Source organism: Acipenser ruthenus, chromosome 18 (assembly GCF_902713425.1).
Source record: "Acipenser ruthenus chromosome 18, fAciRut3.2 maternal haplotype, whole genome shotgun sequence".
Lineage (NCBI taxonomy): Eukaryota > Metazoa > Chordata > Actinopteri > Acipenseriformes > Acipenseridae > Acipenser > Acipenser ruthenus.
Window position 1 is genome coordinate 112,501 of NC_081206.1, and position 61,182 is coordinate 173,682.

The 61,182-nt window shown below is 46.1% G+C and overlaps 4 protein-coding genes across 4 annotated transcripts in view; 3 read left to right on the forward strand and 1 right to left on the reverse strand.

The window, feature by feature from the left end:
• Window positions 1–937, forward strand: part of LOC131698546 (uncharacterized protein C20orf85-like) — a 3,459-nt gene extending 2,522 nt beyond the window's left edge. The window contains exon 4 of the mRNA XM_058990631.1: window positions 48–937. Coding sequence (XP_058846614.1) covers window positions 48–206 — 159 coding nt within the window. The 3' untranslated portion in view covers window positions 207–937. The remainder of the gene's footprint in view (window positions 1–47) is intronic.
• Window positions 938–4,050: 3,113 nt separating this feature from the next.
• LOC117403848 (charged multivesicular body protein 4b) lies at window positions 4,051–9,131 on the forward strand. The gene is made up of 5 exons (XM_034006342.3): window positions 4,051–4,436; window positions 6,368–6,545; window positions 7,004–7,118; window positions 7,272–7,398; window positions 7,803–9,131. The coding sequence occupies exons 1-5, from the start codon at window positions 4,253–4,255 to the stop codon at window positions 7,862–7,864; spliced, it is 666 nt and encodes a 221-aa protein (XP_033862233.1). The 5' UTR covers window positions 4,051–4,252; the 3' UTR covers window positions 7,865–9,131.
• A 2,245-nt stretch (window positions 9,132–11,376) lies between these two features.
• LOC117423505 (adenosylhomocysteinase A) lies at window positions 11,377–21,106 on the forward strand. Its single transcript, XM_058990633.1, has 10 exons — window positions 11,377–11,530; window positions 12,852–13,042; window positions 13,601–13,676; window positions 14,213–14,365; window positions 15,449–15,561; window positions 17,020–17,227; window positions 17,515–17,602; window positions 18,228–18,342; window positions 18,749–18,943; window positions 20,356–21,106. Exons 1-10 carry the CDS (start codon window positions 11,503–11,505, stop codon window positions 20,485–20,487), a joined length of 1,299 nt encoding a protein of 432 aa, XP_058846616.1. The 5' UTR covers window positions 11,377–11,502; the 3' UTR covers window positions 20,488–21,106.
• Window positions 21,107–29,123: 8,017 nt separating this feature from the next.
• Window positions 29,124–55,561, reverse strand: asip1 (agouti signaling protein 1). The gene is made up of 4 exons (XM_034907832.2): window positions 55,392–55,561; window positions 34,901–35,079; window positions 31,102–31,160; window positions 29,124–30,748 (listed from the first exon to the last, which is right to left on the reverse strand). The coding sequence occupies exons 2-4, from the start codon at window positions 35,061–35,063 to the stop codon at window positions 30,569–30,571; spliced, it is 402 nt and encodes a 133-aa protein (XP_034763723.2). The 5' UTR covers window positions 35,064–35,079; window positions 55,392–55,561; the 3' UTR covers window positions 29,124–30,568.
• Between the last annotated feature and the right edge of the window lie 5,621 nt (window positions 55,562–61,182).

Here is a 61,182-nt window from a genome sequence, read left to right on the forward strand (position 1 = left end):
AACCTGCCCCTCCTTCTCCTCACTGCAGCTTCATTTTTGTCCCACAGGTGGACTCTTCCCCTAAACTCCCCCAGACAACACAGGGGTTCATAGGCTGGAGGTCAGCTGTGCCCAGCCTGGGTCTGGAGCGCTTTGGGAAGGTTCACAAAGGCAGGACCAGCTTCCTTAAAGAAATGAAATGGCCAGCAGAGGCGAGCGATTCCTAATTCACCTGAAGATCCTGTGTGAAAGCACTGGAGCTGAACGCTGGCAGTAACACAAAGCAGGAATGCTGTGAAGTAGAACAGACTGAAATATCTGAAAACACGTCACTCTTCTGTTTGTGTGTTTGCACTTCTTTATTTTGTTATTTACATTGTTGCTATGAACGGAGGAGAAGGTTGTGAAGCTAATTAGCTGTAAGAAATATTTTCCTTGCCTTGGCTATCACACTATTTATACAGAATATCAACAAACTGAGGTATGGATTGTCACTTATTACCCTGACCCTAACCCTAACCCTAACCCTAACCCTAACTGAGTTTAACAAGCTTTGAATTGGAAAGGTTTGTTACAGTGCATCTTTCCTGTACATTGTTGACTCATTGAATTCTAGCTCATCCCTCTGCCCCGGCACAGAAGCAGCAGCCTCCAATGTTTCCCCTGGTTTCTCTGAGACACAGCAATGTGTGCTGTCCCAGTCCTGACGCTGTCAGCTCACATTCACACTGCAGCTCCCAGCATGTGCACAGGGCTGAGTCTCACTAACCTCGCCACTGATTCGAATGCACATGAACAGCTTCACTGGCATTTCCACTGACATGCCATTCGTGTGCTGCTCCCTGAGATTTCTCAGAGGTACAGTGTCACTTGTTTTCTAAATTGTTTAATCTACTGTTACAGATTAGCAAAGGCTGTCCTTAAAGGCATAAAGAAAATAGATATTAAAAAAGCACATACACAGCAAACTGAGGAAAAAAAAGTCTTTTTAGAGCGGTTTGTTTTTCTTTAATAGCACCTGTGTTTTTAAATAGCACCAACATGTTCTCTGCAGTCGCCGGAGTTATTTGCGTTCTCCCCTCGGAGACGACTGCATGAGGACGACTAACCGCTCTGCTTGGAGAGGCAGACGGACAAATCGCTGTACAAATTCTACAAGATTGGTGAGAAGCAAAAGCTCATTCGCTTATGAAAAATACATCATAGAATTCAAACATTCAGAGCATGCACAGCATCTGGGGCCCAGTCAGGGTTTAATACAGCATTTGTAGAGCAGCACTGCAGCATGTAGAGAGAGAGCCTGTCAGGACTGTGTGCATTTTAAACAGGTCAACACTAGAGCACTGCAGCGTGTAGTGAGAGAGAGCCTGTCAGGACTGTGTGCATTTTAAACAGGTCAACACTAGAGCACTGCAGCATGTAGAGAGAGAGAGCCTGTCACAACTGTGTGCATTTTAAACAGGTCAACACTAGAGCACTGCAGCATGTAAGAACATAAGAATATAAGAAAGTTTACAAACGAGAGGAGGCCATTTGGCCCATCTTCCTCGTTTGGTTGTTAGTAGCTTATTGATCCCAGAATCTCATCAAGCAGCTTCTTGAAGGATCCAACATTACTGGGGAGTTGGTTCCAGACCCTCACAATTCTCTATGTAAAAAAGTGCCTCCTATTTTCTGAATGCCCCTTTATCTAATCTCATTTGTGACTGTTGCTTCTCTTTCCTGCTGACACGTCTCTCCACACTCCGGTCAGGGGCTGAAGTCCAGTCCAGGATTTCAGAGAGACTCTGCAGTCACAGCTCACATCAAACACACAGGGATACAAACTGGGCTGTTCACAAGCTTTCTTTTCCGTAGTGAACTAGTTAGTAACCTTCACAGCTGATTAAACGTGAGCAGCATGGAAGGTGCCTGCGAGGCTGTGTGAATCACAGAAGACGAGTGCGTCGTCTGGGGGTAGCGGGGAGAGAGGAGGAGCTGGAGGAAGGAGATGGAAAAGAGGCTGTGAAGAGAACAAGGCAGGGGGGAAAGAGCAGGTGAAACACACCTGCAAACACAAACACACCAGGAGAATCACACCATGAATAGCAATGAACACACAGCGAAGTGAGCCCTTGATCATGAAAATGCATGAGATTCATATGTTAGTGGGATTGCTACTTCAGTGGGGCGTTGCACAGATAAGAGACTCTTTGGCTTTCTGAGAGGCAAAAGCTGTGCAGTTTCCTTTGCATCGAATGCACATTAATCAAGGTTTAGGGGTGCAGTTTGAATGCACATTAATCAAGGTTTAGGGGTGCAGTTTGAATGCACATTAATCAAGGTTTAGGGGTGCAGTTTGAATGCACATTAATCAAGGTTTAGGGGTGCAGTTTGAATGCACATTAATCAAGGTTTAGGGGTGCAGTTTGAATGCACATTAATCAAGGTTTAGGGGTGCAGTTTGAATGCACATTAATCAAGGTTTAGGGGTGCAGTTTGAATGCACATTAATCAAGGTTTAGTGGTGCAGTTTGAATGCACATTAATCAAGGTTTAGGGGTACAGTTTGAATGCACATTAATCAAGGTTTAGGGGTACAGTTTGAATGCACATTAATCAAGGTTTAGGGGTGCAGTTTGAATGCACATTAATCAAGGTTTAGGGGTGCAGTTTGAATGCACATTATCCAAGGTTTAGGGGTGCAGTTTGAATGCACATTATCCAAGGTTTAGGGGTGCAGTTTGAATGCACATTATCCAAGGTTTAGGGGTGCAGTTTGAATGCACATTATCCAAGGTTTAGGGGTGCAGTTTGAATGCACATTATCCAAGGTTTAGGGGTGCAGTTTGAATGCACATTAATCAAGGTTTAGGGGTGCAGTTTGAATGCACATTAATCAAGGTTTAGGGGTGCAGTTTGAATGCACATTAATCAAGGTTTAGGGGTGCAGTTTGAATGCACATTATCCAAGGTTTAGGGGTGCAGTTTGAATGCACATTAATCAAGGTTTAGGGGTGCAGTTTGAATGCACATTAATCAAGGTTTAGGGGTGCAGTTTGAATGCACATTAATCAAGGTTTAGGGGTGCAGTTTGGTTCAACATGGTGTGTTTTTTGTGCAATGCAAAAACTCATCTTCAAATATGTTGTCTCAGTCAACTATTACTCATCAAGTTAAGACGTGTGAGTCATGTTTAGGAGCCTTGGTTGTCTTATGTAACTTCACAAAGACAGCAGAGAAGAAAGGGCTGCAATGTGCCTTCTATCACAGCCGCAGGCTGCAGTGTAGCCGTCTCCAGAGCAGCTGCTTCTTTCTATTGAATTCCCAGTTTTGCTGGGTTATTTCTCAGCGGGGGCAGAACGAGGCTTGCAGGCCCACATTAAGAGAAAGAAAAAGCCCAGCTGTCTCTTCCAGCTCGTAAGTAGGGTTACATTGTTTCTTATTCCTTTTAGAATTGTTATCAGTGTTTCTTCATTCCACAACACAAAATACATTTCAATTTGCAGGACATGAGGAGACATACCACTATATTCATATATACCCTGTTTTTAATATCCCACTTTTATATAATGGGGATTAAAGGATACCCTAAGTTACATACTCGTACATGTGATGGATTCGTGGATAAGGACTGCTCTTTATGTACTTTTACTGTGTATGTAGAGGTTCAGTTATCACAGAGCGCCCTCTGCTGGAAATATGAGCACGCTGCTCCGCTGCGGTTTACCATGGCGCTCCGGCCATCAACACGTGACCTGACTCCGCCTTAGTGGCTTAATATCTCAAAATGAGTTTACAGGGGAAAACATATCAACAGCTACGAGCAGAGACGTTGTGTCCCTCTTTCCACAGTGCAAGTTCCCTTCCTGTATTACACATATTATGACCTCACCAGAGGCTTACATTTCTGTGCTGGCTGTGGTGGTCAGGTGGGGTAATGTTACCTGTTGCACAAGACGTAGGCGACATTGCGTTTTAAATATGTATTCATGATTTGACTTGAGTCGTGCGCTTTATGCATTAATATTGAAAAAAAAAAAAAAAAAAAAAACACACGCATGCGACTTTAAGACGCTCATGGGCGCGTCAGCGTTCCAAAACGCACGCAGCGTGACTCACGGCCTGGTGAGCGTGACGTCATCGGGCCCTGGACAACAAGTGAGGAAGGAGGAATAACAACAAGAAGGCGAGCCGACGGTGGCTTTTCGCTGAAACAGAAGACAGAACATCGTACACGATTGAAATTGTATTAATTTTTTTATTTTATTTACTGCGTAGTTGTTTAACCGGGATGTCTTTGTTCGGAAAGCTGTTCGGGACCGGGGGGAAAACGGGCAAATCCCCGACTCCTCAGGAGGCGATCCAGCGGCTGAGAGACACCGAAGAGATGCTGACGAAGAAACAGGACTTCTTGGAAAAAAAGATTGATCAGGAGTTGCTGACTGCAAAGAAACACGGCACGAAAAACAAGCGAGGTGAGGGGGGAGAGGGAGCGGGAAAACAAGCGAGGTGAGGGGGGAGAGGGAGCGGAAAAACAAGCGAGGTGAGGGGGGAGAGGGAGCGGAAAAACAAGCGAGGTGAGGGGGGAGAGGGAGCGGAAAAACAAGCGAGGTGAGGGGGGAGAGGGAGCGGAAAAACAAGCGAGGTGAGGGGGGAGAGGGAGCGGAAAAACAAGCGAGGTGAGGGGGGAGAGGGAGCGGAAAAACAAGCGAGGTGAGGGGGGAGAGGGAGCGGAAAAACAAGCGAGGTGAGGGGGGAGAGGGAGCGGAAAAACAAGCGAGGTGAGGGGGGAGAGGGAGCGGAAAAACAAGCGAGGTGAGGGGGGAGAGGGAGCGGAAAAACAAGCGAGGTGAGGGGGAGAGGGAGCGGAAAAACAAGCGAGGTGAGGGGGGAGAGGGAGCGGAAAAACAAGCGAGGTGAGGGGGGAGAGGGAGCGGGAAAACAAGCGAGGTGAGGGGGAGAGGGAGCGGAAAAACAAGCGAGGTGAGGGGGGAGAGGGAGCGGAAAAACAAGCGAGGTGAGGGGGGAGAGGGAGCGGAAAAACAAGCGAGGTGAGGGGGGAGAGGGAGCGGAAAAACAAGCGAGGTGAGGGGGAGAGGGAGCGGAAAAACAAGCGAGGTGAGGGGGGAGAGGGAGCGGAAAAACAAGCGAGGTGAGGGGGGAGAGGGAGCGGAAAAACAAGCGAGGTGAGGGGGGAGAGGGAGCGGGAGAGGCACGAAAGATTGATTATTTTGGCTATATATTTCCATGTATAAGAAACGGTTATTTCCTAGCAACAGAGCGGACGAAAACAACAAGACAAGAACGCCAATACATATCTAATGAGCAGTAAGAACTTCGGACTAGTGACGCAACCGTGGGAAACTGGGAAGTGATGTCGTGGAGGGTACCCATCCACCCAGAACCCTGCCTGCACGCACACGCACACGCACCGCATTCCGGCACAGAGTACAGTAATGAGGGTAGGAGTCGGACAGTGCCCTCTGTCATCGAAGCCAGTTTACTAATGTTCTGTTGTCGTTTCGCGTGGATCGGTGCCAGGGAAGACACAGGCAGGTGCCTGAACTCCAAACTTAACATGTTAAAATAGAGCGAATGTAAATAACGGCACTACCGCCATTCAACAAACAGTTCACGAGGTTCCTCACCACTCCCTGAGTCACGCAGAGGACCGTGCCTGCACATTGCAGCTGTGCTGACTGGAAGAGTACCGGTAGCACACACACCGAGGCTTGTGGAATCGGGGAATTTGTAGTGCAGTACGATATAGCATGCAATCTGTTAAAACGGGTATTCAATGGAAACGATGTTGTTAAAGCTGCAGTGTCCTGCAGCCTGCCCCAGTTTTATACTAAATGCTTCTTGGATGACTTTCGTAGTGTAGCCTTAAGTTCACCCAGACCTTGTTGGCTGTACAGTATGTTTACATAACTTATAAAGATACAGCAGGACTTACGATTGTTTCAGCCTTTGGATCAAAGTGTCCTATCAATTGAGCACGTTGTGTCCCAGCTGCTGAATCCACACAGACTGCACAGTGGCCTTTGGAAGACATGAGTTCTTGAGTGTAAAGATAGCAGACTGAAATGGGACTGAATGTGTTTCGCTCTTCCTAACGCAAGCTTGTTTTGAGGAGCAGGATTGGTACATTCTGTACTTTTTTTGGTTTATTGTTTAATTGCAACTTTTCACTTTTACCAATTTACCAACTTCACAAACATGCATAGCTCATTAAATGCATCCAGGACATTTTCCAAGGATGTTGCAGAATTAGTCCCTGGCTGGCATTGTTATCTGGAATGATCTGGAGAATATATCTGGCATGCTTGAGAGTCAGGCGTTGCTATCTGGAAAGATCTCAAATGCATCTGATACTTGAAACTTGCTTTCTCTGTCCTGCCAACAGCTGCTCTTCAGGCCTTGAAACGCAAGAAGAGATACGAGAAGCAGCTGGCGCAGATCGACGGCACGCTGTCCACCATTGAGTTCCAGAGGGAGGCGCTGGAGAATGCCAACACAAACACAGAGGTGCTCAAGAACATGGGCTTTGCTGCTAAAGCCATGAAAGCTGCTCACGAGAACATGTAAGGGAACTTTCTTCCAACACAGAGGCTGTGCTGTGGGACTGAAACAGCCCTCGACCCGTTCACAAGGGTGGGGGGAACTTGCACAGCAACGTTTTGGCTGCTGGTATAACATTGTTCAACCGTTTTAGTTCTCGACTCTCTGTTTATTTTTGTGTGACTTCATTCTTTCCATTTTACTTTCCATTATTCCACTGACTGGGAATGTTGCTCTGGGACCAGAGTAACTTATTTACTAAATCCATACAGACGTTAAATCCTGCATTGGCTTTGTATGAATATATACCTCCTTAAAACTTTTCTGCATGAGTAGCACTAATTCAAAACCAGTTACGAAAAGCTCTCAGATGTACAGTTCTGTATCATTTTTATCAGTGTCTGCATCGTCAATTATTTTTGAGTCACAGTGCTAGCCAATGAACACACCAATGCATTCATGCCTTTTGCATTGTTTTCAGGGATATTGATAAAGTAGATGACTTAATGCAGGACATCACAGAACAGCAGGAGCTTGCACAGGAGATCTCCGATGCTATTTCCAAACCGGTAGGATTTGGAGAAGATTTCGATGAGGTAAGGGACAGGGTTTCTTGCCTGAGGGTTTTCCTGGTTAAAATGAATGTGGGTCACACTGTAGGATTGGGGGGTGTCTGTGTGTATGCTGTGATGCTCGAATGTCTTTGAACTGCACCTGGAACTGATTGTTTTATTAACTTTGTTATCCAGGATGAACTGCTGGCAGAATTGGACGAGTTAGAACAGGAGGAATTAGACAAAAACCTGCTGGAGATCGGAGGCAGTGAAACTGTAGCGCTACCCAGCGTGCCCTCCGCGCCCCTGCCAGCGAGGCCAGGTAAAGCAGCTGCTCTTCAGAGAGCATGGGAGGGGGAGGTCCTTCATTCACCAGCTCAGCTTAATGAGGACCGAACCATTTCATACCAGCAGATTCCTTTCATTGCAACACATGATTGGGTTCCTTCTCTTGAGCAAGCTGTAGTGCTGAAGCTAAAGAAGCAACCCTTTTGTAACCCATTGCCCTGATCTGAATAACAGTATTTATTTGAGTGTTTCAGACATTTGAAGAACATCAAAATACAGTAGTTCTTAAAAAAAAAAAAAAAAAAAAAAAAAAAAAAAACCCTTTAGTAATGCATTTAGACAAAGAAGCCTTTTGAATTTTGTTTATTAAAAGACCGTCTGGCGGTAAAAAGCAAATCCAAATATTGTATTGACTCGCGCATTGCACTCTGATTTCAGCAAAGAAAGATGAAGACGAGGACGACATGAAAGACCTGGAGGCCTGGGCTGAAACCATGTAACTGCAGCACAGCCAGCACCCGCCACTCTGTTTCAGGAAAGAGGAGACTGCCAGCTCTCACAGTGGGCTGTGTGTAACATTGAAAAGAAATGTGCTCCACATACCCGTAGCTCTTAATCTCCTCCCACAGCAGTAAGGGGTGCAATGGGCTTTCCCCTTCGTGAAAGGGAAGACATCTTCTGAGAGCCTTGGCCCATCCACTTCATCCAGCATACTGCTATCAAGACCCCTCTGCTTTTTAACAGGAGCCATTGGCACCACAACACACACCATTCATATCCCTGGAAACAATCGAATCAAATGCTCAGCACAATATCCCTTACAGACGCTTTCAATTTGGATGTCAGTTTTAAAATATCTCCAGTGATAACATAAGGCAGCACGCGCTCCAATCCCGAGGAAGCAGGCTGCGTTTATGTCACAGTCCTTGCTGGCTAAACTCTCTTTTTTACTAAAGTGCTTCTTGGTGGTTTGGGTGTTTTTTTGCAGAAGTTGCTGGATCCTTGAATTTGGGATTGACTTCTCTGTATATATGGAAGCTAGTGAAAGTGCAGCTCAGGGTCTGATGGTCTAGTGTTAACTGTAGCGTGTGGGCTTGAAGACTGATGGCCACGCTGGTTTTGTGCTAATTTAAGATTTGCGTAAGGCTGTCACTAAATTATTTAAATATCATAACGTTAGCTGAATTAACTGATGGTTAGGTTTTTATTTTCAAAGCAAATGAAATGTGTTTCTATTGTAATCGTCAGACGAGTTAGATAAGCTGGCATACAGTGTGTGCTGGTTATTCGTCTGAGCAGTGACTCTGCTTTACACATGCACACATGCTACACAGTCGCTGCTGTCTTCTTTGGTTGGTTCCATAATGCTTATAAAATCTAAAATCTTCTCCTGTATAGAAGATTGTTTCTGTGCTTGAGAGAAGAATCCAGTGCAAACCCAAACTAAACCCTCTACAAACCTGGTCTGGAAAGATGTGCAGCACGACATTGTTCCAGCTGGGATACCAGGACAGATAGGAGATGTGTGATTTTTGTTAACCAAAGAAAGGTTATACTACCCCATTGCAAACTGGCATGGAATTGACAAGTGTCTTGATGTTAAACTAGGGGATGTTGTTCAGTTAAACATGCTGTACATTTTCTACATTAAACGGCGCTGTGTATGGATATATTTGGAAGTGGTAACACAAGCATTAGCATGTATACATGTATATGTTTTAATGAGCCAGACTATTATTTGAATGTTCATTAAACTTGTTGATTATTTGTTGTGGTTGGTTTTATTTTAGGTGGAGGCTCTGTGCAAAGCGACCGGGTTTAATCTTCATATCTGCTATTTGTAGTGGAGGGGTTTCTGTTTGTAATGTGTGGAAGGCAGACAGCCTCCTAGTGTACTCTTCACAAGCACTCACACACTCACACACTGACACACTCACACTGACACAGGCTCACGCTGACACACACGCTAACACACAGGCTCACACACTGACACGCTCACACACAGGCTCACTGGTCTGTTGAGTTTCTACCTGCAGTGTACTGTCCTTTTGTTATGTTGTGGGCAATCAGAAACCTGCGGCTGAGATGAACCAGGTTCTCCAGCCTGGCTGGCAGTGACTGTGCTGTTTTCCATATCTTTAGGCATGTCCTGCAGAGTTAGCCAGTAGCAGGGGGCTGGAGCACAGAAATGACAGGGCAGGAGCAAGGTCTGGATTGTGCAATGCATGGAAAGAGTATTAAAGTGCCTGAAAGCACTCTGTTGAGATTTGAAGGGGGATCAGCGCTGTGCAGCAATAAGGACACTTGCATAACAAACAGTGTCAGCCTTACGTAAGGCCTTGAGGTTCAGAATGGGAGTGTCCCACAGAGGATCATTATAGAATGTGTATTTAAAAATAAAACCTAAAAGCGTTAACTGCCCTGGGCTCTGAAACATAATGTGAAAATAATAATAAAAACAGCAAGGCAGAAATCCTATACTCCTGCCCCTGCTGTCTCATCTGATGCTATTTCAGCTCTGGAACTTCAAATATCCTGCTGCAGGAGCTAGAATACAGAACGTCCTCCGAGTTCACATACGCACTGCAGAACGTCCTCCTAGTTCACATACACACTGCAGAACGTCCTAGTTCACATACACACTGCAGAACGTGCTCCTAGTTCACATACGCACTGCAGAACGTCCGCCTAGTTCACATACGCACTGCAGAACGTCCTCCTAGTTCACATACACACTGCAGAACGTCCTAGTTCACATACACACTGCAGAACGTCCTCCTAGTTCACATACACACTGCAGAACGTCCTAGTTCACATACACACTGCAGAACGTGCTCCTAGTTCACATACGCACTGCAGAACGTCCGCCTAGTTCACATACACACTGCAGAACGTCCTCCTAGTTCACATACGCACTGCAGAACGTCCTCCTAGTTCACATACACACTGCAGAACGTCCTAGTTCACATACACACTGCAGAACGTCCTCCTAGTTCACATACACACTGCAGAACGTCCTAGTTCACATACGCACTGCAGAACGTCCTCCTAGTTCACATACACACTGCAGAACGTCCTAGTTCACATACACACTGCAGAACGTCCTCCTAGTTCACATACACACTGCAGAACGTCCTAGTTCACATACGCACTGCAGAACGTCCTCCTAGTTCACATACGCACTGCAGAACGTCCTTCTAGTTCAAAAACCTGGAATGGGTGAAACTGCTATGCAATATGAGTCCTATTTCCATCCCTGATAAATCTGATATCCCTGTATATCCCTTGGTATGTTGCTGTTATTCTGCATTGAGTGTGTTTGTGTTGCTGTTATTCTGCATTGAGTGTGTTTGTGTTGCTGCTATTCTGCATTGAGTGTGTTTGTGTTGCTGTTATTCTGCATTGAGTGTGTTTGTGTTGCTGCTATTCTGCATTGAGTGTGTTTGTGTTGCTGTTATTCTGCATTGAGTGTGTTTGTGTTGCTGTTATTCTGCATTGAGTGTGTTTGTGTTGCTGTTATTCTGCATTGAGTGTGTTTGTGTTGCTGCTATTCTGCATTGAGTGTGTTTGTGTTGCTGTTATTCTGCATTGAGTGTGTTTGTGTTGCTGTTATTCTGCATTGAGTGTGTTTGTGTTGCTGTTATTCTGCATTGAGTGTGTTTGTGTTGCTGCTATTCTGCATTGAGTGTGTTTGTGTTGCTGCTATTCTGCATTGAGTGTGTTTGTGTTGCTGCTATTCTGCATTGAGTGTGTTTGTGTTACTGTTATTCTGCATTGAGTGTGTTTGTGTTTTTCTCAGTAATTTAAACTATACCCCTGAGCCCGTCGATTTAAAAAAAAAAAAAAAAAAAAAAAACGCAGGTTCTTCTGCACACCCACGCCAACATGCCATTACCCATTGGCCCTCGGCGTATCCAGTCACGGCTTTCATATCAGACTATGCCCACGGTTGCAGCCCGTTCGGTTGTGAAACGTGGACCTTGATACGTAAAGCAACTCATGAATATGCTAATGAACAGCGCACTTAAAGCCGCGGGAGGATCCACTGTCTCTTCTCTTTGCTAGTACAGTGCTGTTGCTGGCGGCCTGGGAGAGTAAGTGCATTTCAGTCTGTATCTCCCGCTCATTCAACATCAACATGTCCGAAAAACTGCCTTTCAAAGTCGGTAAGTTTAATCAATAATATAATATTGTATTGAGGGTCTCTAAAATAGATAGTAACAGTCGAAAGCGAGGCTGGTCCGTTGATGGTAAAGAATCCATTTGTTGTTGTTGAACATGCGACTCTTCTTGGATTCTTGGTAATTCTGTCTTTTTATAGCATCACCATTGCAGGGTTACAGTTGTAGATTTCGACCTGCATTTTGTCAGTAACGTGCGTTGTAAAGGATACAATTATTTATTTTGCTATTTTAAATCTTTTAAAGCTAATGTGTTTATTTGTATACAGTAAATGTTAGTGTCCGTTGTTTTTAAATGGTGATAATTTCAATTAGGCGACGCGTTTAATGTTTTTATTTATTTCTCCGGAGGGGAAAATATTTTGTAGCATGGTTCCCGATTTGTAGATCTGGTCTAAGTTTTCACGTACATGCTGGTATTTGTAGTCCCTCCTATTGTACGGCCCTGTTTGTGTGCATTACGCATTGATCTTGGAAAAACTACAACTCCCAGACTGCCCGTACGAGCCGGCCAAAGTGCTCGCTGATTGACAGCCGCGAGTTAAACTTGAGCTATTCTTGGATGTGCGGCCTGGAGCTGAGCTCAAGCTCGCACGTGGTGCTTTTGCAGGTGGATCTCCGCGCAAGACTAGTAAGAGTGTGTGCGCATTTTTATTTTTTATTTTCATGAATTAGTTTATGCAACTGAAGCTTATGAAACAAGATCACTTGCTTTTCTAACGCCTTAAAACCGACCTCCCACAATTATGACCAGTTTTGCATTACACACTCGCACTCACTCAGACACTGAGACTCGCACACTCTCCAAAGGTGCAATCCATTTAGTTGGACATTGCACAACACTTCAGCACAGTGACTGTTGAGTAATAGTGTACAGCTCCCTGTTGCCCCTCCAGTGCTGGGCTTGTGTATTGCACAGTCCTGGTCTTCCCCTTCTCCAAACCATTTGGTGTGAAGCTCCTAGTGAAACAGGGACTGGCTCATACAGCTCTGCAATGGGAATCTCTTCCATGTCTGGTGCTCATGAGAAATGACTGGCTGGGTGCTCAGCTCTGAAGAGGTTCTGTCTCTTCCATGTCTGGTGCTCATGAGAAATGACTGGCTGGGTGCTCAGCTCTGAAGAGGTTCTGTCTCTTCCATGCCTGGTGCTCATGAGAAATGACTGGCTGGGTGCTCAGCTCTGAAGAGGTTCTTTCTCTCTTCCATGTCTGGTGCTCATGAGAAATGACTGGCTGGGTGCTCAGCTCTGAAGAGGTTCTCAGACCAGACGCTATGCCTGTGTTAACCGGCTCTTTTTTGATTACAGCTGACATCAGCATGGCGGAGTGGGGCCGCAAGGCTGTGGAGATGGCGGAGAACGAGATGCCTGGTCTGATGAGGATGCGGGAGATGTACGGGGAGTCGAAGCCCCTGAAGGGAGCGCGCATTGCCGGCTGCCTCCACATGACCCTCCAGACCGCCGTGCTGATCGAGACCCTGACGGCCCTGGGGGCTGAGGTGAGAGCTGCTGCAGGATCCCTGAGACGGGCGCCAATACAGGGGAGCCCAGCTTCCAGTGCTCCTCTTCCACCCCAAAACCACCTGCAGGATCCCTGAGATGGGCTCCAATACGAGTGTGTCTCACACAGGGGAGCCCAGCCCAGCTTCCAGTGCTCCTCTTCCACCCCAAAACCACCTGCAGGAAGTCCTTGTTATACACGCAGTCACCATGACTAAACAAACTCAATTGTGTGACAAAGACCTGTGTGCAAGCTAGTTAATACACTGTGGGGGCTGATCCACATTTAGTAGAAAGTTACCAAGAGATATGAAGTCTCTAATGCACACAAAATAAACAAACATCTGGCAAGCTTTAATGCACCCGTGGCTCTTCATGCCCTTGCTGTTAAGCAAAGTGATGCATTCTCCTGTAGGGGTTGCTAGAAAGGACAGCTTCTTTGTGTGGTGTTCTCTGTGATGCATTCTCCTGTAGGGGTTTCTAGAAAGGACAGCTTCTCTGTCGTGTGGTGTTCTGTATTATCTGTGACCGTGACCCTGCGTTGCTCTCTGTTTCAGGTTCAGTGGTCCAGCTGCAACATTTTCTCCACCCAGGATCACGCGGCCGCAGCCATTGCCAAGACTGGCGTTCCTGGTGAGTGATGTGAACGGCACGCTGTGCGCTCCTTAAACATGGCTTTGGGTTATTTATTAATTTCCAGTCCTGTTTGGTTTGCTGCATCTGTCTCCCAGTTTACTTTGTCTTCAAGGCAAATCTGTGCGAGTCCTGGAAGGTTTCCCCTGAAATTAAACCAGTCATTTTACAATCTGGCCCTTCTGCTGGAGGCTTCTGTCCTAAAGAGTTCACAATTTCCTCTTTAAACACATGCAGTGTAATGAATGGAACTCCGTCCTGCATTTGTTTGTAGGTCTGTTTGTTTTACTGTGATTGAATCTGCCTTCCAGTGTGCGACGGCGTGGCTCTTGTGAATGATTTGTGGAAGCGCAGCTTCACTTCTTTACCAGCTTCTGTAGCGCAGCGGTAAGGCCCCTACGTTGGGAGAGTCCTGGCATGAACCCAGTCATCTGCACAAGAGTTCAGCTGAAGCTCTCGCCTCCCTAACCTGCCTTATTAACTCTCTCCAGCACTTTCCTGTATCATTTGAGCTTTGTTCTTCCCTCCTGGTCCAGTGTACGCCTGGAAGGGAGAGACGGACGAGGAGTACATCTGGTGCATTGAACAGACCATCTATTTCCAGGATGGGAAGCCACTCAACATGATCCTGGATGATGGAGGGGACCTTACCAACATGGTGCACAAGAAGTACCCCAAGCTCCTCCCAGGTAAGGGCACCGCGCAGGGATCTGTCCTGCTGTACGGGGGTAGAAGCCCTGGGATTCAGAATGCTCCTCGATGAGGTCAGCTATTGAAATGGTCAAGAGGCTGTTTAAACAGTCTGGCCTCTGTTGGTCATTAAACCTTCGCTCTCAATCACTCTAGCATTGTGGGAGGGGTGCACAAATGAAGACCATCACGAGTCATTACATTTTAGTCAAACAGTAGCAACTAACATAATGGCAATGGATGTCATTTTGTATGCGCTTGGATGCAGTAAGTCTGTACAGTCGTGTTGCATTCCTGTTGTAGGACACTAGGTGGGGGTGTTGCACTTCCTTGCACACTTCAGTTGTCTTGGCTACTCTGCAGGTTGTCTTGCATTAATCCTGTTTGTTTGAAACTAGTCACAGAAACCCTAATCCTGGTGGAAACTAGAGAGACGAGAAATTCCTGTCCCGCTGAGCGGAACAAACAGGGTTGTGGTGTTTACAGTGGATCAGTAACACGAAGTGCTGGCCTGTGCTGTTCATGAGTAGTATGCAGGGGTGTGCCAACCTACTGCATTGACTGGGCAGTGTTGCAGCTTAGGATCTAGGGGGCGCACTTGAGTTCAGTGTAAAACTGACTGTGAAACACTTCATACACTGTCATTGTAACGGCAGGTTGTCCCATTTAAAGTTGTGTCTTTCTTAACACTGGATTGTGGGTTGAGCTCTGAAAAGCTGATCTAGGCTCCCTGGTGTTCCTCTCTGGGGATTCCCATGTTGACGCTGCCTGCGTTTTATTCCTGCCTGTCTTTGATAAGAACCACCAGTTCTGATGCTGGTGATCGGAGCGCTGCACTGAGCTGCTGGCTCAGCCTTCCCTCCCTTTGCTCTCCATGATGATGAATTTGAGTGTAGTGGGGTTTGCATGGTCAGTTTATGAAGGCAGTGAAGCAGATTGGTGCGGTTCGGGGAGGCGAGCCCTGGGGCTTGGAGAGACGCAGTTGATCCGGTCGCCTTTGCTCCTTCTCATTAAGGCTAGGGGTGTTTTATTGCTCCTACCAGAGTTGCAGATGTATTTTATTGATGTCTTGTTTATTTTAGGAATCAAGGGGATTTCTGAAGAGACCACCACAGGAGTTCACAACCTGTACAAGATGTTGAAAAATGGAGAGCTCAAAATCCCAGCCATCAATGTGAACGATTCAGTGACAAAGGTACCACAGTGACTCGTGCTTTCAGTGCAAGTCTGTATTGTAAAGCCTCCCCTTGCTTTAGTGCCCACGGCTCTCCTCGCATTCTACCAGAGAGCAGCTTGAGAATCAGTCCTTTCTGTCTGCAGAGTCTCTGCTGCTTCCAAAACCACCTCCGCCTTTTCATTTTCATCTCCAGATTGCATTCCCTGTTGATTGGGTGACGAATTACAAAGCAGAGTTAAACCCGAATCATCGTCTGAGATCTGCTCTCATTCCACATTGTTATATTGTGCCTCCTTTGGAGCCTGTATGTTCTTGAGTGTGGGCCAGTTTACTGTGCGTTAGGAATTCCATATCCAGCATCCTTGGTAAAGCATTCGTGTCGACTTTCTTGGGATAGGACTTCATTGGAGTGACTGCTTTTCTATGACCTTGTGATCAAACACGTCAAACACGTGAAGGAGTGTGAACTGTAAAAGCATGCGCGCCACATACAGCCTCAATATGAGCCGTGGAGATTAATGGCAGACATGCAGCAGCTTAGAAACACCAACGGTCAAGTCTGAGGGCTTGTAGCAGTTTGTATTGTTTCATGGCTTAGGGTTCCCCTGTGTGCACTAGCTACAGTAAACTAAACACTTGCTGGCTGATCTACAAAGAACATGATCTAGCGGGAATAATGAAAACCTATAAAGTGGTTTATTGAAACTGTGCCTCCCATTTAAGAAAGCATTGCAGGATCTAGTAAACTCATTGAAGTAACAAAGCAAATGGATGTATTGCATGACCCCAGTGCTGCTACCCGAGTTCACACTACAATGAAGCGTGCTCGTGGTGGTTCTGGGGGGTGTGTAGAGAATGCTGCTACCCGAGTTCACACTACACTGTAGCGTGCTCGTGGTGGTTCTGGGGGGTGTGTAGAGAATGCTGCTACCCGAGTTCACACTACACTGTAGCGTGCTCGTGGTGGTTCTGGGGGGTGTGTAGAGAATGCTGCTACCCGAGTTCACACTACACTGTAGCGTGCTCGTGGTGGTTCTGGGGGGTGTGTAGTGCTGCTACCCGAGTTCACACTACACTGTAGCGTGCTCGTGGTGGTTCTGGGGGGTATGTAGAGAATGCTGCTACCCGAGTTCACACTACACTGTAGCGTGCTCGTGGTGGTTCTGGGGGGTGTGTAGAGAATGCTGCTACCCGAGTTCACACTACACTGAAGCGTGCTCGTGGTGGTTCTGGGGGGTGTGTAGAGAATGCTGCTACCCGAGTTCACACTACACTGTAGCGTGCTCGTGGTGGTTCTAGGGGGTGTGTAGAGAATGCTGCTACCCGAGTTCACACTACACTGTAGCGTGCTCGTGGTGGTTCTGGGGTGTGTGTAGAGAATGCTGCTACCCGAGTTCACACTACACTGTAGCGTGCTCGTGGTGGTTCTGGGGGGTGTGTAGAGAGTAACGCCCCCTTGTTCTTACCCCTCTGCAGAGTAAGTTTGATAACCTGTACGGCTGCCGCGAGTCTCTGATCGACGGAATCAAGCGCGCCACGGACGTGATGATAGCGGGGAAGGTGGCAGTGGTGGCGGGGTACGGAGACGTGGGGAAGGGGTGTGTGCAGGCGCTGCGAGCCTTCGGGGCGCGAGTCATCGTCACGGAGATCGACCCCATCAACGCACTGCAGGCAGCCATGGAGGGTGAGATGACAACAGCTTTCTATTTACTGCATGTTGTACTGCGGAGTGTGTTAGTAGTCATGGATAAGAAGCTCCTCTGAAGGCTTGCTCTGGTTAGGGTTAGTCGTGGATAAGAAGCTCTTCTGAAGGCTTCCTCTGGTTAGGGTTAGTCGTGGATAAGAAGCTCTTCTGAAGGCTTGCTCTGGTAGGGTTAGTCGTGGATAAGAAGCTCTTCTGAAGGCTTGCTCTGGTTAGGGTTAGTCGTGGATAAGAAGCTCTTCTGAAGGCTTGCTCTGGTTTCTCCTCAGGTTATGAGGTGACCACGATGGATGAAGCCTGCAAAGAAGGAAACATCTTCGTCACGACCACCGGCTGTGAAGACATCCTGCTGGGAAGGTGAGTGTGTGTCTGCGACAGGAGGACTGAGCTGCTTCCACAGAGATAGCTTCAAACCATGGCAATGAGTCAACTAGCCAGACACCACCAGCACTACCAGAGCAATGAGAGCTTCAACTAGCCAGACACCTCCAGCACTACCAGAGCAATGAGAGCTTCAACTAGCCAGACACCTCCAGCACTTGCCATTTTAAAGAAACACATAAATAAATATCAGCATTTAAATTAGACTTTTGTTATGTCTGAAGTTGGTTAAGATTTACAATGTTCCTGCTATTCAAACAGAAGTCTAGAGGCAAGTGGCAGCATGCTGGGTACAAGGTGCCGTTCTTGGGTACATCAACTCTGCTCTGAATGTCTGCTGTTTCTGATGGCAGTCTCTCAAACACTGATAGATGTATCTGTAGTAACTGTGTAGAGCCTCATCTCCCTGCTGGACATTGTGGAGCTACGAAGAGAACAATGGACTTGGATTGAAATGCTGAAACGGGTCAAACTTGCAAGTTACCTGCAGTTCAAACTAAGATGCATGCTTTTTTGGGATGGATTTCGGCTGCTTGTAACACTTCACGCTGTGCATGAAACCAGTTCAGTCATTTCCATTTTTACAAATTTCTTGCATTAGGCACTTTGAACAAATGAAGGATGATTCCATCGTCTGCAACATTGGACACTTTGACGTTGAAATTGACGTGAAGTGGCTTAATGAGAATTCAGAGAAGATTAACATTAAACCCCAGGTGAGTCAAACTGCAAGCTTAACGCTTTTCCTCTGTACTGAATGCACCACCTTCCTATAATGCAACTTATTCTGCAGTTCTGAAAATAACCACCAGAGGGTGCTCAATTGAAACTTTTGCTCAATATACAGGGTTGAAGAGGCATTTGGGTGAAATGTGCTTGACGATGCCTTTTCACAGTGCATGCTTTTCCCATGGATGCACCTCCGTTCGTGCCCCTGCATGTAGATTTGAGGATTGTGAAACTGTCTATGCTTCAGTATGACTTGCACCAGTCTGCTATTCATGTTGGACAATGTTTATTTGTAGTACAGTAAAATCAAATACTTTAACAAACCAGCCCATGCAGACTGTTCTCTAATTGTGTGTGTGTCTCTGTCTGTCTCTCTCTGTTTGTGTTCTGCAGGTGGACCGCTACATGCTGAAGAACGGCCGCCACATTATCTTGTTGGCGGAGGGTCGGCTGGTGAACTTGGGGTGCGCGATGGGTCACCCCAGCTTTGTGATGAGCAACTCCTTCACCAACCAGGTCCTGGCTCAGATTGAGCTGTGGACCAATACCAGCAAATACCCCCTGGGGGTCTACTTCCTGCCCAAGAAGGTAAGAGGGGCTGGGCAGCTCTGCATGCTGGGATCCCTTTTAAACGGGATGTAGCGCTAGGACAGCCCCTAGTCCTCCTCTTAAACTTTGAATGGCTTCTACCATGTCTTCACGTGTCCAAGTGTGTAAGATGTATTTATTCTCATTATTTTCTTTGAGGAGTTCTGTGCGAGCTGCGCTTCAGTCAGTCAGCTGTCAGTTTAGTGACCGGTCATGAAAGCAAAGCCAGGGTAACTATTGACCTATCGGTGACCTATTTTGTTGACTAGAATTCCAGTCTCCTCTCGGATACATGACAGAATTGCCGGGAGTGCAGCGCATTCCACACTCTTTAGAAGAGGCAGGAATGGCTGAGAGAGTTTAACAAGCTAGCTGTATTCTTCTGTACTTGTGTTTGTCGTTCTTGGTGGCACTCTGAGCACAGAAGAGGTTCAGAGCTTTGTGTCGAGTAGATTGGGTGAGGTGGGAGCACTTTATTTATATCAAGAAAATATTAAGCAGTAGAAATGTGCTGGCTCAGCCCATCGGCACACTTTTTTATAGTGGTGTGTGTTTTTGTTTGTTGTTTTTTTAATTCTTGCCACATAAAATAAACTGCAGTTGGACCCCTTTTTTATTACAGCTTAGAACAAAACTAACTGGGCATCTCTTTTTAAAATTCTCCGCTGGTGAAATGGAGAGGCCCACGGCACTGGTCCCAGGGCTTGGCAGGAAATTCCACCTGCGATCCGACTCTGTGGTGAAGCCGCCTTCACATGGGGTTTAGTTTTATTTTCGGCAGGAAGTAATCTTACTTGGCTTGCATTTAGTTTCCATCGTATTTAATCACTACGGTTTGCTGTTAGTGGGGGTTTACATTAGAAGCTTTTCATTTTTAACCTGTTCTGTCCAGATTAAGCCCTGTTGAATTGCTAGTCTTTTAGATCTGCTGCTCTAACTGGAGGACTGGTCTCGAAGTGACTGCCCTGGATTCTTGCTGGGCGGTCTCTTGAGGTTTAAGCCCCGTTTCACTCGCTGCACGGGTTTTCAAAGTGGTGTCTGTTCCTCTCTCCACAAACCAGTCAGAATAGATGCCTAATGAAATCAGAAATGTGGATGTTTAATCTCCCAGGGCAGCGCCCCTCTCTGGGTCAGCTCGACATGGTAAATTCATAAGGAGGCTTGGGCTTGGTGGTCCAGTGGTTAAAGAAAGGGGCTTGTTACCAGGAGGTAACTGACTCTGTGTGTGTGACCCGGAGCAGGTCGCTTAACCTCCTTGTGCTCCATCCTTCGGATGAGACGTGAAGCTGAGGTCCTATTGCAAGTGACTCTGCAGCAGTTGTGATGCGTAGTTCACCACCTAGTCTCTGCTAAATGAAGTCATGAAATGGCTGGCAGCTTGTTGACCTCTCTTCCTCTCTTCCTCTTTCCAGCTGGATGAGGCTGTGGCAGCTGCTCACCTGGAGAAGCTGGGAGTGAAGCTTACCAAACTGACTGACAAGCAGTCCAAGTACATCGGCCTGCCCAAAGAGGGGCCCTTCAAGCCAGACCACTACAGATACTGAGACCAACCTGCCAAAGCTCTCCCGCGCTTCCAAAGCTGCTGCATTCATTTCTGAATTACTGGAACGAGTTCTGTCGGGCGTCTCCCAAACACCCCCAGAGCTGGGGCTGGATCGCTTGGCTCTCTAGACCTTGCATTTGTTAGTGGTCGTCTTTAATTGAAGCAGGGTTAGATTTTTACCAGTGTGTGAAATGACAGATCGTTAGCTTACTTTCTGTGGTAGCACTGTGTGAATTGCCAGCAAGTCAATCACGCTGAAAATGAGCTTTCATGATTGCCAAACAGTTGGCTTTACCACTCAGCCTAATGAGAAGGAAACTGCAATTCTATTGGATCTGGAAATAAAAGAAATTCCAAACTGGAATGCACTTAATCTAATGAGACGCATCAAAAGTGAAATTTGGCTTTATTAAAAAAAAAAAAAAAAAAAAAAAAAAATCCTGAATCCAGAAATGAGTGCTGGCTTGAACAGCCCCACGTTGCCAACATTGATGTCCTGGTTGAACTAAGAGCAGCGTTGGACTCTCTTATTGGAACTACTGCCATAATGTCTTAACACTTGAATAATGCGTTTGCTTTAAGCATAGAATTCCAAATAAATAAACGGTTGGGTTATGTAACTTTTGACTTCTTTCTTGAGTCTCGGGTGACCAGGTTCAGTTGACTATGGGTTATCGGTGCCCTCGCACCCTGGTTTGAATGACTGGGTTATCGGTGCCCTCGCACCCTGATTTGAATGACTGGGTTATGGGTGCCCTCGCCCCCTGGTTTGAATGGCTGGGTTATCGGTGCCCTCACACCCTGGTTGGAATGACTGGGTTATGGGTGCCCTCGCACCCTGGTTTGAATGGCTGGGTTATGGGTGCCCTTGCACCATGGTTTGAAGCTAGGGAAAGAGTCTGTTGGTCTCCCCTCAGAAATCTGCACTCCCACACGGAAAAACACATGCAATTAGTTCACTTTGTCCCTGGTCTTTTCGTAAGTCATACATTAATCACCCTGAAAACCACTTCTGCCAATGCGCCCTGCTCAAGGGGCTGGGGTCTGGGTCACATTTATTACCCTGAGTGAGTAACTGAGTTTTTCACGTCTAATCTTTGGTGGCTGTCTTCATGCTCTGGGAGGGGGAGCGGGGATCCAACCAGTACAGAACATGAACTGGGGAAGTGGGTGGGTGTTTTGACGTTTACTGGCATAGTTTTCAATTGGCTCCTAAAAGCATCAGGGTTTCCTTGTTTAATGGGGACACATTGAGTTGGGTAACAAGCTTGTGTTTACAGATCCGAATCCTATTTAATGCTTGACTTTAAGCAAGCTCTGAAGGCTGTAACCACTGCATAACATGAAACACAGTCCCCCGAGACCTCAGACTCAAACCAAACCATCTTTTAAGATGACATTTTCAATGGAAAACAGCTGCTGCTCAAAGTGCCATTTTTGGCTTGCTAGATTTTTTTTATTTTCGTTAATTTTTTTTCCCATGTGTGGATCTTAAGCTGCTCCCCCTTGCGCCTTCATCTTAACATTGAGAGTTTGTAATATGGCAGGAACACGCAGTGTTACGTTATGGACCGGGGGGTGTGTGGGTTTCCTCTCCTCTCTATTTGCAGAGGTGGTCCTTATTGGAGCTTCAGTGAGTTTCCATGGAGAAGCTCTGAAGACCGCTGTGCGACGGGATAATAAACTGAAAGCTTGGGGTTCCATTCCTTGAATCGCTGAGCCAGAGAGAAGAGAATTCTGAATCTGAAGGCAAGGACACTAATGCTGTCTCAAGGGCTGCATGGAGCAAGATACCAATCCTTCAATTGCACGATTACAGTCCATGTGCTGATACAGGTAGTGGTGGCCATATCAGTCCAGAGAGGATAGAGAAGGGGGTGTGATAGCTTGTATTGGACTAACTGAACAATAATTAATCGCAAGCTCTCAAAAAGAACCCATTTTGAATCGCTACAATTCTAAAGCTGGATGTGTGGCCGCACAATGAACAGTGCCAAAGACTAAAGACATTCGGACTAGTGACACAAAATGGGTTCTTTTTGTTAAAGCTCTGATGCCACGTTTGAATGCAAACATCGATCTCTCTGCCCTACTTTTACCTTTGAGGTCTTGAGAGCTTGTGATTAATTATTGTTTAGTTAGTCCAATAAAACGTATCGCCTCCTTCTCTTTGTCTGGCGATAAAGGTGTTAGAATTCTCTTCAGAATGCTGAGCGTTTCCAATGTTCTGCTGATCTGGATGCAGTGCTGAGTTTCTCGCTGTGTTTTTATCAATGCGTTTTACCTGTGTGCTGAAATGGTACGCTCCTTGTACATTTTAATACTAAGGTTGTGTAAAATGACTCATCTGAGTTTAAGACCTTTTAATCCAGCTGGTATCAATTAAAATGGAAAATAAACCGATGAATAATTAAACCACCTCAAAGATGCAAGGTAATTATCACAGTAATTTACATTTACACACAGAGCTCTTAACAGCCAAGTCCAAGGCTGCTGTCTGCTTCCACTCTTAAAGGAGGAAGCAGCTTCAGATTGCGTGATGCTTCTGAGTGGAGGTGCTGGGACTCCGTTCAGAAGCTGCTCTTTTATTTGCTTACCACAGACATACAGAGGTGAGATCAGCCTGCCTGTAGTAGTAAGTCATAGAGCACTAGGTGGCTTGCAGAAAGACACTTTGCATGTGTGTGTGTGCATGCGTGCGTTTGTATGTGTGCGTTCGTGAGTGTGTGTGTGTGTGGCAGGCAGCTGGAAGTGAAGAGCTGCTCCTGGACTCGGGTCACGTTACTGAGAACACAGCAGGCTTGTACACTAGCCATGCTTAACACTGCTCTGAGACGAGGAATACAATGCATTACTGCATTCAACTTGTTCTTCATGAAGAAAGAAAAAACAAAGCGATTTTAGAGGGGCTGCTTTTAACTTCACAGATCTCCTGTACATTAAAAGATGTTTTTTCCACCGAAATGCCACTGGTGGTGGTCACTGTGATAGCTGGGGTTTGATGCAGGCATCCCCCATGGAGGGATCTGGACCTAGCGGAGCACGGCTGGTGGTGGTCACTGTGATAGCTGGGGTTTGATGCAGGCATCCCCCATGGAGGGATCTGGACCTAGCGGAGCACGGCTGGTGGGGGTCACTGTGATAGCTGGGGTTTGATGCAGGCATCCCCCATGGAGGGATCTGGACCTAGCGGAGCACAGCCTGTGGTGGTCACTGTGATAGCTGGGGTTTGATGCAGGCATCCCCCATGGAGGGATCTGGACCTAGCGGAGCACGGCTGGTGGTGGTCACTGTGATAGCTGGGGTTTGATGCAGGCATCCCCCATGGAGGGATGCAACACTGCCAAGTTCTCTTGCTGTAAGTGAAGATTGTCAAACACATTCACAAAGCCATTTCATAGGGTTTTAATTGGCGCACTACAAAGTTGTTTTTTTTTGTAAGCACAATTACAGGAAAGATTTATTATAAACAGGTGGGACTGGCAGAAAGCAGAACTAGCCTGCCAGTCCACACGCACACACCATTCAAAAACTTTCCATGGAAAATCCACAGGCACGTGGATACCAGTCAGGCAGACGGGGCCTTTATCTGATGTTAACACCACAAGTGCTTCATAACAGCAAGCAATCCACAACCGATCTGCCAGGCTGGGACATTCAGAACATAACATTTAACATCAAGTAATACAACATTTAACATGACAATATCATATCTGTCTTTACACCACGAGCCATGAAACGCAGTTCACAGAGACGCATTCATTCAATTCCAAGCACCTGCAGTTCTTTTGATACAGTTCTCAGGAGACCAGCATTCTTTACATGAAGAAGCTGTGTTGATGTTTGGTGAGTTTGAGATGAGCCGCAGTCAGGGCCGGCGTCAAACTAATTGATTGAATTGAAAGGAGAAGCAGGCTGTGGACCCCAATCTCATCTCTACACCCAGGATGGGTCGTGTGATGGACCCCAATCTCATCTGTACACCCAGGATGGGTCGTGCGATGGACCCCAATCTCATCTGTACACCCAGGATGGGTCGTGCGATGGACCCCAATCTCATCTGTACACCCAGGATGGGTTGTGCGTCACACTTTGATTTTTGTTGGCATTTAGATACCAACCAACGTCAAGATGTATTGTAGGGCGTCCCAGTCTAGAGGGGAAGCTGCCAGATACCAGCCTGTATTTCAGAACAAATGAAAAGCAGCCAGTGCAGAGCCCTGTGCGTGCCAGACCTGGCTCTCTGACACACACAGACCCAGTGCAGGGCCCTGTGCGTGCCAGACCTGGCTCTCTGACACACACAGACCCAGCACAGAGCCCTGTGCGTGCCAGACCTGGCTCTGACACACACAGACCCATCGCAGAGCCCTGTGCGTGCCAGACCTGGCTCTCTGACACACAGAGTGTAGTCTTCCATGCAGTGTTTCATTACTGCATGATTGTCAGTGAAGTGCATTTAAATTGAGATGATGAACAAAACAAAATCATCACCAAATGATGAGAGCAGAACTTTATTTAGTGCAGGTGTGCACTGCTGCCGTTTTAGTCATGCCATCAAAGAAATACTTTTGCAATTCCAGAACTGTAGTTTCAATGTTTTTTTTTAGTGCTCTGAACTGTAATTCAAACCAGATAAAGCCGTATAGAATGCATTTGCATGAATGCGCTACAGTCTCATCACCTGACAGCTGCTTTGTTATTCCTTGCAGATGTAAGATACTGTCGAGTGGAATCAGATAATGGCAGCAGAAAAGTCTTTTAAAAGCAGCATCTGACACAGGAAGCAATGTCAGTGTGGAATGCCACAAAAGCCCATGTTTGTGAGGGATCTAAAATAATGAACTCCATTATTAAAGTTTACAGCTGAATACCAGGGCAAAGGCAAGCAGGGTCCAGTGATTTTAAACAGACATTTCTATTCTCAAAAACTATACAAAATACAAGACAAAAAGAACATTGAGATGTGTTTCCATATCCCTTCATAATGTTTCGGTGGAATGATCTTACAGTGTAAAGCATGGCAAGTCATAGTGAAGCAGTGTAGTCATAGGATAAGCAATGTACTGATGGAGTTCACAAACAGAATGAACAGCCAATGAAACCAAGGAGCTTGGTGAGGTTCCACTGAAGAACGGGGTTCATAGTGATGAAGGCTCTCGCTGAAGCGTGGTCTCCTCAGTGTGACTTGGTCAGTGTGCATGCTTGCTGAAGCGTGGTCTCCTCAGTGTGACTTGGTCAGTGTGCATGCTTGCTGAAGCGTGGTCTCCTCAGTGTGACTTGGTCAGTGTGCATGCTTGCTGAAGCATGGTCTCCTCAGTGTGACTTGGTCAGTGTGCATGCTTGCTGAAGCGTGGTCTCCTCAGTGTGACTTGGTCAGTGTGCATGCTTGCTGAAGCGTGGTCTCCTCAGTGTGACTTGGTCAGTGTGCATGCTTGCTGAAGCGTGGTCGCCTCAGTGTGACTTGGTCAGTGTGCATGCTTGCTGAAGCGTGGTCTCCTCAGTGTGACTTGGTCAGTGTGCATGCTTGCTGAAGCATGGTCTCCTCAGTGTGACTTGGTCAGTGTGCATGCTTGCTGAAGCGTGGTCTCCTCAGTGTGACTTGGTCAGTGTGCATGCTTGCTGAAGCGTGGTCTCCTCAGTGTGACTTGGTCAGTGTGCATGCTTGCTGAAGCGTGGTCGCCTCAGTGTGACTTGGTCAGTGTGCATGCTTGCTGAAGTGTGGTCTCCTCAGTGTGACTTGGTCAGTGTGCATGCTTGCTGAAGCGTGGTCTCCTCAGTGTGACTTGGTCAGTGTGCATGCTTGCTGAAGCGTGGTCTCCTCAGTGTGACTTGGTCAGTGTGCATGCTTGCTGAAGCGTGGTCGCCTCAGTGTGACTTGGTCAGTGTGCATGCTTGCTGAAGTGTGGTCTCCTCAGTGTGACTTGGTCAGTGTGCATGCTTGCTGAAGTGTGGTCTCCTCAGTGTGACTTGGTCAGTGTGCATGCTTGCTGAAGCGTGGTCGCCTCAGTGTGACTTGGTCAGTGTGCATGCTTGCTGAAGCTGTTTATTACAGATGCACGGCTTGGCTGGATATGTTTGCTCAGGTGAGAATATCTTGAAAATGTTGCTTCCAGGTCTGCATGTCTTTTATTATTTGTCAGAGTCTGGAGCCTTGTGCTTCAGAACAGGCACATTCCAGCGTTTACTGGATTTGAACACCCTGTTTAATGTTTCTAGTGATTTTAATTGGAGCTCTGTGCTTGAATTAAAAGCACTGCACAGCAGTATGAGGAAACAACATTTCTGGTTTATACTGCATGACTCTCAGAGCATGCAACAGTAACTCAGACTTTTTCATCTGCTCACATTAGCTGCTCATATTGAATTTTTTCCACAGAAATTATAAAATACTTTACAACTTCATATAGCCGTTATATTGTTTATTTTACAGCATATACTCACCCTGTAACTACACTGAACAGCATGTGCTCACCCTGTAACTACACCGAACAGCATGTGCTCACCGTGTAACTACACTGAACAGCATGTGCTCACCCTGTAACTACACCGAACAGCATGTACTCACCCTGTAACTACACTGAACAGCATGTGCTCACCCTGTAACTACACCGAACAGCATGTGCTCACCGTGTAACTACACTGAACAGCATGTGCTCACCCTGTAACTACACCGAACAGCATGTACTCACCCTGTAACTACACTGAACAGCATGTGCTCACCCTGTAACTACACTGAACAGCATGTGCTCACCCTGTAACTACACTGAACAGCATGTGCTCACCCTGTAACTACACTGAACAGCATGTGCTCACCCTGTAACTACACTGAACAGCATGTGCTCACCCTGTAACTACACTGAACAGCATGTGCTCACCCTGTAACTACACTGAACAGCATGTGCTCACCCTGTAACTACACTGAACAGCATGTGCTCACCCTGTAACTACACTGAACAGCATGTGCTCACCCTGTAACTACACCGAACAGCATGTACTCACCCTGTAACTACACTGAACAGCATGTGCTCACCCTGTAACTACACTGAACAGCATGTGCTCACCCTGTAACTACACTGAACAGCATGTGCTCACCGTGTAACTACACTGAACAGCATGTGCTCACCCTGTAACTACACTGAACAGCATGTACTCACCCTGTAACTACACTGAACAGCATGTGCTCACCGTGTAACTACACTGAACAGCATGTACTCACCCTGTAACTACACTGAACAGCATGTGCTCACCCTGTAACTACACTGAACAGCATGTGCTCACCCTGTAACTACACTGAACAGCATGTACTCACCCTGTAACTACACTGAACAGCATGTACTCACCCTGTAACTACACTGAACAGCATGTGCTCACCCTGTAACTACACTGAACAGCATGTGCTCACCCTGTAACTACACTGAACAGCATGTGCTCACCCTGTAACTACACTGAACAGCATGTACTCACCCTGTAACTACACCGAACAGCATGTGCTCACCCTGTAACTACACTGAACAGCATGTGCTCACCCTGTAACTACACTGAACAGCATGTGCTCACCCTGTAACTACACTGAACAGCATGTGCTCACCCTGTAACTACACTGAACAGCATGTGCTCACCCTGTAACTACACTGAACAGCATGTGCTCACCCTGTAACTACACCGAACAGCATGTGCTCACCCTGTAACTACACTGAACAGCATGTGCTCACCCTGTAACTACACTGAACAGCATGTACTCACCCTGTAACTACACTGAACAGCATGTGCTCACCCTGTAACTACACTGAACAGCATGTGCTCACCCTGTAACTACACTGAACAGCATGTGCTCACCCTGTAACTACACTGAACAGCATGTGCTCACCCTGTAACTACACTGAACAGCGTGTACTCACCCTGTAACTACACTGAACAGCATGTACTCACCCTGTAACTACACTGAACAGCATGTGCTCACCCTGTAACTACACTGAACAGCATGTACTCACCCTGTAACTACACTGAACAGCATGTGCTCACCCTGTAACTACACTGAACAGCATGTGCTCACCCTGTAACTACACTGAACAGCATGTACTCACCCTGTAACTACACTGAACAGCATGTGCTCACCCTGTAACTACACTGAACAGCATGTGCTCACCCTGTAACTACACTGAACAGCATGTACTCACCCTGTAACTACACTGAACAGCATGTACTCACCGTGTAACTACACTGAACAGCATGTGCTCACCCTGTAACTACACTGAACAGCATGTACTCACCCTGTAACTACACTGAACAGCATGTGCTCACCCTGTAACTACACTGAACAGCATGTACTCACCCTGTAACTACACTGAACAGCATGTGCTCACCCTGTAACTACACTGAACAGCATGTGCTCACCCTGTAACTACACTGAACAGCATGTACTCACCCTGTAACTACACTGAACAGCATGTGCTCACCCTGTAACTACACTGAACAGCATGTGCTCACCCTGTAACTACACTGAACAGCATGTGCTCACCCTGTAACTACACTGAACAGCATGTACTCACCCTGTAACTACACTGAACAGCATGTACTCACCCTGTAACTACACTGAACAGCATGTGCTCACCCTGTAACTACACTGAACAGCATGTACTCACCCTGTAACTACACTGAACAGCATGTGCTCACCCTGTAACTACACTGAACAGCATGTGCTCACCCTGTAACTACACTGAACAGCATGTACTCACCCTGTAACTACACTGAACAGCATGTGCTCACCCTGTAACTACACTGAACAGCATGCTCTAACAAGGGCTTTGCTTTAACCCTCGTTTCTTAATATCTGCGTGGGACAGCATGCACAGTGAACATCGTCAGTTAGGAAGAAAACGGGTTGCAACGATGCTCTTCAGATGTTTTATTGATACTGCTTCATTTGCTTCGTAACATACAGAAAGCTTTCTTTTGGTTATAGGAAATGCCTGCATAGCTGTCATTTCTAAAGGTTTGTACAGCAACAACCTTTAGAAATGTCTTTATATGATCTTTATGCATTGCATTGCAGTGTTCATTTGCTTACACACTAATGATTTATGAATATGGCACGAGGCATTACACAACTAGTTACTCAGATCGTCTAAAATCATCAATTATTACACTGTGGCAAAGAAAGGGAACAGTCCCTGTGTTTAATATATACAAACGGATGCAGCCGTGTGACATGTCATGAGAGCCATTACAACACAAACAGAAACACAGCAACATCACATCCCATTCATTACAACACAAACACAAACACAGCTACATCACACCCCATTCATTACAACACAAACACAAACACAGCTACATCACACCCCATTCATTACAACACAAACACAAACACAGCTACATCACACCCCATTCATTACAACACAAACACAAACACAGCTACATCACACCCCATTCATTACAACACAAACACAGCAACATCACACCCCATTCATTACAACACAAACACAAACACAGCTACATCACACCCCATTCATTACAACACAAACACAAACACAGCTACATCACACCCCATTCATTACAACACAAACACAGCTACATCACACCCCATTCATTACAACACAAACACAAACACAGCTACATCACACCCCATTCATTACAACACAAACACAAACACAGCTACATCACACCCCATTCATTACAACACAAACACAAACACAGCTACATCACACCCCATTCATTACAACACAAACACAAACACAGCTACATCACACCCCATTCATTACAACACAAACACAAACACAGCTACATCACACCCCATTCATTACAACACAAACACAAACACAGCTACATCACATCCCATTCATTACAACACAAACACAAACACAGCTACATCACATCCCATTCATTACAACACAAACACAGCAATGCCCAGATCTGGCTGCTCATCGGATCACCATGACAGGAGTGTGTAGAATTCTCATGACATTTCATCAAGGTTTTTCCGAGGGAGCTGAATTGGGCAAATAAAGAACACAAACAGCATGTAGCAGCAGTTGCGTGCAATACAAAGTGACGCCGCTGTTATTGGTCCAGCAAGGCTCTTAGCATCCTGGGCTTCCCATTCTGCAGTAGCAGACTGTTTTAAAGAGCCGGCAGTGGCAGAAGGCACAGTGTTCACAGCAGACTGTGCTGGAGGGCTTGCAGCTTCCCCAGAGCGGCACGCAGTTCGCTGGGGGAGGCGGCCTTGGCTTCTGGTAATTGTTTCGGACATTGAGCTTGTTCTGTACAGAGGGAAAGAGGAAAACACGTTTTAATGTCTTATAAATCCTGATGAATGTGGATTTGACTGGCTCACGTTTTAAATGACTCCATTCCAACACATACAGCAGTATTTCACATTAGGGTTCATTGCTGTTCATCTGACACACATTGCAATACCCTTCTGTCAGGGGTTCCCATGCCATGGCAGGGTTTTGTTCTGTCACCAGAACCCTCTCAATTTCTACTGTAAATATATGTCCTGTAGTGAAGGCGACTCACAGAGACTAGGGTGTGTGAACTCTGCATCAGCCGCAGACGGAGCACAAACGGGTTAAGTGGCTTGCTCAAGGTCACGTTAAGCACGTACACATACTTGTTTTGGTTTCTTTTCTGTAGATTTCCTGGCGCTCTTTCTTGATATTTTTGGAAGTTCTGTAAATAAAATCAATAAAACAATATTGTTAATTGAGATGACCGACACATATGTGTCAATATTCTAATATTCCAATATTCCAATATTCCAATATTCTAATATTCAAATATTCCCAATATTCTAATATTCCAATATTATAATACTCTAATATTCTAATACTCTAATACTCTAATATTCTAATATTCTCAATATTTTAATATTCTAATATTCTAATATTCCAATATTCCAATACTCTAATATTCCCAATATTCCAATATTCTCAATATTCTAATAGTCTAATATTCTAATATTCTCAATATTTTAATATTCTAATATTCCAATATTCTAATATTCCAATATTCTAATATTCTAATATTCCAGTATTATAATATTCTCAATATTCCAATATTCCAATATTCTCAATATTCTCAATATTCTCAATATTCTAAGGGCATATAGGGACCAGAGTAGCTGAAGCAGATTCACTGATGTGGAGCTGGTTCAGTATACTGTTATACATCTGATCAAGAAGTGCTCGCCTCTCATTAGCATAACAATATTCTCACAGGGATGTCTTTCACTTTGAATCAATGCTTCATGCTCACTTTCTACTGGCAATAGGAATCTGCTGGAACTTTTCTCACTACTTCAATGCAGTGTATTCGGAATGCTGTGGTTGAGGTGGAGCGGTCCTTGTTATCTGTAATGATTCAATGCAGTGTATTAGGAATGCTGTGGTTGAGGTGGAGCGGTCCTTGTTATCTGTAATGATTCAATGCAGTGTATTAGGAATGCTGTGGTTGAGGTGGAGCGGTCCTTGTTATCTGTAATGATTCAATGCAGTGTATTAGGAATGCTGTGGTGCATTCTTTTCTGATCCACAGTGGACTACACTCTAGAGCAGTGCTACAGCAGCATTTCCAATGCATTGTCTCACAACTATTTGAGAAATAATTTGACACCGGAACCTCCAAGCAAAAATGAAAACACGCAATGTTATATTATTTGAGGGTCCTTATTCGTTCTGAGGGGGATCAGTGCACAATTAGAGCAGGCTTAAGGAGCCAGAAGGGTTCTTTACATTCTAACTATAAAGGTTATTTACATTCTAACTATAAAGGCCTGCTGGTTTGGGTTAATGTTATAATTATTTCACTCTGGAGACTTAAACTCCTCATGCTCAGGTTACAGAGGAAGTGATCTCGGTGGTCCAACAAGACTCCATGTTGTGCCGTTAAATACATCTGTGAAGAAAAAATGACTTTTTGCAACCAACGAGTAGCCTTTAAAGTAGAGTTTCAATGTCAGAGGCTGTTCGAACTGAAGTGATAACACAATGTTTGCATTTTTGTGATACTTGAAATGTATTTGCTTTCGATTGTAAGTCGCCCTGGATAAGGGCATCTGCTAAGAAATAAATAATAATAATAATAATTTTATTTTCTGGCTGTATAGAATGAAAATTAATTTTAAAAACTGTTCATGCAAAAACAAATAAAATACAGACTAACATGTGAAAGGAAGCAATACATGATGTTTACACAACAATAACCCTCAAAGATTACAAAATGAAATTGAAAGCCGTGACGTACCTGCTTACGTTTTCAGTTAGTGACTAACTAAATCTGTATTTTTTTTACATGCTTGTGGTACACTAAGATAAACTTCCTTACTCAGAATAGTAACAATTTTAGAAGGTACAGTATGAAACTGCATCTGAATTGATTCAATCAACGCGTTTCAAATCAATCAAATAGTAACCTTTCCAAAATAATGCACAGCAAACTTGTAATAATACCCAACGACCAGTCATTAATAATACCCAACGATCTGTCATTAATAATACCCAACAACCTGTCATTAATAATACCCAACGATCTGTCATTAATAATACCCAACGACCTGTCATTAATAATACTCAACGATCTGTCATTAATAATACCCAACGATCTGTCATTAATAATACTCAACGATCTGTCATTAATAATACCAAACGATCTGTCATTAATAATACCAAACGATCTGTCATTAATAATACTCAACGACCTGTCATTAATAATACTCAACGATCTGTCATTAATAATACCCAACGATATGTCATTAATAATACCAAACGATCTGTCATTAATAATACCCAACGACCTGTCATTAATAATACCCAACGATCTGTCATTAATAATACTCAACGATCTGTCATTAATAATACTCAACGACCTGTCATTAATAATACCCAACGATCTGTCATTAATAATACCCAACGATCTGTCATTAATAATACCAAACGATCTGTCATTAATAATACTCAACGACCTGTCATTAATAATACTCAATGATCTGTCATTAATAATACCCAACGATATGTCATTAATAATACCAAACGATCTGTCATTAATAATACCCAATGATCTGTCATTAATAATACCCAACGATCTGTCATTAAAAATACCCAATGATCTGTCATTAATAATACTCAACGATCTGTCATTAATAATACTCAACGATCTGTCATTAATAATACTCAACGATCTGTCATTAATAATACCCAACGATATGTCATTAATAATACCAAACGATCTGTCATTAATAATACCCAATGATCTGTCATTAATAATACCCAACGATCTGTCATTAATAATACCCAATGATCTGTCATTAATAATACTCAACGATCTGTCATTAATAATACCCAACGATCTGTCATTAATAATACCCAACGATATGTCATTAATAATACCCAACGATCTGTCATTAAAAATACCCAATGATCTGTCATTAATAATACTCAACGATCTGTCATTAATAATACTCAACGATCTGTCATTAATAATACTCAAGGATCTGTCATTAATAATACCCAACGATATGTCATTAATAATACCAAACGATCTGTCATTAATAATACCCAATGATCTGTCATTAATAATACCCAACGATCTGTCATTAATAATACCCAATGATCTGTCATTAATAATACTCAACGATCTGTCATTAATAATACCCAACGATCTGTCATTAATAATACCCAATGATCTGTCATTAATAATACCCAACGATCTGTCATTAAAAATACCCAATGATCTGTCATTAATAATACTCAACGATCTGTCATTAATAATACTCAACGATCTGTCATTAATAATACTCAACGATCTGTCATTAATAATACCCAACGATATGTCATTAATAATACCAAACGATCTGTCATTAATAATACCCAATGATCTGTCATTAATAATACCCAACGATCTGTCATTAATAATACCCAATGATCTGTCATTAATAATACTCAACGATCTGTCATTAATAATACCCAACGATCTGTCATTAATAATACCCAACGATATGTCATTTCACAAACACAATTCTGTCAATTGTCTTTCATTTTGACAAGAATGTGCTTAGGCCTGGCACTGCAGTGCAATAACTGCAATGATGCCCAAATGATGACCAAATGTACTGAGTGTGTCTCAGGGCTACGAGTTCTGTGTTCACACCAATCTATAGCACATGTCTCAAATCTTCTTTTGTCCAAATAACCAAGCAACTATTTAGTGGTTTGCAGATGCACTGTAGTTCTGTCACCCTCACAACAGTAATAACACACAGAGTAACACTAATACTGAAAGGGAGCGCAGCCCCAGAGTCTTTGGGCTGTCTAGTTATTTTCTACTGCAGTGCTCATGAATTCACATTGGGATGTGCGCTGCTCTATGAAGTATTTAAGACACTGAAATGCCCCTGCTGCTGTCTGGAGACTAACCTACAATCAGCACTGCTGGGGTCTCTGACTGCTTCTCTTCTCGTTTGCTGGGTTCGCAGGAGTCATTACCAGGAGTCTTCTCCTCCATCACAATGTGTGGAAAGACCACCAGGAAACAGGCAGAGCAGATCAGCAAACAGCGAAGCAACAACCTGGCTCTCATGTTGAAGGCGAAGAAGCTGAAAAATAGGAGAAGTGAAAAAAGAGCCTTTTTATTACGCTACATTTTATTAGGCAACAAGGAGCAGTGTGGGGTTGAAGCTCACAGTGTCAGAGCATGTGTCACTGAGAGGAGCAGTGTGGGGTTGAAGCTCACAGTGTCAGAGCATGTGTCACTGAGAGGAGCTGTGTGGGGTTGAAGCTCAGAGTGTCAAAGCATGTGTCACTGAGAGGAGCAGTGTGGGGTTGAAGCTCACAGTGTCAGAGCATGTGTCACTGAGAGGAGCAGTGTGGGGTTGAAGCTCACAGTGTCAGAGCATGTGTCACTGAGAGGAGCTGTGTGGGGTTGAAGCTCACAGTGTCAGAGCATGTGACACTGAGAGGAGCTGTGTGGGGTTGAAGCTCACAGTGTCAAAGCATGCGTCACTGAGAGGAGCAGTGTGGGGTTGAAGCTCACAGTGTCAGAGCATGTGTCACTGAGAGGAGCAGTGTGGGGTTGAAGCTCAGAGTGTCAAAGCATGTGTCACTGAGAGGAGCAGTGTGGGGTTGAAGCTCACAGTGTCAGAGCATGTGTCACTGAGAGGAGCTGTGTGGGGTTGAAGCTCACAGTGTCAGAGCATGTGTCACTGAGAGGAGCAGTGTGGAGTTGAAGCTCAGAGTGTCAGAGCATGTGTCACTGAGAGGAGCAGTGTGGAGTTGAAGCTCACAGTGTCAGAGCATGTGTCACTGAGAGGAGCAGTGTGGGGTTGAAGCTCACAGTGTCAGAGCATGTGTCACTGAGAGGAGCAGTGTGGAGTTGAAGCTCAGAGTGTCAGAGCATGTGTCACTGAGAGGAGCAGTGTGGAGTTGAAGCTCACAGTGTCAGAGCATGTGTCACTCAGAGGAGCAGTGTGGGGTTGAAGCTCAGAGTGTCAAAGCATGTGTCACTGAGAGGAGCAGTGTGGGGTTGAAGCTCACAGTGTCAGAGCATGTGTCACTGAGAGGAGCAGTGTGGAGTTGAAGCTCACAGTGTCAGAGCATGTGTCACTGAGAGGAGCAGTGTGGGGTTGAAGCTCACAGTGTCAGAGCATGTGTCACTGAGAGGAGCAGTGTGGAGTTGAAGCTCACAGTGTCAGAGCATGTGTCACTGAGAGGAGCAGTGTGGAGTTGAAGCTCACAGTGTCAGAGCATGTGTCACTCAGAGGAGCAGTGTGGGGTTGAAGCTCACAGTGTCAGAGCATGTGTCACTGAGAGGAGCAGTGTGGAGTTGAAGCTCACAGTGTCAGAGCATGTGTCACTGAGAGGAGCAGTGTGGGGTTGAAGCTCACAGTGTCAGAGCATGTGTCACTGAGAGGAGCAGTGTGGGGTTGAAGCTCACAGTGTCAGAGCATGTGTCACTGAGAGGAGCAGTGTGGGGTTGAAGCTCACAGTGTCAGAGCATGTGTCACTGAGAGGAGCAGTGTGGGGTTGAAGCTCACAGTGTCAGATCATGTGTCACTGAGAGGAGCTGTGTGGGGTTGAAGCTCACAGTGTCAGAGCATGCGTCACTGAGAGGAGCAGTGTGGAGTTGAAGCTCACAGTGTCAGAGCATGCGTCACTGAGAGGAGCTGTGTGGGGTTGAAGCTCACAGTGTCAGAGCATGTGTCACTGAGAGGAGCTGTGTGGGGTTGAAGCTCACAGTGTCAGAGCATGTGTCACTCAGAGGAGCAGTGTGGGGTTGAAGCTCACAGTGTCAGAGCATGTGTCACTGAGAGGAGCTGTGTGGGGTTGAAGCTCACAGTGTCAGAGCATGTGTCACTGAGAGGAGCAGTGTGGAGTTGAAGCTCACAGTGTCAGAGCATGTGTCACTGAGAGGAGCTGTGTGGGGTTGAAGCTCACAGTGTCAGAGCATGTGTCACTGAGAGGAGCTGTGTGGGGTTGAAGCTCACAGTGTCAGAGCATGTGTCACTGAGAGGAGCAGTGTGGGGTTGAAGCTCACAGTGTCAGAGCATGTGTCACTGAGAGGAGCTGTGTGGGGTTGAAGCTCACAGTGTCAGAGCATGTGTCACTGAGAGGAGCTGTGTGGGGTTGAAGCTCACAGTGTCAGAGCATGTGTCACTGAGAGGAGCAGTGTGGGGTTGAAGCTCACAGTGTCAGATCATGCGTCACTGAGAGGAGCAGTGTGGGGTTGAAGCTCACAGTGTCAGAGCATGTGTCACTGAGAGGAGCTGTGTGGGGTTGAAGCTCAGAGTGTCAGAGCATGTGTCACTGAGAGGAGCAGTGTGGGGTTGAAGCTCACAGTGTCAGAGCATGTGTCACTGAGAGGAGCTGTGTGGGGTTGAAGCTCAGAGTGTCAGAGCATGTGTCACTGAGAGGAGCAGTGTGGGGTTGAAGCTCACAGTGTCAGAGCATGTGTCACTGAGAGGAGCTGTGTGGGGTTGAAGCTCACAGTGTCAGAGCATGTGTCACTGAGAGGAGCTGTGTGGGGTTGAAGCTCAGAGTGTCAGAGCATGTGTCACTGAGAGGAGCAGTGTGGGGTTGAAGCTCACAGTGTCAGAGCATGTGTCACTGAGAGGAGCTGTGTGGGGTTGAAGCTCACAGTGTCAGAGCATGTGTCACTGAGAGGAGCAGTGTGGGGTTGAAGCTCACAGTGTCAGAGCATGTGTCACTGAGAGGAGCAGTGTGGGGTTGAAGCTCACAGTGTCAGATCATGCGTCACTGAGAGGAGCAGTGTGGGGTTGAAGCTCACAGTGTCAGAGCATGTGTCACTGAGAGGAGCAGTGTGGGGTTGAAGCTCACAGTGTCAGATCATGCGTCACTGAGAGGAGCAGTGTGGGGTTGAAGCTCACAGTGTCAGAGCATGCGTCACTGAGAGGAGCAGTGTGGGGTTGAAGCTCACAGTGTCAGAGCATGTGTCACTGAGAGGAGCTGTGTGGGGTTGAAGCTCACAGTGTCAGAGCATGTGTCACTGAGAGGAGCAGTGTGGGGTTGAAGCTCACAGTGTCAGATCATGCGTCACTGAGAGGAGCAGTGTGGAGTTGAAGCTCACAGTGTCAGAGCATGCGTCACTGAGAGGAGCTGTGTGGGGTTGAAGCTCACAGTGTCAGAGCATGTGTCACTGAGAGGAGCAGTGTGGGGTTGAAGCTCACAGTGTCAGAGCATGTGACACTGAGAGGAGCTGTGTGGGGTTGAAGCTCACAGTGTCAGAGCATGTGACACTGAGAGGAGCAGTGTGAGGTTGAAGCTCACAGTGTCAGAGCATGTGTCACTGAGAGGAGCAGTGTGGGGTTGAAGCTCACAGTGTCAGAGCATGTGTCACTGAGAGGAGCTGTGTGGGGTTGAAGCTCACAGTGTCAGAGCATGTGACACTGAGAGGAGCAGTGTGGGGTTGAAGCTCACAGTGTCAGAGCATGTGACACTGAGAGGAGCAGTGTGGGGTTGAAGCTCACAGTGTCAGAGCATGTGTCACTGAGAGGAGCTGTGTGGGGTTGAAGCTCACAGTGTCAGAGCATGTGTCACTGAGAGGAGCTGTGTGGGGTTGAAGCTCACAGTGTCAGAGCATGTGACACTGAGAGGAGCAGTGTGGGGTTGAAGCTCACAGTGTCAGAGCATGTGACACTGAGAGGAGCAGTGTGGGGTTGAAGCTCACAGTGTCAGAGCATGTGACACTGAGAGGAGCAGTGTGGGGTTGAAGCTCACAGTGTCAGAGCATGTGACACTGAGAGGAGCTGTGTGGGGTTGAAGCTCACAGTGTCAGAGCATGTGTCACTGAGAGGAGCTGTGTGGGGTTGAAGCTCACAGTGTCAGAGCATGTGACACTGAGAGGAGCAGTGTGGGGTTGAAGCTCACAGTGTCAGAGCATGTGACACTGAGAGGAGCAGTGTGGGGTTGAAGCTCACAGTGTCAGAGCATGTGACACTGAGAGGAGCTGTGTGGGGTTGAAGCTCACAGTGTCAGAGCATGTGACACTGAGAGGAGCTGTGTGGGGTTGAAGCTCACAGTGTCAGAGCATGTGTCACTGAGAGGAGCTGTGTGGGGTTGAAGCTCACAGTGTCAGAGCATGTGTCACTGAGAGGAGCTGTGTGGGGTTGAAGCTCACAGTGTCAGAGCATGTGACACTGAGAGGAGCAGTGTGGGGTTGAAGCTCACAGTGTCAGAGCATGTGTCACTGAGAGGAGCAGTGTGGGGTTGAAGCTCACAGTGTCAGAGCATGCGTCACTGAGAGGAGCTGTGTGGGGTTGAAGCTCACAGTGTCAGAGCATGCGTCACTGAGAGGAGCAGTGTGGGGTTGAAGCTCACAGTGTCAGAGCATGTGTCACTGAGAGGAGCTGTGTGGGGTTGAAGCTCACAGTGTCAGAGCATGTGTCACTGAGAGGAGCAGTGTGGGGTTGAAGCTCACAGTGTCAGAGCATGTGTCACTGAGAGGAGCAGTGTGGGGTTGAAGCTCACAGTGTCAGAGCATGTGTCACTGAGAGGAGCTGTGTGGGGTTGAAGCTCACAGTGTCAGAGCATGTGTCACTGAGAGGAGCAGTGTGGGGTTGAAGCTCACAGTGTCAGAGCATGTGTCACTGAGAGGAGCTGTGTGGGGTTGAAGCTCACAGTGTCAGAGCATGTGTCACTGAGAGGAGCTGTGTGGGGTTGAAGCTCACAGTGTCAGATCATGTGTCACTGAGAGGAGCAGTGTGGGGTTGAAGCTCACAGTGTCAGAGCATGTGTCACTGAGAGGAGCTGTGTGGGGTTGAAGCTCACAGTGTCAGAGCATGTGTCACTGAGAGGAGCAGTGTGGGGTTGAAGCTCACAGTGTCAGAGCATGTGTCACTGAGAGGAGCAGTGTGGGGTTGAAGCTCACAGTGTCAGAGCATGTGACACTGAGAGGAGCTGTGTGGGGTTGAAGCTCACAGTGTCAGAGCATGTGTCACTGAGAGGAGCAGTGTGGGGTTGAAGCTCACAGTGTCAGAGCATGTGTCACTGAGAGGAGCAGTGTGGGGTTGAAGCTCAGAGTGTCAGAGCATGTGTCACTGAGAGGAGCAGTGTGGGGTTGAAGCTCACAGTGTCAGAGCATGTGTCACTGAGAGGAGCAGTGTGGGGTTGAAGCTCACAGTGTCAGAGCATGTGTCACTGAGAGGAGCAGTGTGGGGTTGAAGCTCACAGTGTCAGAGCATGTGTCACTGAGAGGAGCAGTGTGGGGTTGAAGCTCACAGTGTCAGAGCATGTGTCACTGAGAGGAGCAGTGTGGGGTTGAAGCTCACAGTGTCAGAGCATGTGTCACTGAGAGGAGCTGTGTGGGGTTGAAGCTCACAGTGTCAGAGCATGTGTCACTGAGAGGAGCTGTGTGGGGTTGAAGCTCACAGTGTCAGAGCATGTGTCACTGAGAGGAGCAGTGTGGGGTTGAAGCTCACAGTGTCAGAGCATGTGACACTGAGAGGAGCAGTGTGGGGTTGAAGCTCACAGTGTCAGAGCATGTGACACTGAGAGGAGCTGTGTGGGGTTGAAGCTCACAGTGTCAGAGCATGTGTCACTGAGAGGAGCAGTGTGGGGTTGAAGCTCACAGTGTCAGAGCATGTGTCACTGAGAGGAGCAGTGTGGGGTTGAAGCTCACAGTGTCAGAGCATGTGTCACTGAGAGGAGCAGTGTGGGGTTGAAGCTCACAGTGTCAGAGCATGTGTCACTGAGAGGAGCAGTGTGGGGTTGAAGCTCACAGTGTCAGAGCATGTGTCACTGAGAGGAGCTGTGTGGGGTTGAAGCTCACAGTGTCAGAGCATGTGTCACTGAGAGGAGCAGTGTGGGGTTGAAGCTCACAGTGTCAGAGCATGTGTCACTGAGAGGAGCTGTGTGGGGTTGAAGCTCACAGTGTCAGAGCATGTGTCACTGAGAGGAGCAGTGTGGGGTTGAAGCTCACAGTGTCAGAGCATGTGTCACTGAGAGGAGCAGTGTGGGGTTGAAGCTCACAGTGTCAGAGCATGTGTCACTGAGAGGAGCTGTGTGGGGTTGAAGCTCACAGTGTCAGAGCATGTGTCACTGAGAGGAGCAGTGTGGGGTTGAAGCTCACAGTGTCAGAGCATGTGTCACTGAGAGGAGCAGTGTGGGGTTGAAGCTCACAGTGTCAGAGCATGTGTCACTGAGAGGAGCAGTGTGGGGTTGAAGCTCACAGTGTCAGAGCATGTGTCACTGAGAGGAGCAGTGTGGGGTTGAAGCTCACAGTGTCAGAGCATGTGTCACTGAGAGGAGCTGTGTGGGGTTGAAGCTCACAGTGTCAGAGCATGTGACACTGAGAGGAGCAGTGTGGGGTTGAAGCTCACAGTGTCAGAGCATGTGTCACTGAGAGGAGCAGTGTGGGGTTGAAGCTCACAGTGTCAGAGCATGTGTCACTGAGAGGAGCTGTGTGGGGTTGAAGCTCACAGTGTCAGAGCATGTGACACTGAGAGGAGCAGTGTGGGGTTGAAGCTCACAGTGTCAGAGCATGTGTCACTGAGAGGAGCTGTGTGGGGTTGAAGCTCACAGTGTCAGAGCATGTGTCACTGAGAGGAGCTGTGTGGGGTTGAAGCTCACAGTGTCAGAGCATGTGTCACTGAGAGGAGCTGTGTGGGGTTGAAGCTCACAGTGTCAGAGCATGTGTCACTGAGAGGAGCAGTGTGGGGTTGAAGCTCACAGTGTCAGAGCATGTGTCACTGAGAGGAGCAGTGTGGGGTTGAAGCTCACAGTGTCAGAGCATGTGTCACTGAGAGGAGCAGTGTGGGGTTGAAGCTCACAGTGTCAGAGCATGTGTCACTGAGAGGAGCTGTGTGGGGTTGAAGCTCACAGTGTCAGAGCATGTGTCACTGAGAGGAGCAGTGTGGGGTTGAAGCTCACAGTGTCAGAGCATGTGTCACTGAGAGGAGCTGTGTGGGGTTGAAGCTCAGAGTGTCAGAGCATGTGTCACTGAGAGGAGCAGTGTGGGGTTGAAGCTCACAGTGTCAGAGCATGTGTCACTGAGAGGAGCAGTGTGGGGTTGAAGCTCACAGTGTCAGAGCATGTGTCACTGAGAGGAGCAGTGTGGGGTTGAAGCTCACAGTGTCAGAGCATGTGTCACTGAGAGGAGCAGTGTGGGGTTGAAGCTCACAGTGTCAGAGCATGTGTCACTGAGAGGAGCAGTGTGGGGTTGAAGCTCACAGTGTCAGAGCATGTGTCACTGAGAGGAGCTGTGTGGGGTTGAAGCTCACAGTGTCAGAGCATGTGTCACTGAGAGGAGCAGTGTGGGGTTGAAGCTCACAGTGTCAGAGCATGTGTCACTGAGAGGAGCTGTGTGGGGTTGAAGCTCACAGTGTCAGAGCATGTGTCACTGAGAGGAGCAGTGTGGGGTTGAAGCTCACAGTGTCAGAGCATGTGTCACTGAGAGGAGCAGTGTGGGGTTGAAGCTCACAGTGTCAGAGCATGTGTCACTGAGAGGAGCAGTGTGGGGTTGAAGCTCACAGTGTCAGAGCATGTGTCACTGAGAGGAGCAGTGTGGGGTTGAAGCTCACAGTGTCAGAGCATGTGTCACTGAGAGGAGCAGTGTGGGGTTGAAGCTCACAGTGTCAGAGCATGTGTCACTGAGAGGAGCAGTGTGGGGTTGAAGCTCACAGTGTCAGAGCATGTGTCACTGAGAGGAGCAGTGTGGGGTTGAAGCTCACAGTGTCAGAGCATGTGTCACTGAGAGGAGCAGTGTGGGGTTGAAGCTCACAGTGTCAGAGCATGTGTCACTGAGAGGAGCAGTGTGGGGTTGAAGCTCACAGTGTCAGAGCATGTGTCACTGAGAGGAGCAGTGTGGGGTTGAAGCTCACAGTGTCAGAGCATGTGTCACTGAGAGGAGCAGTGTGGGGTTGAAGCTCACAGTGTCAGAGCATGTGTCACTGAGAGGAGCTGTGTGGGGTTGAAGCTCACAGTGTCAGAGCATGTGTCACTGAGAGGAGCAGTGTGGGGTTGAAGCTCACAGTGTCAGAGCATGTGTCACTGAGAGGAGCTGTGTGGGGTTGAAGCTCAGAGTGTCAGAGCATGTGTCACTGAGAGGAGCAGTGTGGGGTTGAAGCTCACAGTGTCAGAGCATGTGTCACTGAGAGGAGCAGTGTGGGGTTGAAGCTCACAGTGTCAGAGCATGTGTCACTGAGAGGAGCAGTGTGGGGTTGAAGCTCACAGTGTCAGAGCATGTGTCACTGAGAGGAGCAGTGTGGGGTTGAAGCTCACAGTGTCAGAGCATGTGTCACTGAGAGGAGCAGTGTGGGGTTGAAGCTCACAGTGTCAGAGCATGTGTCACTGAGAGGAGCTGTGTGGGGTTGAAGCTCACAGTGTCAGAGCATGTGTCACTGAGAGGAGCAGTGTGGGGTTGAAGCTCACAGTGTCAGAGCATGTGTCACTGAGAGGAGCTGTGTGGGGTTGAAGCTCACAGTGTCAGAGCATGTGTCACTGAGAGGAGCAGTGTGGGGTTGAAGCTCACAGTGTCAGAGCATGTGTCACTGAGAGGAGCAGTGTGGGGTTGAAGCTCACAGTGTCAGAGCATGTGTCACTGAGAGGAGCAGTGTGGGGTTGAAGCTCACAGTGTCAGAGCATGTGTCACTGAGAGGAGCAGTGTGGGGTTGAAGCTCACAGTGTCAGAGCATGTGTCACTGAGAGGAGCAGTGTGGGGTTGAAGCTCACAGTGTCAGAGCATGTGTCACTGAGAGGAGCAGTGTGGGGTTGAAGCTCACAGTGTCAGAGCATGTGTCACTGAGAGGAGCAGTGTGGGGTTGAAGCTCACAGTGTCAGAGCATGTGTCACTGAGAGGAGCAGTGTGGGGTTGAAGCTCACAGTGTCAGAGCATGTGTCACTGAGAGGAGCAGTGTGGGGTTGAAGCTCACAGTGTCAGAGCATGTGTCACTGAGAGGAGCTGTGTGGGGTTGAAGCTCACAGTGTCAGAGCATGTGTCACTGAGAGGAGCTGTGTGGGGTTGAAGCTCACAGTGTCAGAGCATGTGTCACTGAGAGGAGCAGTGTGGGGTTGAAGCTCACAGTGTCAGAGCATGCGTCACTGAGAGGAGCTGTGTGGGGTTGAAGCTCACAGTGTCAGAGCATGTGTCACTGAGAGGAGCAGTGTGGGGTTGAAGCTCACAGTGTCAGAGCATGTGTCACTGAGAGGAGCAGTGTGGAGTTGAAGCTCACAGTGTCAGAGCATGTGTCACTGAGAGGAGCTGTGTGGGGTTGAAGCTCACAGTGTCAGAGCATGTGTCACTGAGAGGAGCTGTGTGGGGTTGAAGCTCACAGTGTCAGAGCATGTGTCACTGAGAGGAGCAGTGTGGGGTTGAAGCTCACAGTGTCAGAGCATGCGTCACTGAGAGGAGCTGTGTGGGGTTGAAGCTCACAGTGTCAGAGCATGTGTCACTGAGAGGAGCAGTGTGGGGTTGAAGCTCACAGTGTCAGAGCATGTGTCACTGAGAGGAGCAGTGTGGAGTTGAAGCTCACAGTGTCAGAGCATGTGTCACTGAGAGGAGCTGTGTGGGGTTGAAGCTCACAGTGTCAGAGCATGTGTCACTGAGAGGAGCTGTGTGGGGTTGAAGCTCACAGTGTCAGAGCATGTGTCACTGAGAGGAGCAGTGTGGGGTTGAAGCTCACAGTGTCAGAGCATGTGTCACTGAGAGGAGCAGTGTGGGGTTGAAGCTCACAGTGTCAGAGCATGTGTCACTGAGAGGAGCAGTGTGGGGTTGAAGCTCACAGTGTCAGAGCATGTGTCACTGAGAGGAGCAGTGTGGGGTTGAAGCTCACAGTGTCAGAGCATGTGTCACTGAGAGGAGCAGTGTGGGGTTGAAGCTCACAGTGTCAGAGCATGTGTCACTGAGAGGAGCTGTGTGGGGTTGAAGCTCACAGTGTCAGAGCATGTGTCACTGAGAGGAGCTGTGTGGGGTTGAAGCTCACAGTGTCAGAGCATGTGTCACTGAGAGGAGCTGTGTGGGGTTGAAGCTCACAGTGTCAGAGCATGTGTCACTGAGAGGAGCAGTGTGGGGTTGAAGCTCACAGTGTCAGAGCATGTGACACTGAGAGGAGCTGTGTGGGGTTGAAGCTCACAGTGTCAGAGCATGTGTCACTGAGAGGAGCAGTGTGGGGTTGAAGCTCACAGTGTCAGAGCATGTGTCACTGAGAGGAGCTGTGTGGGGTTGAAGCTCACAGTGTCAGAGCATGTGTCACTGAGAGGAGCTGTGTGGGGTTGAAGCTCACAGTGTCAGAGCATGTGTCACTGAGAGGAGCAGTGTGGGGTTGAAGCTCACAGTGTCAGAGCATGTGTCACTGAGAGGAGCAGTGTGGGGTTGAAGCTCACAGTGTCAGAGCATGTGTCACTGAGAGGAGCAGTGTGGGGTTGAAGCTCACAGTGTCAGAGCATGTGTCACTGAGAGGAGCTGTGTGGGGTTGAAGCTCACAGTGTCAGAGCATGTGTCACTGAGAGGAGCTGTGTGGGGTTGAAGCTCACAGTGTCAGAGCATGTGTCACTGAGAGGAGCAGTGTGGGGTTGAAGCTCACAGTGTCAGAGCATGTGACACTGAGAGGAGCAGTGTGGGGTTGAAGCTCACAGTGTCAGAGCATGTGTCACTGAGAGGAGCTGTGTGGGGTTGAAGCTCACAGTGTCAGAGCATGCGTCACTGAGAGGAGCTGTGTGGGGTTGAAGCTCACAGTGTCAGAGCATGTGTCACTGAGAGGAGCAGTGTGGGGTTGAAGCTCACAGTGTCAGAGCATGTGTCACTGAGAGGAGCAGTGTTGGGTTGAAGCTCACAGTGTCAGAGCATGTGACACTGAGAGGAGCAGTGTGGGGTTGAAGCTCACAGTGTCAGAGCATGTGTCACTGAGAGGAGCAGTGTGGGGTTGAAGCTCACAGTGTCAGAGCATGTGTCACTGAGAGGAGCTGTGTGGGGTTGAAGCTCACAGTGTCAGAGCATGTGTCACTGAGAGGAGCTGTGTGGGGTTGAAGCTCACAGTGTCAGAGCATGTGTCACTGAGAGGAGCTGTGTGGGGTTGAAGCTCACAGTGTCAGAGCATGTGTCACTGAGAGGAGCTGTGTGGGGTTGAAGCTCACAGTGTCAGAGCATGTGTCACTGAGAGGAGCTGTGTGGGGTTGAAGCTCACAGTGTCAGAGCATGTGTCACTGAGAGGAGCTGTGTGGGGTTGAAGCTCACAGTGTCAGAGCATGTGTCACTGAGAGGAGCAGTGTGGGGTTGAAGCTCACAGTGTCAGAGCATGTGTCACTGAGAGGAGCAGTGTGGGGTTGAAGCTCACAGTGTCAGAGCATGTGTCACTGAGAGGAGCTGTGTGGGGTTGAAGCTCACAGTGTCAGAGCATGTGTCACTGAGAGGAGCTGTGTGGGGTTGAAGCTCACAGTGTCAGAGCATGTGTCACTGAGAGGAGCAGTGTGGGGTTGAAGCTCACAGTGTCAGAGCATGTGACACTGAGAGGAGCAGTGTGGGGTTGAAGCTCACAGTGTCAGAGCATGTGTCACTGAGAGGAGCTGTGTGGGGTTGAAGCTCACAGTGTCAGAGCATGCGTCACTGAGAGGAGCTGTGTGGGGTTGAAGCTCACAGTGTCAGAGCATGTGTCACTGAGAGGAGCAGTGTGGGGTTGAAGCTCACAGTGTCAGAGCATGTGTCACTGAGAGGAGCAGTGTTGGGTTGAAGCTCACAGTGTCAGAGCATGTGACACTGAGAGGAGCAGTGTGGGGTTGAAGCTCACAGTGTCAGAGCATGTGTCACTGAGAGGAGCAGTGTGGGGTTGAAGCTCACAGTGTCAGAGCATGTGTCACTGAGAGGAGCTGTGTGGGGTTGAAGCTCACAGTGTCAGAGCATGTGTCACTGAGAGGAGCTGTGTGGGGTTGAAGCTCACAGTGTCAGAGCATGTGTCACTGAGAGGAGCTGTGTGGGGTTGAAGCTCACAGTGTCAGAGCATGTGTCACTGAGAGGAGCTGTGTGGGGTTGAAGCTCACAGTGTCAGAGCATGTGTCACTGAGAGGAGCTGTGTGGGGTTGAAGCTCACAGTGTCAGAGCATGTGTCACTGAGAGGAGCAGTGTGGGGTTGAAGCTCACAGTGTCAGAGCATGTGTCACTGAGAGGAGCTGTGTGGGGTTGAAGCTCACAGTGTCAGAGCATGTGTCACTCAGAGGAGCAGTGTGGGGTTGAAGCTCACAGTGTCAGAGCATGTGTCACTGAGAGGAGCAGTGTGGGGTTGAAGCTCACAGTGTCAGAGCATGTGTCACTGAGAGGAGCAGTGTGGAGTTGAAGCTCACAGTGTCAGAGCATGTGTCACTGAGAGGAGCTGTGTGGGGTTGAAGCTCACAGTGTCAGAGCATGTGTCACTGAGAGGAGCTGTGTGGGGTTGAAGCTCACAGTGTCAGAGCATGTGTCACTGAGAGGAGCTGTGTGGGGTTGAAGCTCACAGTGTCAAAGCATGTGTCACTGAGAGGAGCAGTGTGGGGTTGAAGCTCACAGTGTCAGAGCATGTGTCACTGAGAGGAGCTGTGTGGGGTTGAAGCTCACAGTGTCAGAGCATGTGTCACTGAGAGGAGCAGTGTGGGGTTGAAGCTCACAGTGTCAGAGCATGTGTCACTGAGAGGAGCTGTGTGGGGTTGAAGCTCACAGTGTCAGAGCATGTGTCACTGAGAGGAGCTGTGTGGGGTTGAAGCTCACAGTGTCAGAGCATGTGTCACAGAGAGGAGCTGTGTGGGGTTGAAGCTCACAGTGTCAGAGCATGTGTCACTGAGAGGAGCTGTGTGGGGTTGAAGCTCAGAGTGTCAAAGCATGTGTCACTGAGAGGAGCTGTGTGGGGTTGAAGCTCACAGTGTCAGAGCATGTGTCACTGAGAGGAGCAGTGTGGGGTTGAAGCTCACAGTGTCAGAGCATGTGTCACTGAGAGGAGCAGTGTGGGGTTGAAGCTCACAGTGTCAGAGCATGTGTCACTGAGAGGAGCAGTGTGGGGTTGAAGCTCACAGTGTCAGAGCATGTGTCACTGAGAGGAGCTGTGTGGGGTTGAAGCTCACAGTGTCAGAGCATGTGTCACTGAGAGGAGCAGTGTGGGGTTGAAGCTCACAGTGTCAGAGCATGTGTCACTGAGAGGAGCTGTGTGGGGTTGAAGCTCACAGTGTCAGAGCATGTGACACTGAGAGGAGCTGTGTGGGGTTGAAGCTCACAGTGTCAGAGCATGTGTCACTGAGAGGAGCAGTGTGGGGTTGAAGCTCACAGTGTCAGAGCATGTGTCACTGAGAGGAGCTGTGTGGGGTTGAAGCTCACAGTGTCAGAGCATGTGTCACTGAGAGGAGCTGTGTGGGGTTGAAGCTCACAGTGTCAGAGCATGTGTCACTGAGAGGAGCAGTGTGGGGTTGAAGCTCACAGTGTCAGAGCATGTGTCACTGAGAGGAGCAGTGTGGGGTTGAAGCTCACAGTGTCAGAGCATGTGTCACTGAGAGGAGCAGTGTGGGGTTGAAGCTCACAGTGTCAGAGCATGTGTCACTGAGAGGAGCAGTGTGGGGTTGAAGCTCACAGTGTCAGAGCATGTGTCACTGAGAGGAGCTGTGTGGGGTTGAAGCTCACAGTGTCAGAGCATGTGTCACTGAGAGGAGCAGTGTGGGGTTGAAGCTCACAGTGTCAGAGCATGTGTCACTGAGAGGAGCTGTGTGGGGTTGAAGCTCACAGTGTCAGAGCATGTGTCACTGAGAGGAGCTGTGTGGGGTTGAAGCTCACAGTGTCAGAGCATGTGTCACTGAGAGGAGCAGTGTGGGGTTGAAGCTCACAGTGTCAGAGCATGTGTCACTGAGAGGAGCTGTGTGGGGTTGAAGCTCACAGTGTCAGAGCATGTGTCACTGAGAGGAGCTGTGTGGGGTTGAAGCTCACAGTGTCAGAGCATGTGTCACTGAGAGGAGCTGTGTGGGGTTGAAGCTCACAGTGTCAGAGCATGTGTCACTGAGAGGAGCTGTGTGGGGTTGAAGCTCACAGTGTCAGAGCATGTGTCACTGAGAGGAGCAGTGTGGGGTTGAAGCTCACAGTGTCAGAGCATGTGTCACTGAGAGGAGCAGTGTGGGGTTGAAGCTCACAGTGTCAGAGCATGTGTCACTGAGAGGAGCAGTGTGGGGTTGAAGCTCACAGTGTCAGAGCATGTGTCACTGAGAGGAGCTGTGTGGGGTTGAAGCTCACAGTGTCAGAGCATGTGTCACTGAGAGGAGCAGTGTGGGGTTGAAGCTCACAGTGTCAGAGCATGTGTCACTGAGAGGAGCAGTGTGGGGTTGAAGCTCACAGTGTCAGAGCATGTGTCACTGAGAGGAGCAGTGTGGGGTTGAAGCTCACAGTGTCAGATCATGTGTCACTGAGAGGAGCAGTGTGGGGTTGAAGCTCACAGTGTCAGAGCATGTGTCACTGAGAGGAGCTGTGTGGGGTTGAAGCTCACAGTGTCAGAGCATGTGTCACTGAGAGGAGCTGTGTGGGGTTGAAGCTCACAGTGTCAGAGCATGTGTCACTGAGAGGAGCAGTGTGGGGTTGAAGCTCACAGTGTCAGAGCATGTGTCACTGAGAGGAGCAGTGTGGGGTTGAAGCTCACAGTGTCAGAGCATGTGTCACTGAGAGGAGCTGTGTGGGGTTGAAGCTCACAGTGTCAGAGCATGTGTCACTCAGAGGAGCTGTGTGGGGTTGAAGCTCAGAGTGTCAAAGCATGTGTCACTGAGAGGAGCAGTGTGGGGTTGAAGCTCACAGTGTCAGAGCATGTGTCACTGAGAGGAGCAGTGTGGGGTTGAAGCTCACAGTGTCAGAGCATGTGACACTGAGAGGAGCTGTGTGGGGTTGAAGCTCACAGTGTCAAAGCATGCGTCACTGAGAGGAGCAGTGTGGGGTTGAAGCTCACAGTGTCAGAGCATGTGTCACTGAGAGGAGCAGTGTGGGGTTGAAGCTCAGAGTGTCAAAGCATGTGTCACTGAGAGGAGCAGTGTGGGGTTGAAGCTCACAGTGTCAGAGCATGTGTCACTGAGAGGAGCAGTGTGGGGTTGAAGCTCACAGTGTCAGAGCATGTGTCACTGAGAGGAGCAGTGTGGGGTTGAAGCTCACAGTGTCAGAGCATGTGTCACTGAGAGGAGCTGTGTGGGGTTGAAGCTCAGAGTGTCAAAGCATGTGTCACTGAGAGGAGCAGTGTGGGGTTGAAGCTCACAGTGTCAGAGCATGTGTCACTGAGAGGAGCTGTGTGGGGTTGAAGCTCACAGTGTCAGAGCATGTGACACTGAGAGGAGCTGTGTGGGGTTGAAGCTCACAGTGTCAAAGCATGCGTCACTGAGAGGAGCAGTGTGGGGTTGAAGCTCACAGTGTCAGAGCATGTGTCACTGAGAGGAGCAGTGTGGGGTTGAAGCTCAGAGTGTCAAAGCATGTGTCACTGAGAGGAGCAGTGTGGGGTTGAAGCTCACAGTGTCAGAGCATGTGTCACTGAGAGGAGCAGTGTGGGGTTGAAGCTCACAGTGTCAGAGCATGTGTCACTGAGAGGAGCAGTGTGGAGTTGAAGCTCAGAGTGTCAGAGCATGTGTCACTGAGAGGAGCAGTGTGGAGTTGAAGCTCACAGTGTCAGAGCATGTGTCACTGAGAGGAGCAGTGTGGGGTTGAAGCTCACAGTGTCAGAGCATGTGTCACTGAGAGGAGCAGTGTGGAGTTGAAGCTCAGAGTGTCAGAGCATGTGTCACTGAGAGGAGCAGTGTGGAGTTGAAGCTCACAGTGTCAGAGCATGTGTCACTCAGAGGAGCAGTGTGGGGTTGAAGCTCAGAGTGTCAAAGCATGTATCTAAGATCCTTGTTAATATATTGTTGAGGTACCTCTGTTCATTATTATAGTTATTTATTTTGTATCTAAGATCCTTGTTAATATATTGTTGAGGTACCTCTGTTCATTATTATAGTTATTTATTTTGTATCTAAGATCCTTGTTAATATATTGTTGAGGTACCTCTGTTCATTATTATAGTTATTTATTTTGTATCTAAGATCCTTGTTAATATATTGTTGAGGTACCTCTGTTCATTATTATAGTTATTTATTTTGTATCTAAGATCCTTGTTAATATATTGTTGAGGTACCTCTGTTCATTATTATAGTTATTTATTTTGTATCTAAGATCCTTGTTAATATATTGTTGAGGTACCTCTGTTCATTATTATAGTTATTTATTTTGTATCTAAGATCCTTGTTAATATATTGTTGAGGTACCTCTGTTCATTATTATAGTTATTTATTTTGTATCTAAGATCCTTGTTAATATATTGTTGAGGTACCTCTGTTCATTATTATAGTTATTTATTTTGTATCTAAGATCCTTGTTAATATATTGTTGAGGTACCTCTGTTCATTATTATAGTTATTTATTTTGTATCTAAGATCCTTGTTAATATATTGTTGAGGTACCTCTGTTCATTATTATAGTTATTTATTTTGTATCTAAGATCCTTGTTAATATATTGTTGAGGTACCTCTGTTCATTATTATAGTTATTTATTTTGTATCTAAGATCCTTGTTAATATATTGTTGAGGTACCTCTGTTCATTATTATAGTTATTTATTTTGTGTCTAAGATCCTTGTTAATATATTGTTGAGGTATCTCTGTTCATTATTATAGTTATTTATTTTGTATCTTCCACTCCACAGTATTTTGCCCTTGTGATGCAGACAGCTGTTTATCTCAGTTTAATGCAATAGTTGTGCAGCTCGTTTACTGTATAATCCATCACTTTATTCTCTTGCTCATATGAAACTCTGTTCTTTGTATTTAAGTACTGTGTGCAATTGAACCAAACGTATTATTAAACTCTTACTGTCCATAAACTAAAACTCTTAGGGCTGTACTCTGATCACAGCGCAAAAGCCAGTTCAAGCGTGAACGGCGCTTGCCCCCGATTCTGTGACGCATCAATGGAGTGAAGACGTAAAAATAAAATCCTGCACTGACGTGGTGTTCTGAAGACACGTCTTGCCCCGTTATAGAGCGCCTGCCCCATCATTAACATATTCACCGAAGCGATTCTGATGACAGTGCAATGGGGTCCCAAATAGACATGAGGGGGATTTTTCAAAATAAATAAATAAATCTGATTTAAATCAAACTAAATTCTTGTAGTTCACATTTAGCGGATGCCACAATGATAAATAATTTGCTTTATTTGTGTAGGCCTATTCATCTAAGATTAGTAATTTAGTTTGGAATGTAATAATTTAGTCTGGTATGTAATTATTCACAGACCTCCATTTCCAACACCCTTACATTTACAGTAGAGCTACAACTACTGTACTACAAAGAAAAAAAAAATCCATAATTTAAAAAAAAGAAAACAAATTGATTTAAGTAAAACAATTCTGATTGAAATCAAATAAATCTGATTTTTTTTAAAATAAAAAAAAAAAATCGCCAGCCTGGTCTCTTATAGCAGAAGCGTCACAGGGGACATCTCTCACAGGGCATCCATAGTTTATGAAGTGATGAAGGGTTTTTATATTATTATTTGTAGCATTAATTGCTCTTAAAACCAATGAGCAGCACAGGACCTTACTAAGAGGCGCTGCAGTAAACTTCAACACAAGAACGTCCTAATAATCCAGATATCTGCGCTCAGGATATTGTAATAAATTAGGTTATACGTTATTGTAACACTAGATATATCTCAGGAAAGGGTCTTCCCGATACAAAGCATTTTTGTGATTTAATAATAATAATAATAATAATAATAATAATAATAATTATTATTATTATTATTATTATTATTATTATTATTATTATTATTATTATTATTATTATTATTATTTTAGGAAATAGAATTCATGGATGCATAGCACAATTTTTAAATAAAATTTGGGATCGGGAAGATATGCGGACAACTTTAACACCATACTGTATAGAACTAAATGCAGCAGAACTGTTGGAGTTAATAATGCCAAATGCATTTCTCGAAATGCCTGATTTCACAATATTCCTGTAACATGTACACACTTTATGAACACGACGATCACGGTGAGATGTACGGTATCTAACGCTAGTATTAATTAAAGAGGACTAAAACAAATCACGAGATTGTTCTTGGTAATGACGCGGTCGTTTCTTCAGCGGCGCTCAGTCAGAGTAAAGCCGTACGCTTTTGTATTCATGTAATGTTTTGATGCATACGTATACTTAAATTGCATTGTTAATTAGGCTGGTCTATTTTTATTTATTTATTTATTTATTATTTTTAATTCATGTCTAATTTATAGACATGTTGCTGCCTTTTAAAAATACTTTGTTCACAATTATTATTTGTTTTTTAAATATACTGACTGGAATTCTTACTAAAACAAACCCGTGCTATTCTTTTTAAATATACTGACTGGAATTCTTAATAACACAGACCCATGCTATTCTTTTTAAATATACTGACTGGAATTCTTAATAACACAGACCCATGCTATTCTTTTTAAATATACTGACTGGAATTCTTAATAACACAGACCCATGCTATTCTTTTTAAATATACTGACTGGAATTCTTAATAACACAGACCCATGCTATTCTTTTTAAATATACTGACTGGAATTCTTAATAACACAGACCCATGCTATTCTTTTTAAATATACTGACTGGAATTCTTAATAACACAGACCCATGCTATTCTTTTTAAATATGCTGACTGGAATTCTTAATAACACCGACCCATGCTATTCTTTTTAAATATACTGACTGGAATTCTTAATAACACAGACCCATGCTACTCTGAATTGAATTTGGTAGTGTTGGGTTGCAATATATTTGCTCAAGGCACTCAGGTAACTCTTCATTAATAGCAGAAAAGCACAGAACTCCACAGAACACCACACACTGCTGTGTGATAAGAGGGCTGCAGCCTGATAATCAGATCATTATAATAATTCGAGATTATATGCTTTATATTCTAGAATCTGAAAGCCTGTGGAATCATATCTTTCACAGCTGAGTCTTCCGAATCAATGTTCCACATTGACAGAAGTACAGATGCAAGTCAGCGTTTCTCTGGGTAAAAAGACACGAGAATTAATTCAGTAAAATGTGAAACGAAATAAACTCACTCCTGTGTGCTGTGTGCTGTGTGTAAAGAGTTGTTTCCAATTCCAACAATAAAAAATGAATTCTAAAAATGTATCATAATTTCAGATTAACATATCTTGATACAAAAAAAAGCTGTTTTAAGTTCTAAAAGATAAAAAAAGAAAATTCTAGAATAATCCATTTTAAAATAAACTGCTTTACAGGATCCATTTAGAAATACAAGTTAAGGAACTGTGAATAAAACAAAACCCTTTAACAACTAGGCATGTATATCTTACAAAACAACCATTTCTGTGATAAGATGTGCTTTCTGAAGTGCCCTTTTACATCCTTTGAAATGAAATGAACCCCATTCTGTACATCTACAGCTGTGATGCTCTCTCCACATTTACCACTAACATGTTCAATATTTTCAGCTCAGGATTGCTTTTCTAAACATCACAAGTATTTGATTTAGTAATTGGCACAATAGAATATGCTAGACTGTAGCTTAGGGACTGATTAAAGAAGTTACCAAGCACCAAGAAACTGCTAATCAGCTCTGAAAATTGACTTGCAGCAGAACTAGAAAAAACACAGTCATCTTGTCCAATTAAGTCTCCTTTGAAACTAAGAGTTAAAAAATATGAAACAGATTTTAAAAAGATGACATTAAAATATGGCACGCATGGTTAGAATTGCTACAAATGCCAGTTGTCTTATATATGAGTAAAATAAAATTAAGATAAATAATTTGGTAAAAACAGCTTTGCTTCAAAATGTCAAAACTAATTCCTGCTTTTTATTTTATTTTTTAAACTTACAAAAATAATAATACATGATGTGTTAATTCAGAAACGTGCAGCTTCACACTAAAGAAAGCAGACAGTTTCACATTGTTATCAGCTGGCAGAGCTCCATTGAGTCTTCATTGAGTACAATATGAAATCAAGTGGTTAATAAAGACCTTCCAGAATATCAAACACGTCAGAAAGAGAAATGAAAATATTCTTGAGCAAACCTGCTTTGGAACGTAACAAGGCGATCGTGCTGGAAAACTCCAGCAGTGTTTCCATTCAATGCATTTGTAGAAGTTCAAGACTTTCTCTTTAACCCTGCTGTAATCCCTGAAGAAGAAGGTCTGTTTAGTTGAAAAGGATTTTATGTTTCCCTTGTGAGTGATGGTGACCTCTGCACACAGCTTTGAAATTTTAAAGAGGAGCTGCTACCTGTTTTGAAAAGAAACATAAGCATGGCATTTGTGCCCTATTGGCATTTTTAAAAGCCTGTATTAACCCTGCTGCATTCCTGATCTGCTCTTCATTGCACAGGAAAAGCCAACATCTGCACAATATTGGAAACATACCTTTCTTGAAGTCCCCTGTTATCTATGTGGCCTTGTAAATGAGCCGTCTCCTTTGTCTAAGGCTCCACAGTGCCTTTAGGTCTGTTAAACGAGAACGAAATATCAGGCAATCATGAAGCTGTGCATTTTTAAAAGAGAAAACTGAGACACGCAGGCAGGGGCGGATCCACACATTTAAAAACAAACTAGAAGCTGGGGCATGGGGGTCAGAGTGCGATCGCTTGGCACTCAACTATCAACAAACCACATTTTCTGTCCTTAATTGCTCTACTGTGAAGCTAAAGGGCTGATGTGACACCTTCACGCCTCACTCTTACAAACCGGTGTGCCCCGAATTCACTGAAGCAGCCTCACACTGTAACTCAGCTCGGAAACGCCACATGCCATTAATAACTTGAAACAATTAAAGAGAAGAAAACCGTCCCAGAGTGATCACTAACAGTGCTGGACTGCCGTCACTTAATGCCTGAAGTGTTTACTGAGTCCATTTTACAGGGAGGATGCCTGGTTACTGCTGGGAAACGAACGATGCAAAATGACTGGTTGGGAAATGTGTTCTTCATTTTACCCCTTAGAATGAGTTTGTGCATTGGGGACTGCGAAGACTGACAGAGCAAGATTCGGACTATTAGTTATAGCCGTGTGTTCTGACTGTTGGTTCTAGCAGTGTGTTCTCACTGTTGGGTACAGCCGTGTGTTTTCACTGTTGGGTACAGTTGTGTGTTCTCACTGTTGGGTACAGTCGTGTGTTCTCACTGTTGGGTACAGCCGTGTATTCTGACTAGTGGTTCTAGCAGTGTGTTCTCACTGTTGGGTACAGCTGTGTGTTCTCACTGTTGGTTAAACAGCCGCGTATTTCGTATATTTTTGGCTCCATGCTTTCTTTTAGGTAACAGGGGTTTCTTGTTGCATCCCACCCTTTCAGATCCTGTGTTTAAAGCAGGTTCAGCATCTGCTTTGCGTAGCCTTGTTTTAATGGGTTGTCCTGTGTATTAGGATAGCTGTTCATGAATGACACTATCACAACTGTAGGTGCTATAGGCCCAGCAGGCAGCAGTTACAATCTCATTAAATCATTCGCTGCCATGTTTCTGGTGCTGCCTGATTCAGGAGTGTGGATCTCAAATATTCAACTCATTGAGTCCGTTTCTAAAGTTTGTTATTAAAATGATTCGGCAAACATATGCAGCATATTTCATTTTTTTGGTGGAACATGTTAGCGGAACGGTTCGTAAGGAGTCTGGCATACTCGTGCTGTTCAGTGAACAGCGAGGGCCTGTTTATTTGAATGGATATTAAATGTGACACATCGGCAAGAGAAAGAACAGAGCACAACAGACCTTTAAACCTTTCAAACCTCACATGAAAGCATCGATCTTTTGCTAAGTATCTAAATTTAAGCTCTGATGTGCCATGAGATGGAAGGGGTGGAAAGGCCAAAGAAAATTGTTTCATGCTGTAAAAGCCCACGCAATTAAAGGGGTAGTGTCCAGCACACTCACAAAATACTGTTTACACGCTTAAGAAGGCTTTGATGTTAAAGGCGTACAGAATACTGTTTACACGCTTAAGAAGGCTTTGATGTTAAAGGGGTAGAGTCCAGCACACGCACAAAATACTGTTTACACACTTAAGAAGGCTTTGATGTTAAGAGCCCACGTGGAACATATATCATAAAAAGTGTTTATTTTCTTTAGTTGTGATGTTCATTCAGAAAACAAATGGTTACAATACCATTAAGAAGATTTGATGCGTTTTGCTGCATCAAATAAAATGCTGGATTCTAAAACCACAGTTGCAGTCAACAGATCTCTCATATAAAGTAACCTGAAAATACATTTTTAAAACTTGGCAATCAATGCTACAACTTGAAAAGAATCTGTGTAAGTGTTTCCCTGCAGCTCCCGATACCGTACTGCTATCTGTAATATGCTTCCATTGATCGCAAGGTTCAGCACTAGCAATAGCACTAATGAGAGAAGGGAAAGTGCTTGTGTGTATGTGGAGGAACGCTACTGCTAGCTTCTGGGGAGGAGGCTTCACACAGGGTCAGAAAGCATTACACACTGGTTTGTAGCCAGTACTTTACAAGCGTTCTGCTACTGACATAGGATCACAAACGTCAGTTAGTGCAAAGCCCCCTCTTGCAGACAGCACTTGGGTTGTGACTTTAAGACTTCTTGTACAGTTTGCAGACCTGACCCCCCCCCCCCCTCTCCATTACTACATTAATCTCTCCTGTGATGCCAGATGGGTTAATTTATCAATACAGGTAACGTGGGAAATCATGTGTACTGATAACTCCATTTAGCAGAGATGACACAAACTTTGCAAGAGGCTTACTACACTGTAAACCCCAAAGTCATTCTAAATAAATTAAATCAAGTTACATTAACTTAAAAAATTCAAATTGTATTCATGACACTCATCCATTTTAAGTTAGTTGAACATTCAAATGTACTTTAGTTGTTCAAATGTAAATGGTTGAAGTGGAATCAGGGGACTCGATTCCCATCAGCCCTTGCAGGACTTGTGCAATTTATTTATAGAATTGTTGTTTATTGTGTTGTTGTTTTGTGTGTGTGCGGTTGCACAAGTGTGTTGTGTTTGCTTGTCTCTTGTGCCCCCGCCGGCTCCCTTACATGTGTTCTCCTTGTGTTGTGTGTGGCCAGCCCCGTTCGGTGGTCAGTCTGCAGATGTGGCCGCCCTCCCTTCTCCCTCTGTCTGCATCTCTGCATCTGCCTGGTTCCAGCCCTGTTCGGTGGTCAGTCTGTGGATGTGACCGCCCTCCCTTCTCCCTCTGTCTGCATCTCTGCATCTGCCTGGTTCCAGCCCCGTTCGGTGGTCAGTCTGCAGATGTGACCGCCCTCCCTTGTCCCTCTGTCTGCATCTCTGCATCTGCCTGGTTCCAGCCCCGTTCGGTGGTCAGTCTGCAGATGTGGCCGCCCTCCCTTCTCCCTCTGTCTGCATCTCTGCATCTGCCTGGTTCCAGCCCCGTTCGGTGGTCAGTCTGTGGATGTGACCGCCCTCCCTTCTCCCTCTGTCTGCATCTCTGCATCTGCCTGCTTCCAGCACTTGGAAATGCTGCCATAAGCACAGAAGCAGAAGTGCTGCACTGGAAGATAATAAAATAGCCTGTTTGTACATTCTGTTGCCTCAGCTAATTTTTTATTGTTTAAATAAAAGAAAAATGACTAACTTGATTATTAAAAAGTAAATCTAACTCAGATGGATTAAGTTACATGAATATATATGTTATGAGTCTAGTCAGCCCCAGAGAAAGTTGTAACAAAAACTAAATGAGTAGCTAAACTTAATTATATTAAGACAATGAGCTTGCTCCATTTTTCTGAGTTCACTTAACTTCTCAGGGTTTGCAGTGTACCCTTCGGCTGGCGGAAAGTGTCGTGTTTCATTTAATACCTTTGTAAAATCCACAATAACATCACTAATTCTGAACTAATTGTTGCCAGTTGAATACATTTTACATCTAAGTGTCCCAAAAGGTCGAAAAAGCCACTCTCCTTGAGATTACATTCTCAATTCCATTTTCAGATCTGTATGAGGCAGCTATGGAGCACAGAAACTCAAAACAGACACAACTCTGAGATGCATTATCTATAGCTTTCAGACAGTAGGGGCTTTTCAAAATGATCACTGAGGCCCATTTATATTGAGTTAAAGATCACACTATTCGGCTGTGTATTTTACTGTTTTCCAGTTTTTACATAACATTTTACAGAAACCAATGCTATAAATTGTATTCAGAACAAAAGCTTTTGTAGTTGCGTGATCTAATCTAGTCTAATCTAACATCGCACAGTGATTTCTGTGCTTTTCAAATGATTCGCTGTTTCTCACGGAGGAGCTGGAAGTTTTGGAGTCTTTTCTTAAGTTGTTGTCAAACATGATAATGACTGGTCTCCCTTCGGAGAGCTGCACATATTTTAGGGTACGTATATATGAAAGTGTTCACTGCTGCCAATACTTTTTACAACCCATTCTGCCTGATTTGTTAAATCTGGGGAATGGCAAAAAAGTTTTAATAAAGAAAAGATGGGTGATGTGTTCATGTTTTTTACATCTGGTAAGGATCTTGGAGGTGGCATTCTGAACTAGCTGCAGTTGGTTGATGGCGCATGCCGCAAGACCGCTATAGAGAGAGTTACAGTAATCGAGTCGAGAGGAGACAAATGCATGACAGAGTATCTCTGCATCCAGGAGGGAAAGGTAGGCATGGCAGAGGGGCATCCAGTAGAGCTGGCTGTCATCAGCATAGGAGTGAAACATGAGGCTGTGCTGGGCGGATGAGGTGACCCAAGGGAAGCATGTAGATGTTGAAGAGAAGAGGCCCAAGAACAGACCCATGAGGGACACCACAAGTGACCGGGTTTGCAACACCACTGCATCCAGCATAGAAAACAGACTGCATGCGTCCAGATAGGTAAGGGGACAGCCAGGAGAGACAGGTTCCAGAGATCCCAGCATACTTCTGAAGGCAGTCAAGAAGAATGCCATGATCTATGGTGTCAAAATCAGCTGTTAGATTAAGGAGGACAAGCACAGGGGGAGCAGCAGCATCAGCATTGAGCAGGAGATCATTCACAATCCGGAGCAGAGCAGTTTCAGTACTGTGATGCGGCTGGAAGCCAGACTGCAGAGATTCAAGCAGATTGTTGTCCGTGAGATGTTTCATCAGCTGACTGGCTACAGCCCTTTTCAGAGTTTTAGAGAGAAAAGGGATATTGGAGATGGGATGGTAATTAGACAGCCAGGTCAGAAGAGGGTTTTACAAAAACAGTTTAAAATAAATGTTTAAACAAAGTGCGCCAGTATTGTTCAAAACTGCATGTTGTGTGTTCTATTCAAAACCATTCACAACTAAAGATTCCCAAACAGGAAAACCACCTAATGCTTGGGGCAAGAAATCAATACAAGGTCTAGCTCCACGATCCCAGAGCCAATTGTACAGCAGGCTTGCAGCATCACGCTTATTGAAACAGATAAATCTTGTGTTAACATTTGTATCTGGAAACAGTTTTCTTCACTGGATAACAAAAAATATATGAAATATATTGTCTGAACGCAATGCTCCTGTGTGCCATGCACTCTGTACCAAGTCTTTCTATAGCACTCACTGGAGGTCATGTAATTCAGCACCATCTACATAGATCTGCAGTTTAACCATGTCACAATGCTCTACTGCTGCTCCTCCTGATTGTTTAACCATGTCACAATGCTCTACTGTTGCTCCTCCTGATTGTTTAACCATGTCACAATGCTCTACTGCTGCTCCTCCTGATTGTTCAACCATGTCACAATGCTCTACTGCTGCTCCACCTGATTGTTTAACCATGTCACAATGCTCTACTGCTGCTCCTCCTGATTGTTTAACCATGTCACAATGCTCTACTGCTGCTCCTCCTGATTGTTTAACCATGTCACAATGCTCTACTGCTGCTCCTCCTGATTGTTTAACCATGTCACAATGCTCTACTGCTGCTCCTCCTGGACTCTCCTGCCACTCTCCAGCTCTTACAGTGCAGTCAGCATGACTGCATGCAGGGTGGAATACAGTATAAATATTCCTTTTGACAGTCTGTTGAGTCAAATGCCAGTCTTGTTCTCAAGTTGTTGTGTTTTTTTTTGCCTGCTTTTGTAGAAGCTGTTAAAGCTTCCAAATGAACTCTCATGTCCTGTAATATTTCAGGATGATGGACCAGTAATTCTTTTTGTATCACTTTACAAATTAGTTGAAGTTTTTTTTTTTAAAAGCATTCGCTTCTTTCCG

Bases quoted from the DNA above. Each gene is read 5' to 3' on its own strand.
- LOC117423505 (XM_058990633.1), top strand. From the start codon at position 11,503: ATGTCCGAAAAACTGCCTTTCAAAGTCG. The intron at 13,043-13,600 runs GTGAGAGCTGCT...TCTCTGTTTCAG, and splicing joins TGACGGCCCTGGGGGCTGAG to GTTCAGTGGTCCAGCTGCAA. The intron at 17,228-17,514 runs GTGAGATGACAA...GTTTCTCCTCAG, and splicing joins ACTGCAGGCAGCCATGGAGG to GTTATGAGGTGACCACGATG.
- asip1 (XM_034907832.2), bottom strand. From the start codon at position 35,063: ATGAGAGCCAGGTTGTTGCTTCGCTGTTTGCTGATCTGCTCTGCCTGT. The intron at 31,161-34,900 runs GTTAGTCTCCAG...TTTTATTTACAG, and splicing joins CCCAGCAGTGCTGATTGTAG to AACTTCCAAAAATATCAAGA. The intron at 30,749-31,101 runs GTATGTGTACGT...CCCTCTGTACAG, and splicing joins CAGAAAAGAAACCAAAACAA to AACAAGCTCAATGTCCGAAA.
- LOC117403848 (XM_034006342.3), top strand. From the start codon at position 4,253: ATGTCTTTGTTCGGAAAGCTGTTCGGGACCGGGGGGAAAACGGGCAAA. The intron at 4,437-6,367 runs GTGAGGGGGGAG...TCCTGCCAACAG, and splicing joins CGGCACGAAAAACAAGCGAG to CTGCTCTTCAGGCCTTGAAA. The intron at 7,399-7,802 runs GTAAAGCAGCTG...CTCTGATTTCAG, and splicing joins GCCCCTGCCAGCGAGGCCAG to CAAAGAAAGATGAAGACGAG.